At 38.9% G+C, this 72,089-nt stretch overlaps 3 protein-coding genes across 3 annotated transcripts; 1 reads left to right on the top strand and 2 right to left on the bottom strand.

The window, feature by feature from the left end:
• Positions 1-5,641: 5,641 nt before the first annotated feature.
• LOC137298294 (uncharacterized) lies at positions 5,642-11,086 on the top strand. Its single transcript, XM_067830487.1, has 4 exons — positions 5,642-5,948; positions 6,435-6,638; positions 10,116-10,304; positions 10,829-11,086. The coding sequence occupies exons 1-4, from the start codon at positions 5,696-5,698 to the stop codon at positions 11,029-11,031; spliced, it is 849 nt and encodes a 282-aa protein (XP_067686588.1). The 5' UTR covers positions 5,642-5,695; the 3' UTR covers positions 11,032-11,086.
• Positions 11,087-23,719: 12,633 nt separating this feature from the next.
• Positions 23,720-25,914, bottom strand: LOC137298695 (innexin unc-9-like). Its single transcript, XM_067830977.1, has 2 exons — positions 25,910-25,914; positions 23,720-24,935 (listed from the first exon to the last, which is right to left on the bottom strand). Exons 1-2 carry the CDS (start codon positions 25,912-25,914, stop codon positions 23,720-23,722), a joined length of 1,221 nt encoding a protein of 406 aa, XP_067687078.1.
• Positions 25,915-41,701: 15,787 nt separating this feature from the next.
• LOC137298694 (ADAM 17-like protease) lies at positions 41,702-69,632 on the bottom strand. Its single transcript, XM_067830975.1, has 22 exons — positions 69,504-69,632; positions 68,523-68,649; positions 66,114-66,247; positions 64,611-64,696; positions 60,623-60,735; positions 59,997-60,082; positions 59,026-59,153; positions 57,945-58,037; positions 56,720-56,815; positions 56,270-56,408; positions 55,344-55,454; positions 53,905-54,023; positions 53,162-53,231; positions 51,067-51,193; positions 50,109-50,210; positions 49,659-49,721; positions 49,132-49,205; positions 47,783-47,898; positions 47,532-47,613; positions 45,854-45,942; positions 44,824-44,871; positions 41,702-42,786 (listed from the first exon to the last, which is right to left on the bottom strand). The coding sequence occupies exons 1-22, from the start codon at positions 69,553-69,555 to the stop codon at positions 42,637-42,639; spliced, it is 2,205 nt and encodes a 734-aa protein (XP_067687076.1). The 5' UTR covers positions 69,556-69,632; the 3' UTR covers positions 41,702-42,636.
• Positions 69,633-72,089: the final 2,457 nt, after the last annotated feature.

Genomic DNA, 72,089 nt, shown 5'->3' with positions numbered 1-72,089 from the left:
TTTACGAAAGCGTCATTATGGAGAAAAAGATGTAATCTGTGAAGAAATTGAATCTATTTCTGTTTAAATTAAGAAGAGAAATAAACCAATGCTCAATGGGCACTATTTAGTGTCACGGTACCCTGAATTTGGAATATTTGCACAATTGTACTCTTGAGATCTTTCAAATATTATGGTAACGTAACCGTACACTATTTTCGTGATCTTTAAACACGCCACGAGATTGAAACAATAATGAATGCAACAAACATTGTTTTCAGTACTTGCTAATGACATTTATATTGTGGAACTGCACTAACACCCAAAAGGGCATCAACAACTGATGCTAATGTATAACACATGGAGCTAAGAGGTGTTTCCCTTACCTCAGTTATTGTGACAGGTTGGTGTGTAAGAAGTTTTAATATTGTGGGGCAGTGGGATAGCCTAGTGGTCATGAGGCGTTTGTTGGTCGTGCCAAACATTTATTCAATAATTGCTAATGACATTCATAGTGTCAAACTGTACTAACAAAAAAAAGAGTATTACCAACTCATGCTAATGCATAATACATGGTGCTCGGGGCTATTTCACCTCCTTCAGTTACTGCGACGGGTTGGTGTGTTAGAAAAGTCTAAATAAATTTAGATAAAGTCTGTATATACTGTGGGGTGGTGGGATAGCATTCGTTCGCCATGCTCACCTTGGTTCGATTCCCCACATGTGGACAATGTTTAAAGCCCATATCCGGTGTCTCCAGTCGTGGTGTTGCTGGAATATTGCCAAAAGCGGCGTAAAACTACATTCACCCAATTCTTAAGATTGTGGAAAGGGTTTGCTGCTTTTACTTTCGATAGTTAATGTGTCTTTTTAAAAGGAGGTGGTTTCCACACAACCTTCATGAAACATTCATTTATTTAATTTTTACTGTCCACCCTGGACCACCTACATTCAGAAAGCCAGCTTTTGCTATTATCTTTTGTTTGTTTGACTCTTTCTTTCTTTGTTGTCTAAAGCCTCACTCATCAATATTTCAGCTATATGGCGGCTGTCTGTGAATAATCCAGTCTGGACCAGAAAATCTAGTGATCAACATCATTGACATCGATGTTGGCAATTGGGACACGATGACATGTGTCCGGGGCCTGACTACCCGATCCCATTAGTCTAACAGCAAGCATGGTTTACCGAAGACTTGATCTTCGCACGTCTATATTATCTTTGATAATGTCTTACTTACTGTTTTGGAGTGTTGAGTTGAGTGCCAAAAGCTGACGTTCCAGTGCCTCGAGTCGGGCGTCAAGCCTGCTGACATGATCTGATTTGTCTAAATCGGACCCTGCAGCAAAAGCTGAGATGACCAGAGCTGCAACGACATGCACGTGGACGTACCCCATGATGACAGCATGTAGACGCCCCACAGCTGACATTTATAGCGATCTGGCGGAACATGTGAAGAGGCAGAGTAAACAAGCCCACCTGTAATTCTCACATCAGTTACGACATCTGTTCATCTGATATGTCATGACCAAGGTGACTCATCGGTGCACTCATGGCTTCATGACATGTGTATTAATTTGGCTTAGGTATAAACAACTTCAACTGTGTGTCAGTAATGTTAACGCAATCCAAATCTGGATTCATGATTGAACGTGCGTTTTCTAACAAATTAAAAGTAACTGTTTAAACCGACAAAATCCATCAACACCCTTCTACCTGAGCAGATTGTTTAAGCCATTTTAGGGCCATGCACTTGGATTAATTGGGACTGATGAGTACATGATAAATAAGTAAGTTAGGGAATTTGTATTATCAATGCTTTTCCACATGAGACTTGCTGGTGAAATTACTATTTATTGTAACATATGTACTTTTAAGGTGATAAAATATACCATTTGGTTTGTTTGGTCGTTTGTTTTTCTTAGCAATATTCAATATCCAAGCAATATCATGGTGTCTGTAAATAATCGAGTTTGGATATAAATACGGATCACAACACGTGGGACCCGAAAACGATCCGTGTTAAGAATCGGTGTTCAGCAACTCATGCTTGTTATGAGAACTGGACCGAGTGGAGAGGTTCGCTCACATGGTTGACGTATGTCATCATGACCCAGCTGTGTAGATCGTTGGTCATGATGTTGATCACTGGTTTGACTGGTCCATATTCCATTACTTACAGACCGCCGCCATATAGTAAGTGTTCAGCTGAAAGGAACACGGTTACAGTACGGCCGAAGTTATTAAGCACATTGATAATACATCCTTCACATGTCGATCATTAGACCTTTTGCATCTATTGAAGGTTTTATCAAGGATTTGAATATAGGGCAAGATTAACTTTTGAACTAAAGTATATCATCCATACACCATGGCCGAGTTTCATCGAGCTAACCACAGCACTACGACTGTCAAAAGTCCATGTTCAAGTATACGCTTAAAAAAGTAGGGGAAGTTGAAATTTCAATTTGGACAGGAAGTGTAAACGTTAACAAATGTTTCAAGGACAGACATTTAATGAACGCATCACCATTTCCCTCCATCACAACCTCTAAACACAACGCAAGATATGCATGTGCACAACGCAGTAGTCCCATACACGTGTATGGGGTCCCAGTCTTGATTTTGACGTTTTTTCAAGAAGGTCGAGAAATCACTTAGAACATTAATTTTGACACTCATCTTGTTAGTGTTTGTTTCTAGTCGTTTATCATACCAACATTCATTGACTCTGATAAATCTCCTAAATATTTTTAATCGTAAATAGAAAAAAAATCCCCTACTTTTCTAAGAGTATACAAGAGATACCTTAGCTCCAGTGCTACGGTATCTTTGTGAAACGGGGACAGGGCGCCGTTCCTCAAAACGATCATCTTAGCGCTACGATCGTTTTGAGGAACGGGTCGCACGTCTTGGTCAAGTCACGTGTTTGCCAGTCGGAGCAGAATGACGATTCACATACATGAACTAACAAACCAGTAAAAGGCATAATTGATGTCATGAAGGATGCCCTGCCTTAATGTTGTGTCCCTCACGAGAGGTCATCGTATTTACATTTCTGAAAACTGGAAAACTGACCACTATCCGTCACAAGTCAAGCATGCGTAGATACTGGTTTTATTTTTTATGCTTTCATTTTGTTTTGATATTACTTAACATGACTCAAAAAACTGGCAACACATGGTTTAGGTTCCCGGATGCTTGGAGTGATTTGAATTGAACAAAAAGAAAACCCAATCCAAACAGACAGCAAGAGGATAGTTCCCCCCATCCCCAAGTAAGTAAGTAAGTAAGTAAGTAAGTAAGTAAGTAAGTAAGTAAGTAAGTAAGTAAGTAAGTAAGTAAGTAAGTAAGTAAGTAAAATAAAATAAAAAGAAAACCCAATCAAAACAGAACAAAACGACAGTTTTGAAGAGTGATTTGATTTGACATTCCAAGTTGAGACGATGCCAAAGTCCAACGTTTGTTGTCCAGCGAAGACGATTCAGTTGATGTTGACGGGCCAATCGTCCAGAACGCCCTTGCTGATGCTGATGGCGTTACTGTAAACATCGGGTCACCCCCAAGATGTGGATATTGGCATAACAGCTGTCAAACTGAGGTAGCAAAACAAGATTTCACTTTCATGTGGATCTTACATTGTTTGAGATCACTGATATTATTCGCAAGGAAAGTCACTTTCGTATGTATCTTCCATTATTTTATGTCATTGATTCTATTTCGAAGGCGAGTCACTTTCGTGAGTATCTTACATAGTTTTATATTGTTGATGTCAATCGGAAGGAGGGTCATTTTCGTATGTATATTACACTTGCATCACATCATAAACTGTATATGTATGGAGGGCCACATAATAATCGAAACATTTAGAATCGTCTCCTATCGCTTGTAATATTGAGGAAAACGCTTAATCTAAGTTTGATAACCATTTTCATGATAAAAAATATATTCAAAGGCAAAAGAAATACCGGAAATGGCATTTCAGTATCAATGGAATATATGAACCTGTTTTAATACATATATAGATCGGAAATCAGTTTTGACAGACTGGTATAGTCTGTTTTGCCCAACAAAGTATTGTTTGAGATTAAGATTGGAAAGGGAAGAACAACAACGAAATCGAGATGCATGTGAATCGTGGATGATTTCAGGCATAAATTGCCGGCTTGAATTGTTCACTTCTGAACACAGCAGCTGTGGAATCTTCCATTACCACAAAAACAAAATAATCTAACCTCAACCTCAATACTTGGGCTACACAGGCTATTCGACAATTCAAACTTGACTTCCGGTGTATTTTAAAGCAAATTAGTTCACATACTCCATTGCCATTTCTAATATTACGAAGTTTCTTTTCCCTTTCAGTATATAATATGCACAAAAGTTAGCATTGATATGTACACGCTGTGGATTGATGGTTGTTCACACGAGCACGACCATAATGGCGACACAAGTCAAAAGCTCCAGCAGCTGGTAATTACACATCTACTGCGATTGGAACTTCAGTAGCACCCGGTACACCCCGTGTCATCAACATACAACCTACCTTACATGACACACCTCCCGTCACACACATTACATGTCTGTAATTCTTCAAATCACTTTTCTATTACATTGGAACGAAGGTCCCTCCGAGCAGCGTAGTGCGCATGGCGGAAGTGCAAGCGGCGTGAACAGGGACAGATACGCCTGTATAATCAATTCTTATCTCATGCACACGAGGTACATGGATATCTAAAAGTCATTGAGTCTAAAAGAAAGAGGGCCGACGAACAGGTTCAATCGAAACATTCGTTCGTCACGCCGAAGACCAGTGATCAATTCCTCGCATGGGTACAATGTATGAAGCTCATTTCTGCTTTTCATGATTTTGCTGGAATATTCTAGAAGCGACGTAAAACTAAAATTACTCACTCTTTCAAATATATTTACGTATTTTTTTCATAATGACGGGAAAGGTATAGGTAGGTATATCACACAGAAGGTCATCAAAGAAGTTTCCTATCAAGCCCACAATTATTGCTACTTCTCTGCTGTATGTTCTCATCCTGGTTCTGAAGGCAACTTCAAACTACGATAAGCATGGGTTGCTGGAAACCAGTTCTAAACAAGATCTTCACTTTACTGAAAGACAGCTACAACTAATGGTCAACTTTGTCTTAAGAAGCATATAAATAACGTATGTAGAACATATTAACTACCCAAGAATGATTGATTTCTGCCAAAGTTTACTTGATAACACCACTAAGAGCAAACCGTGTCCACCAGTGTGGTCAAGACACCCCAGGTTCTTTCAGAGCATATCATGGCATCTTCCTTCACATAATGATGTGAGCGAGTTTGGTTTTACGCCGCTTTTACCATTATTCCAGAAATATCGCACTGGCGGACACCAAAAATAGGTCTCATACATTGTAACCATGTAGTGGAATCGAACCCTGATCTTCGAACGCTTTAACCCCTGGGCTACCCCACCGTCCCCATAATCATGTGTGGATTGCATCAGTGACCCTCATCATAAGCCGGGTCTCACCCCCACTTATCTGCTCTTATCTTACCAGTGTAATGTTGTTGATGTTACCGAAGACGACAGTCATTACATTTTAGCCTCATGAATCCGGGTCAGATACGGCCATTTTCATCAACCTATATAAGCGACTCTGTTTCAGACCTGGGAAACACACGTTGTTGGACAGAAACACTTCTGGTTGTCACCATGGGTTATCAAATGAGTGGTCCTCTTTTGTGTCTTGCTGTGATAGCACTCTTACTGTCCGGTGGCCTTGCACGCCGACAAGTTTCTCAGTTGCTTCTTCTTGAGAAAATGGTGACAAATAATGCCAGGAGGATAGGCGAAATTCAAGGGAAAAACACACAGGAAATTGAGAAACTGAAACGTGGACTTAACAATCGTATTGAGGAACGCGTCAAGTATCTTCTCCGGAAGTGGGCAGGAATGCCTGAAATACGTAGGTACAACAAAATGCTTCAAATGTGTCTAGCAAGATATATAGATTAGACTAGGGATTTAAAAATTCTTAATGATTATTACTGATAAGAGCTTACCAGGTCTTCGTTTGAGTATTATAATCTAAGATTTTGACCGTCGAGATTCGGATTAGACTCGATCTGCAGCAGCACGTGGTTATATTAAGGGACGACTGATGTTATCGGGTGGTCAGTCTCGGTGGTTCACACATGTCATCATATCCCAAAGCTTAAATGGATGCTCAAGATGTTGATCAGGGAATTGTCCTGTTCAGACTATAATATTTACATACTTCTGCTATATAGCTGAAATATTGTTTAATGTATAGTGCTAAACAAGCGAAAATTAATTCATTAATTCAAACAATTTTCATTTACGTGATACGGGTATTATTCTATAATGTCATGTCAATTCTTTCATGTCATGGAGGGTACTTTTATATCATATTGATTTTCGTCTTTTACAGCAATCTACTGCCCATACCCCGTTTTGTCTGATAAATTATTGGAGGTGGCTTGTGAAGGGCCGTTCACGGAGGGTCAGACCTGTATGCTCAAGTGCCCCAAGTCAATTCCACTGAAAGGCTCCACTAATATCACATGCACTCGTTCTGCAAATGACTATACAGGCTACTGGACAGCAGTCGAGGGTGAAGAGCCAAAATGTGATGGTAAGTACCACCAAGACAGACTGATAGCCTAGTGGTTAAGGCGTTTGCTCGTCACACCGAACACCCGGCTTCGATTCCCCACATAGGTACATTTCTGGTGTTCCCAGAATATTCGATATATTACTGGGATATAACCAAAAGCAGTGAAGCAGTAAAGCGGATCTTTCTCCAACACTGAAGGTCAGAACACAGTGGAAGTCTGTCGGTGTGTTTGTTCTAGGAAAAGCTAGCCAGTATCATATTGCTGAGCCATATTGTTAACGGGTTAACATGGCGGCTCCGCTGAGACAGTGCACACTCACCGAGCCAATCAGCCTTTATCTCCTTGACCCCGAGCGTCAAGGCAGGAAAACAACAAGTAACCGCGACGGGTATGATTCAACCGGGGCTAGAATCACTGACCTGATCTCTTGGCTGACGCTCTATCCACCTGGCCAAGGATAACGAATTTTTTCATTAAAGTTCACATGCAACGCAAAACACAACTTTGCAGATTCTGGCACCTATCAGCATGGGCTAACAGAAAGCAGTTATCCAAAATGCAAATTCAACTTACAAATTTGAAAAAAAACACAATAAAAAAAGCCTAAGTTGGGTGAAAAAGTGGTTTCACAGCTGTGCTGCGCTGCGCTGCGACCATAGCGTATGTGCAGGGATTAGGTTCGCACGCGAAGGCGACTCGTACAAACACGGCAAGTGATGCGTGCACGGATTATCGCTGCGGTAGAAGTTGGAGAAAAGAGATGTTTCTTGTGATTACTATCATCTTGGTCCTGCAGTAATACATAAACACTGGCTCCATACTTGGAGATTTACAAACCAATTCTGTAAGAAAGTGTTGCATTAGAACACAGGCAAACTGTGGCGCAAATGGGATTGTGCAACATAGAGAATATGACAAGTCTTCTTATATGCGAGCGAAGCGAGCAAAGGTTGGCAACGTTCTTCCCTCGCTTCGGATTGAAAAATGTTTTCATGTCAAAATAAAACATAGCCACCATCAAAGGTAGGCTCCCATTTCCTCACTTGGTTGTGCTCTCAGATATCCTTCCCCATGTTGAATAATTACTCACGTGAAATATGTTTTAGTCAACATTTTAAACGTCACTCGTGGTATTCTTATCGTACTTCGCCTCCATTATCCCTTGCCAGCTTCCGGTTGAACGGAGTGAAGGAACAAGAATATGCAGAATTCTATTTTTTTTTAAAAAAATACCATATTACCGAATTTGATCATGAACATGTTGGAGCTTATTTGTCTTATCTGTTGTTGCCAATGTTAGATTTTTCGTAACATTTATTCTACATAAAACACTTTTGGTGTAATGGGCGAATGAAGCAGGGGTGGTAACTGTAATTCTACCATGACTCCAGTAAATACTGGATTGTGATTGGTTAATCAAAGTCTGATCTCCTAAGTATTCCTTATGGAATAATACCCTCGTGTTCCTTCACTCCGTTGAACCGGAAGCTGGAAGGGGGAATGGAGGCAAAGAACGGCCTGATGTTCTACGGGTTGCGCTTAAAATGTTGAATAAAAAATATTTCACGTGAGTAATTGTTTAACATGGCGCTTGAAATGTGAGAGCACAACCAATTGAACAAATGGGTGTATACCTTTGATTACGGCAATATTTTATTTTAGCATGAAAAATATTTTTCGAATCGAAGCGAGGAAAGTACGCTGTCAACCTTTGCTCGCTTCACTCGCATGTAAGAAGACTGGTCACTTTTCTTTATGCTGAGCAACACATTTGCGCTACAGTTTGCTTGTAATTAGAACTACTAATTTCATTGCTAAGAATTGCTCAGCTTGAAAACTGAAATGTTTTAGTATGTGTCTGTGGAAACATGGCAACACAGAACTCAATATCTGTTTCACTGATACCTATGTGTCTGCCTGCCTGTATGCCAATGACTACATACAGTACACAACTTCAATCTCTGACCACATGCAGTTTGAACTTAACACCCATCAGACTATACACCATAAACAGAATACAATGACTTATGGTTTGTGCACCTTGGTTCTGTCTCTGTCACATTATATAATTAACACACACAGGCAGGTGTGATACTTGTACATATGACATGTAATAATATTTGTGGGTTGCAAACAAATTGTATCTATTTTTCCCGGGTGGCAGGATCGGACGGAAACGGTGCAAACACAGACTGCCAGTTTCAAGTTCTGCTTTGTACTTTCAGCCATGCAGTAGTTCACCATCTCAGTATTTGTTGCTTGGAGCTCGAAGCGAAATGCAGACAGCGTGTATTTACAAATCTCAATCTCTCTATAGTCATGATTAAAACTTCTACCGTATATGATGCGACGTTTCGGTATGGATTCTTATGCTGTTATCACTCTTGCTTGACAACGGTATATGAATTATTATCGAAACGCCACATCATATACAATGAAAGTTGTTATCCATAAAAATCTTACTTATAACTCACCATTTCCAGTGAAGAAACCCCAAGAACATACAGCACTTGTATGTATTTACCTCTGAATACATGATTAAAACAGCTTCTCCTACTGTATATGATGCGACGTTTCGGTATGGATTCTTATACTGTTATCACTCTTGCTTGACAACCGTATATGAATTAATACCGGAACATCGCATCATACACAATGAAAGAATTTGTTATCCATAAAAATCTTACTTTCTTATAACTCACCATTTCGAGTGAAGATAACCCAAGTACAAAATATTGCACTTGTGATTCGCGGTTGTACGCTTATAATATATCATGAATAAGTGATAAGTGTGCTTTAATTATGTTTGATTATTTGGTTGCATGTGACCTTTAAAGATACCATTAACTGTAGACATGAGACTTCATGCATCTTGAACACCAGTTACAACTGGTCTTTACCAAGACATGCTTGTCGTAAGAGGTGACGAACGGAATTGTGTGGTCAGGCTCGCAGACTATCTATTTAATCGTATCCCCATTAAATAGGATTGTCTGGTCTCTGGTGTAAGTCCATGTCAACCATTATAGATAAAATGGATAGAATTATCATTAAAGCGACCGCACATTATCAGAAATGAGCGGTCCACTGTAAGTTGATAACCCTCGCAATATACTTGACGACGGGCCATTATCAAGCCCGTTGTTACGTGACGTCATAAGTAGCTCTGCTGTTGAAGTTCAATCACCTACGGCTCGATTGAACTTGGGTTCATTATTGACGATATATCTGGCTCACATTCGTCACATGTGCCTGTGCCATTATGCACTTTCCTGTCTGTGCCAGCCGTAACAATTGTACCATAAATTACAACATACAGCAATGAAAATATCGACTTGAAGTCTAACATTGTTGATCACTGAAAACAATGGCGACTGGTAGTATGGGCAAAGGTCAAGGTCTCCTTCGTCGGGAAGTTAATGAAAGACCTCGGGCCTCTGCAAATGATAATGCCCTGGAAAATAGCGTTACCCTTATATTGTTTTCTGTTGCAGTGCCAACATGTCCACCATTGCCGGCACCTCGAAATGGTGCTCTGGTGTGTGAGGAATGGTCCGGCGGTTCCCTTTGCCAGATACAGTGCCAAGAAGAATATGATATTCCAATCAATGGCGCCAAGCAGACGATTTTCCATTGCTCCCGTAATGGTGTTTGGAATCTACAGAATGTACCATATTGTGCATGTAAGCATTAACATCTTGCATCAATTACGATAACGATAGACCTAAATGAGGTGTGGTGTCATATGTTTTTGGGATCGTGACACAGGAACAGACTTTCCTGTACCAGGCGTTACAGATATATGATATGACCTGGTAAATGATGTGAAAACACCCATAACGCTTAGCTATAAATACGTGCCCTTATTTCTGACAGGACCAAAATGTTATATCCCATCTGAAATACATCGGGGCATACAACCTTTTACTCGTACAGCTTGAAATGCAGGCTAAGATTCCAGGCGGTTTAAATTTAATAGGAACCCCAAACCAATTTACAATCAGTATTTCAGCTATATTATGCCCCAAGCTTGATGATGAAGGTAAGACTTCTTAGAGGTCGTTTACCACTTGAACTGTACCCATGAGCACAAGTACTGTTGTCGATAAACACGGACATATAAACAAGACGAGCCGTGATTCGAACCCACATTCATCCGTTTCTGACACAAACCCACCATACCACAACATATTATTTTAATTTTCAGATCGTGAATTTGGCGATAGATTAAGGATGCAGGAGAATTTCTATTTCCGGGAACAGTGCAATCCCAGAAATTTACGTATGAAGGAGTCCTTCCTGGAGGTGGTAAGAAGGTCAGATCTTTGTCCAGATAGTAAGTACTGCACCGTGGATAATGTGGAGGTCAAGTGCGGCGATGCAGTTGAAGAGGATGATTGGGGCTTCTAATTCTGCCTTTCGAAATGTTCCTTTACAGAGACATAAAAAATTGCATATCAACTGACCGGACTTCGCTCTTGTTTATGTTCTAAAGTCACACAGTGGCCTAATGTAGGCCTTTCCGTACGCACTACATATTATTTCAAAGAATTATATAAAAATACTCCATCATTTACAAGTGCGACAGTTGGGTTCCTGGCAACGTAGATTTACGTTCGGTTCCATGACTGTACGTGAAGCTGTACAATCTGCGTAAACAGGGCTGATTGGATGAACTGAATGTGAACAGTAGGGTTTTTGCGCATACTTCAAGGCCAACAGGGAACGCAGCGTCACTGAGTAAGACTGAAATATTTTTAGGCCGGAAATGTACTTTTACTCAACATACATTCACACGGAGGCCGACATGCCACAGTTTTTGTCCTCGAAATCATCAGCATTCGGGAGATGATAACTGGAGAAGAAGATTTAAGTTCGCTCTACGACATGATGTTCAACCGCATTGCGTGCTAAGCTCCATTTAGACTGAACCCGTGAATATTTGATTACAATTGGTCTTCAACAATCCTAGACCAGTTCTAACCCAGATCTGCCCCGGTGGAACAAATTGATAAGCGTGAATCTGCGTGCATAAGTGTGCGTGCACGTGTGTGCGTGTGTGCTTGTACTTGTCTGGACTAATATTGTACCTACGTTTAGCATGGATTCGACCCGTAAGGGTTCTGGGTTAGAGCTGATCTTCAGTAACCCACACTTGTCGTATGAGGCGACTAACGGGATCGGGTGGTCACACTCGCTGTATTGGCTGACACGCCATCGTATCCCAGTTACATAGATCGATGCTTATGGTGTTGTCTAGTGTTACGGTTAAGAATTTACCGTGACAAACAATGTAAGAAATCCCCTGTGAACCAGCAAAACAGAACACAGACAATTGTAAAATATTCAGATATTATCATTATGCAACGAGGGCAAGGTATACAAAATCACAAGTCAATTTCACAATGCCGACTACAAATTCAATACAAATGAGACAAAATCTAAGGCAATGGGTCAGAAGATATAATATAGCAAACTCACCAAAGTCTCAGTACGAGAGAGAATCAAGTATGCAGAATGTAAACGCAGTGATCGGTCTCACAGCAGATAATGTAGATTCAGGTGTTGACGGATTTTGATGATCAAACGTTGGCAGTGATGTATATCCTCCAGTCATGTGAATGTGTGTCGCCCTCAACAAGGCAACCAGCCTTTTTATATACACTCGTAACACTAGTCCATTATTTACGGACCTCCGCCATATAGAGGGAATATTGTTGAGTGCGGCTAAAACAAAACTCACCCATTAAGTTAACATGGATGCTCCACTTGAACCAAGTCAGAGAGGGATGTCGGTCATATGTCCTGTTTAACTTTTAGTTAGGATCCACCTGACGAAGAGGCAAGGAATAGCCCAGAAACGTCGTGAAAACAATAAAGAAGTTGACATCCATAACATTTTGTCGTATATTAGTGAACACTATGTACCATAGCTAGATGTTGATCACTGGATAGCCTGGTCCAAACTCGATTATTTACGAACCGCCTCCATACAATAAGTGTTTACCTGCAAAGAACATGGATACACATGGCACAAGTCAAAGCACGGGATAAATTATAAATCACGTTGAAACTTGGGAAGAGATCCTTCACATGCCGATCAAAAACCTTTTCCACTTTTTGAACGTTTTACTACTGAATTTACAATTTGAGTGTAGAGCAAGATTAGCTTTTGAGCAAGAGTATATCATCCATGCACACAAAGATTATCCTAGCACGACGACTGTCAAAAGACCATGTTCAAGTATAAGAGATACCATAGTCGAAGCGCTACGATAGCCTGGTGAAACGGTGACAGGGCCCCGGCCCTCAAAACGACCGAAGAGCTACGACTGTCGTACATCTGTTAAAGTATGAGAGTTGTGATCATCTTAGCGCTACGATCGTTTTGAGGAACGTTTCTTGGCCAAATCAAGAGTTTGACAATCAGAATAGAATGATGATTTATATACATAAAGTAACAAACCAGTAAAAGGCATAACTGATGTCATGAGTTATGTCTTGCCTTAATGTTGTGTCCCTCACTAGAGGTCATCGTATTTACTTTTGTGAAGACCGGAAACGCTTGACGGACAGTTAACTAAAACTGACCCTTATCCATCGCTTATACAAGTCAAGCATCCGCAGATACTGTTTTTTCCGATCTGATGCTTCCATTTTGTTTACATACTACTTAATATGATTGATAACACCTAACTCCCCTGTTTATCCGATTACATACAGGTGAGGAACACATGGTTTCAGTTCCCGGATGTTTGGAGAGGCTTGAAATGATCACCTGATTTTTCGGGGTGTCTGTGTAATGTTAGCTTTGGAGGCAGTTGTGTTAAGATACTAAATCGTTCAAAAGTGAATGCAGTTTTACGCCGTTTTTTACCATTATTCCAGCAATATCATATCGGGGGACACCAGAAATGGGCTTCACAACTTGCAGTCTTCTATGGGAATTGAACCCGAATCTTCGGTGTAAGGAGCGAACGCTTTAACCACTAGACTACCCCAGCGCCCCCATAATTGTGTGTGCTTTGGATTGCATCAGTGACTTTCATCATAAGCCGGGTCTCAACCCCACTTATCTGCTCTTATCTTACCAGTGTAATGTTGTTGGTGTCACCGAAGACGACAGTCATTTTGGACCTATGAACCTCCGGGTCAGATATGGTCTTTTTCATCAACCTATATAAGCGACTCTGTTTCAGACCTCGGAAACACATTATTGGACAGAAACACTTCTGGCTGTCACCATGGGGCTTCAGATCAGTGTACTCATGGTGTTGATCAGTGGATTTACAGACTTCTGCTATATGGCTGAAATATTGTTGACTATATAGTGCTAGACAAGCGAAAATTAATTCATAAGTTTCTGAAGCAATTTTCATTTACGTGATTCAAGTATTATTCTATAATATCTTGTCAATTCTTTAATGTCATGAAGGACACTTTTATATCATATTGATTTGCGTCTGTTACAGCAATCTACTGCCCATGCCCCGTTTTGTCTGATAAAGTCTTGGAGGTGGCTTGTGAAGGTCCGTTCACGGAGGGTCAGACCTGTAAGCTCAAGTGCCCCATGTCACTTCCACTGAAAGGCTCCACTAACATCACATGCACTCGGTCTACAAATGATTATACATCGCAGTTCCAACAATTCACTAATTTTCCACCAGTGTTGTGTGGAAAAGTGGTTTCCCCAGCTGTGCTGCACTGCGACCATAGCGCATGTGCTGGGATTAGGAAGAAGAGAGAAGAAAAAATAGTGTCACATGCTATAGATATCGGTACATTGTGACAATAAAAACAATTATAAATAGCATCCGGCCATTAAGCTTACAAGACACATAAAGCACTCTTGACATAAACAGATCAAATATATTTTACACACAAGTTTCTCGAAAAGCATGTACGTACGCACACACACCCACGCATACTACCCTATCACATACGTACGTACATATATACAAGCATATACTCGCACATATCACCCTAGGAGTTACACAGTCTCCACCGATACATACGATAAAGTACAGTGGTCAGAGGTTTTAACATATCCGTTTGTTGTAAAATACAAACGGCTTGCTGTGCGACGGGCAACAGAGGAAGCAGGATAAAGCTGATTCGTATTCGTATAAAGGACAGCCAAGTAAAAGATGAATCTCATCTTCCACTGCCTGGTGTTCAAGAGGTGTTTTCGGTCGAGTGAAGCTTCCACGTTCTGTCTCTAACGGGAGAGAACCACCTGAGATGGGATCTAGGGATCAAGTCCTGTAACGTAGGACTCAATCACCAAGGAACTCTTAAAAAGCCTATATGTTCTAAGTTTATTTCCATTTGACTGACCACGGTCGTGCCACAAATCTCTCAACCATTGTTGTTCATCAAGAGACTGGATCCACTCACAGGACATTTTAATATCAAGTCCAGTCCTGTTGTACAGGTCCTGAACTGGGAGCTGTAAACTCGAAAGTACCTTATTGGTAACGTTAATCCAGGATCTATTAAACTTCCGAGACCACCTGATAATCTAAAATCTGGCATATGGTTCAATTTATTCCCAAATATGAATATTTCTATCTTTTGTTTACAGATTGGGCTTGTCCATCCCATCTCTCCCCTGACTGCCAAATTTGGAGTTTTACAACCGATTCCGAGAAAAAATCTACAAGCCCGGTTTTGAACTGCATTTATACAGCTAAATTCCTTTGTACCCCAGACATCAGCGCCAAAGGACACGATAGGCTGAACGTAGTTATTGTACATGGTATTACAGACATTGTAAGCCATACCACCTAGAGTCCTGAATTTGCAGAAAATTACACCCAGAGCATGATTGGCCGATTTAACAATCTCTTTGGCTGTATACTTTAAGTCGAGTTTTTCTTGCAAACCAACTTCCACCAATGTTAAAAATGAAACTTGATCTGGAAACAGAACACGGACGGTAATGAACGACTTTAGGTTTCTGAATATTTACCGACATACGCCACTTATATTTTCAATTAGAGCACCACTCAGATACGACGTGAAGCATCCTCTGCAGCGACAAATCATCCGGTGCTATCAGGGCCATGTCATCTGCATAAAGGAGAAGATTCAACGTAACTACAACGATGCCGACACCACACCCAAGCTTATTAATTTCCGTGGCAAGGTCATTGGTGTATACCGAAAATAACGTCGGAGATAACGTGCAACCCTGGCGGACTCAAGAGTTTAAACCAAAAACTTCTGTAAGTACATCACTAACACGAACCCTTCCAGAAGTGTTTTAATACATTGAGTGAACTGCCTGGAGACACCTACCATTAATTCCCAGTTGAAGCAATTTATACCATAAGCACTCAGTCTGTCTGTTCACCTTGTCGAAAGCTTTCACTGCATCAATAAAACAAACTGTTTATTCGTATTTCCATTTTTAAGGATGGAATAATATAAACTACAGATATGCTCTTGCGCACCTTGACCCGTACGGAAATCATTTGATTCTTCGACTGAAAGGTCATTCCTTTCCAGCAAAGTCTGAAATTGAGCATATCCGAGTAGATCTTACAAGGGATCGACAACAAGGAGATACCTCGATAACCAGGTGGGTCACGTGGGTCCAAGTTCTGCTTCTTAACTGGACTAATAAAACTATCGGGTATAGTGTTGAACGTAAAACAAAAATTAAAAATTCTGTGTAGAACTGCAATACAGGATTTTTTTTTTTAAGAGCCTCAGCCGGTAAACAGTCGGGGCCAGCAGCCTTTCCACGTTTACCACATGCGACTGCACGTTCAACCTCGCTTAGAAGAATGGGCGAATCGAGGTCACTGCATGGTGTCATTGCGTGGGTGGGTCACGTAAATCACGTGGCCCTTAGTTACATCGTTGACATGCTGAAGGTGGGTGTTGTCAAAGGAAGGAGAATCGACATCTGAGGACAGCGAAGAATAGTCAGCCTGCCATTTACCGAGAACAGTTGCTCTATCCGTGGACTTCTCGCCATTAACCATTACCTCCCACGGAATACTGTTGTGTCTATCACTAGAAATACCTATTCTACCGATTGTCTTCCATAACTACGGGAATCCCGATCTGCATGTTTATCTAACAAACACTGCTGTTCATCCACTTGATACATACGTTTAGCCTTTCTCAATTGTCTATCAAACATCTTCCTTTCAGACACAAAAATATGCTCAAGACCTTTCCTCTTGATAGTTTTACAATCCAACCACGCCCTTTCTGCGATCTTGACCTTATCCCACTGACACTGAAGTTCAGGAGACCAAATGGCTTCTACCTTGATTTACATCTACCTGGATTGTTGCTCCTAGGACTAACGACAGCAACTTTATCTAATTCTGTGTACATAAAATCTACAAACTCTGATTAAACAGAATTAACATCACGTTGGACATAAACTTGTGAGTCTAATTTGGCAATAACGTCATTAATCCGATCACTAACCTCGCCACCCTGAAGATATGATACTGGAACTTTACTAGCTACATAACGTCTACATGCAACACCAGCACAATCACTCTCTCTATCAACACCCTCCATATAATCTGTATTCACAGGCTTATACACAGGTACACGCATCTCCCAACTCAAGATAGAATGGTCAGGTACACATTTGGGCATATTCATACCATCAACAATTGAGGGCATTGTAATAATATTAAAATTTCTGAAATAAATTAGGTTCATATGGCTTGATCCAGGAAGGCGAGTCGTATAAACACGGCAAGCGATGCTTGCGCGGATTACCGCTACGGTTAAAGTTGGAGAACAGCGATGTTTCTTGTTCTGATTACAATCATCATGGGTCTGCAGTAATACATAAACACTGGTTCCATACTGTTACGAGTAGAGAGATCACACTACATACTCATAACAATACATGCAGATTTATGAATCAAGTTTTCAAGAAAGTGTAGCATTAGAACCACTAATTTCATTGCTAAAATTGCTCAGCTTGTTTTAGAGTATATCTTAGGAAGCATAGAAACACAGAACTCAGTGTCTGTTTCATTGACACCTATCTGTCTGCTTGCCTGTATGCCAATGACAACATACAGTACACAACTTCTATCATTGACCACATGCAGTTTGTACTTAACACCTATCAGGCTATACACCATAAACAGAATACATTGACTTACGGTTTGTGCACCTTGGTTCTGTCTATGTCACATTATCTAATTAACACACACACGGGCAGGTGTGATACTTGTACATATGACAAGTAATTATATTTGTGGGTTGCAACCAAACTGCATCTACTTTTCCGGGATGACTGGATCGGACGGTGAACACTAAGACTGCCAGTTTCAAGTTCTGCTTTGTACTTTCAGCCACTCAGTAGTTCACCATCTCAGTATTTGTTGTGTGGATCGAAGCGAAATGCAGACAGCATGTATTTACCTCTGTATACATGATTAAAACAGCTTCTCCTACTGTATATGATGCGACGTTTCGGTATGGATTCTTATGCTGTTATCACTCTTGCTTGACAACCGTATATGAATTAATTCCGGAACATCGCATCATACACAATGAAAGAATTTGTTATCCATAAAAATCTTACTTTCTTATAACTCACCATTTCGAGTGAAGATAACCCAAGTACAAAATATTGCACTTGTGATTCGCGGTTGTACGCTTATAATATATCATGAATAAGTGATAAGTGTGCTTTAATTATGTTTGATTCTTTGGTTGCATGTGACCTTTAAAGATACCATTAACTGTAGACATGATACTTCATGCATCTTGAACACCAGTTACAACTGGTCTTTACCAAGACATGCTTGTCGTAAGAGGTGACGAACGGAATTGTGTGGTCAGGCTCGCAGACTGTCTATTTAATCGTATCCCCCATTAAATAGGATTGTCTGGTCTCTGGTGTAAGTCCATATCAACCATGGTTTTCTGTTGCAGTGCCAACATGTCCACCACTTCCGGCACCTCGAAATGGTGCTCTGGTGTGTGAGGAATGGTCCGGCGGTTCCCTTTGCCAGATACAGTGCCAAGAAGAATATGATATTCCAATCAGTTATGACGCCAAGCAGACGATTTTCCATTGCTCCCGTGATGGTGTTTGGAATCAACAGAATGTACCATATTGTGAATGTAAGCATTAACATCTTGCATCAATTACGATAACGATAGACCTAAATGAGGTGTGGTGTCATATGTTTTTGGGGTCGTGACACAGGGACAGACTTTCCTGTACCAGGCGTTACAGATATATGGTATGACCTGGTAAATGATGTAAAAACACCCATAACGCTTAGCTATAAATACGTGCCCTTATTTCTGACAGGACCAAAATGTTATATCCCATCTGAAATACATCGGGGCATACAACCTTTTACTCGTACAGCTTGAAATGCAGGCTAAGATTCCAGGCTGTTAAAATTTAATAGAAATCCCAAACCAATCTACAATCAGTATTTCAGCTATATTGCGCCCCAAGCTTGATGATGAAGGTAAGACTTCTTAGAGGTCGTTTACCACTTGAACTGTACCCATGAGCACAAGTACTGTTGTCGATAAACACGGACATATAAACAAGACGAGCCGTGATTCGAACCCACAATCATCCGTTTTTGACACAGACCCACCATACCACAACATATGGTGAATAGAGGAATCTTAAAGTAATATCATGAATGAAACATTTTAATTTTCAGATCGTGAATTTGGCGAGAGTTTCAGGATGCAGGAGAATTACTATTTCCGGGAACAGTGCAATCCCAGAAATTTACGTATGAAGGAGTCCTTCCTGGAGGTGGTAAGAAGGTCAGATCTTTGTCCAGATAGTAAGTACTGCACTGTGGACAATGTGGAGGTCAAGTGCGGCGATGCAGTTGAAGAGGATGATTGGGACTTCTAATTCTGCCTTTCGAAATATTCCTTCACAGACACAGCAAAAATAGCATCAAATGACTTCGCTCTTGTTTATGTTCTAAATTCAAGACCCGCTGGCCTAATGTAGGCCTTTCCGTACGCACTACATATTATTTCAAAGAATTATATAAAAATACTCCATCATTTACAAGTGCGACAGTTGGGTGCATGCTTTCTGTGCACATACCGGGGCCCTGGGCCCTTTACGAAATACGTGCCATTCCAAATGAGTGAGGGAATTGTTACACCCGGCATTCAGCAATATGTCAGCTATTTGGCGGTTGTATGTAAATAAAAGTCTAGACCAGACAATCCAGTGATCAGCAGCATGAGCATCGATCTGCGCCACTGATCTGGAACCGATGACATGCGTCAACAAAGTCAGAGAGGCTGACCATCTGATCCCGTTATTCGCCTCTTGCGACAAGCACGGGTTACTGAAGATACATTTGAACCCGGACCTTCACGGGTATGCCATTAAAAAATCGAATGAAGAAGACTAAAAAGATCAACTTTATTTCGTAATAAAAAACCCCATAACAATCAATTTAAATCTTAACATGATCAGAACTATCAAAAGGTTTGCTGAAAGCATACATACAATGAAGCCCGATATTGAGGGAGGCGTTGTCCCTCGTTAAACCGAACTTATCCGTCCGTATTTCTGTGCTTCCGATCTCCCGCCGCCCTTAATTTTCGTTTCGACGTGGAATCAAACATTTCCTTTTCTCATTTTTTCCCGAATTTGTGGAAATGTACGTCTTACTGTCATAAAACAAACATAGGCACCAGTGCCCTTGCGTGAAAAACAGGGAGCTATCGTTTCTCATCATTCTACTTTTACTGAAAACTTGTTTCCGACTCAACAACAAAAGCCAATGTAAAAACAGTATTACCTTATGATCATACAATTGGTGAAAAGATTTTTCCTGGATATATTTACTCTTGTCAGATCCTTGCTGGTTCAGGCTGGAGATCAGAAACACATACAGAAACAAGGATGGCCTAATTAATGTACACTGTATCACAAAACACTTCATTGAAATTCATGACTGTTCGAGGACAAAATCCTTCTCAAAGGGCTCTTTGGAATATGAATGAATTTCGTTAAAAGTATCGTGATTGTACAGTGCATGTCTCAATCATATAATTAGTAGGCTGTCTGAAACTTCATTTTAAGACTTAACAGAGAACGGCAACAAGAAAACTGTTTTTATAAACTGAACCACTTTCAGTATGCTATTTTATCCTAGTCTGCGATCGTGTTTAACTTCGCCTAAAATCTGACAAATCATAACTTTAAAGAAGCAGTACACAGACTGTAACATATAAGATATGAGGAAGCCGCTCCCATCAATATTTGAACAGAGGAGATTGTTTCACGGATTCGCATTAACGGGTTTATCTTCTCTAAAAGACATCGTGTTGTTGGTAATACAGTTCACTGGTGATACCTCCTTTCATCCAGATCTCTAGGCTACCCCTACCCTTTGTTCAGAAGGCTAAAATTTAATATTTTCACCAAGATGAAACATCGGCGAATATATATTATTCTCATTCTTTTTTTCAAAGCGTAATGGACATCCTCCTGCCGATCCACCGCCTTAAAACAGTATCCATTATCTTTTGAACCACATTAAACCACGTAGCATTCTCAAGACACCAATTAACTAGTATTACTGCAACATGACAATATTACAGCAACAATACATATTTGACATCAACATTGAAATTGAGCCACATTCGGATATAACACCTCAAATGCTTGTTCCTTACCGTAGTGGGATAATCTATCCATCAAATGGGACATGAATTTATAACTTTAGACCATATCAGTTTGTTCCTGAACGTTATTTCTAGAACTGGCTGATTGTCCCTACTCTGTGAAACATTCAGTATGTGTCGTATATTCCTCTACACATAGCGACGAAACACTCCGCAGCAAAAATCCAGCAAGCAAAATTTCATAAGCAGTAGCTACTTTAATACATTCAGCTGATGGAGCTTTTTTCATGAATATTTTGCACAAATATTAACGTTAATAGATGTCCCAAACGCCCCTTTTAAGCAACGATTTCGTTTACCATTCTCTGGAAAACGCCAGGAGCCTGAAATATGTTCGAGTGATAAGAACAAATACAAAATGGGTTACATATCTTCTCATAAGAATTTCTGGTACACTTGGTACGTGGAAACGATTACGGTGAAGTCACTGTATCGCATCGTCACGTACTAAAGTCACACACTGGTACGTTTTCAGACCCATCACAAATATTGATAATAACAATAATAGCACTCTTATAAAGCAAATACCCATGTACAAGCATGCTCAAAGCGCACAATCAATCTGATTATTACCCCGGATAGCTTTGTGTTGCCGTGAAGCGCTAGGTTACTAGCCGTATGACTTATCCCACCAGGTACCCATTTATTACTGGTTGAACCGACACTGATCAAGTCAAAGCATTAATTACTGAACAGTGTCGTTTCCTGTTTACTGGGTTCCGTGGTATTGCACAACTTCCTGCGATAACCAGTCCAGAATTTTTAGAGTAATTCATTTAACAGATTACAAGAAATGTTAATAAGTATGATTTGATACGTCTAAGCACGTGTAAATTGAACACCACGCTCCTTCTAATCCTTGCAAATACGTCGTACAGCGAGCTCTGACAAACGGAAACCATTGTGCGTTACAGAACTACACCGAATAGCGCATGAAACCAGAGATGTGTCTAGTGTCTACTTTTCCTTTGACACGAGAAAAGTCGGATCGGCTGAAAAGTAGGTAATTGTCTGAATAGGTTAATGAGATTCATGTTTCGGCATGCAAAGCTCGGAATAAATTACATTAATCACTCTGTCATGATGTATATGAATTGTAACTCCAGGAAAACGTTAAAATAATCGGCTTCCTAAACTATATGCATTCAAATGTACGAAATTCTATACTGATCTATGAGGTGTCTGTGTTCGTTTTTCGTTTGAATCATCGAAAAAAAAAGAACTGTTGCAGCTTTGGTTGCCATTGCTCAGTTCACGAAGCATACACATGGTTGAAACATATAAGGTAAGACCCGATTTGCCCTCTATTGGTTAAAGCAATGCTCGGTAAAAGATCTGGTAGCCACAAAAGTGGGTAATATGGAGCAGAGCATAGATACGGTTACAACAGCGGACGTTTCTTTCATCGTATGACGTGTTCACTTATCTGTGATATATTCCAACAACAACGTCACAATGGACATGGAGTTGGGTTTTGCAAATACGAAAATGTTCAATCTCTTCTCGTTATATTTTTCTCTCTTGAATATGTAATATTGCGTTATTATGAACAAGTTTTGAAGATGAAGATGACTTTGCAACTATTCCTATTAAAGAGAAGCTACCTTATTTAATATTTAATATCATGGAAGATTAACTGTCGACGTTTGCGATTCACAGGTACAAGTGCAGAATGAAAATTTCGAATTGATTTTGGAACAATCCATCAATTACAGATAAAAAAGGAACACGGAAATAAAGCTGTTGTTTGATAAATCAACTAAAGAGAACAACATTCGACAGTGTAACCATTCGCCAGCTGCTTTTTATTAGTTAAACTATTTGTCCGTTCCGGTAATGGCACCATCCAGCTAAATGATATATGATACATTCATGTGTGCATAACTTGCACCATATTATTACAAACTATGAAGTTTCAGAAACTATCACCAACCCACTGGTCATGGCTGGTAACTGTCATATCGAAATACAGGAACTCTGGACGCTGTTGGATACTAAATGCAAAAGAATATTTCTGGGCCCTTTATTTACAGCGAGATCGTAGCGTACGACTTCCCTAATTCGATACACCAAAGACTTATAGAAGCCACATTCCTCGAGTAACTGGACTAAGACATTGTTGGATCAGTCTGACTGTATGTCATACTCTGTATGTAATGATTAGGTGTCACAAGAACAGAAAGTAATTTAGCATCTTTACACATATACAAAATGTTCCTTAAGTTTTTCCTTAAGTGGATAAACCATATTTGTATTCTGGAGAATCACATGACCATCCAAATATTGATGTTTGAGCTCTAGATTTAATAAGAAACTTTATCTATTTGTTTAGGTTTAACCAAAACAAATCGATAAATGATAAGAAATCATTTAGCCTTCTTATTAACCTGCACTTGACATTTCAAGGATTTGAAAATCAGGCCGCCATATAGTCTCCTCTCTCCGCCCGACGAGCTGGCTTTTCCATCATGGGGTTGTTCTTGTACAGTCGCCATAGATTCTGTATGATGTCACCGAGGACTATCTCATTGGTGTTCTTGCCCACCACTCGCAGGACGAAGATGCCGTCACTCCGGAGATACTGCTCTGCAAACTTCCGTGCCAATTTCCGGTCTTCGTCTCCATGGAGCTCGTCCATGACCTTGAGATATTTCTTGACGTAACCAAATTGCTTCATGCGCACATTGTTCCTGACAATCCAGAAAAGGAAGTTTGCAATGGTGATGGTTGCCACGCACACGTACCAGAACCACAGGAAGGCAAAGATTCGTTCGTTTAGGATGTTGTAGGGCAGGGTGCAGTGGATTGTGTAGGGCTGGACGTTTGTGAACTGGCGGACCTTGATGTCGCACAATGTTTCGAACGGGAAACGGGGAGAATTCAGCATAAGATCGCTGTTCTCCGCCATGAGCGAACTGATGACTTCGAAACCATACAAGCTGTACCATTCTCCAAGGAATGCATTCAAGAGGTAGAGCTGACTGAGAACCACCACAATGTAGAGAAGCTTAATGAAGACATACAGTCGCGTCAGATACACCCCATCCCGCTTGCCGCACATGCAGCAACAGAGTCTGGACATCCTGTGACGTATGCGTACGCATATGTTCCAGTGATAATCTCTGTGAGCCTGAAGCCATCGGTTGATATATTGTGCAATATGCCTAATCGTTTCTTCCGACTTCTCGGCTGGACACAGTTGGGTGTCAACAGCCATAGTAACCAGCTTATCAAGGCTCAACCCAGTTGTGCCATTGAACAAGCGCCAGAATACAGACGGAAGCTTGAAAAGGAATGCCATGAAGAGGAGGATTATCGGAACCCATTGATAGTATGGAATTTCGGTCGACTTCCGCTGTTCCTCTTGTGAAGGGATCACGTCGTCCACATGAATATAGTAGGTGTTTTTAACCCAGCAGAGTGACTTGACATAGGCAACCCTCGCTGCAGAAAAATCTGGTGGACAGAAGCATTCAATAGGGTTGCCAAGGAACTGACCGTAGCCAACGAACACAGCAAATACGGTCAGGATGATGACAGTGTACAGGTGATTTAGTCGGTCTACCCAATCGTCGTCACTGCTGGACCGGAGCTTTGAAAACGTGGCAAAACCACCCAAAATGTAGTTGATGCTGAAAATATAAATGACATGATGAGGGATTTTCGGGTCTTACTGGTAAACATGTGTTTTTCATAAATCGCATATTCATTTGCATCAGTGATTCCTGGTCGGATAGTGAAGTATCAGTGTGTAATGATGCCTTTTGCCTTTAAGTAACCTTACCATGGCTACTATTTCATCTCATTTTGTGTGTTAGTAACTCTTATTGGGCCCACATGTAAGAGAAAAATTCAACATCAAGTCGCAGTTATTTTAGCCCCATAGCGACAGTCATATTTAGGTGTTTCTGTGCATACACATTTCAACAATACATTATCGTTTTACAATTTAAAAAATCATTGGTAGTAAATTTAAAAACAACGTATTTGTCAGGACATACAAACTTACAAATGATGATACTAACCAAAGCCAGAAATTAGTAATGAGATGCGACTTCACATGTTAGGACACACATGAATGATCCCATCTCTGGCATGGCAGTTGGACATTCCTACACGACTGCAATCGTAATGACTTTCAAAAGATTTCAAAATACGATTCCTCCAGTCAATTCTTTACATGTGTGCCTTTCATAACCCCGGTTGACATAAAGATCATAAACAGATAAAACTGATCTAGGGCAGATAAGCCTTTCTACCTGTGAAAAAACATAAGATTCTTATACAATCGTAATTATCATGTTGATTATATATGAAACGTTCGTCTTCTTATGTTTTTCTTTCGTGCATTTGGACTTATTGGGCGCCTTATGATCACTGGAAAAGTTGGGTTTTTTATTTAAATAAAAAAATATATTATATATTAATTTTAATGACTACAGATTTGGTACTGTATATGGTGCTTTCTGCTTTCTACGTCTGCCCCAGTGGCAGCTGATACCTTACTCAACTACCTGAGACAGTAATATAAGTCTTTTTCTCAGAAATAGTATGTAGTAAGTATGTTCAGCCATCATTATCAGTGATGAGCACTTCAAATACTTACGACATGGCCTTTCTTTTCCCACATACACCCACTAGTAGTGTGTGAATATAATCCCCTCAGACAGGACAACTGAAAAATATAAATTATAGTCACTTACCGAATAAATAACACTGCTGGTTACAACATGAACCGCATACACGTGCCATACAGGAAGAGGCTCTATTTACACCAGGCCCATTCTACTGTATATATTTCTTAATATGGAATCACTGGTCAGATATTGCATAAGATTGCCAGGTAATGCCCTTACTAATTGTGCTTCGACTTTGTAGACTGAGTAATGTGCAGATGATTGTAAACATATACACAAGATTCCCGACTCCACAAGACAATAGAAACATTGATTCATATTCCCATTTCTCATTTATTGATAATCAGGAGTGTTATCAGCTACAGACCCGCGTAAAATGTATTCGGACACTCGCCTAATTTCTATAGATTTACATGATATTTCACTGTAGCATAAATAATTTCATGCAGTGAGTTTATGATGGCTTTGTAAAATTTGCGCACATAATTTCATTCTTATTTTGCGACCAATATTGACCTAATGACATCACATTTTTCAACTTACTTATAATCCCATAGGCCGCCACGTTAAAGGGGTTCAAAGCACATGTTCACATGTTGATTAAAGTGTTGCCATTCGAAAATAAGCAACGAAAAATTAAACAGAAAGTATGTGGCTTGGATCTTACGAAAATTAAATTCATGAAAATAATTTATGCTGTACTAAATAATCAATGTTGTTAGTGGAAATTACGTCAAGTGTCCGAATATTGTTTGCACGACTCTATACTTCGAAGCTACTCCTTGACTTCAAGAGTAGTCTCCCACAGATCTACCTTTTCCAAACGAGAAACGTGATCACCTGGTGTTTGTAAAACCCAATAAAATAAAACCACGTCATCATGTGCTCTTGGTGAATTATCTCTTCAGTGTATGTGAAATTTGTAAACATTAATATATTGTCAACTGACAATATTAAATTCAAATCTAGCAAGCGTAGAAAACTCGCTCAGTATGTGGAAGTAGGGAAGACTATAAGTTAGCTGTACAACTGAACCTATTCGCTTTGGTCATGTGCGAAACAGAAATACATCATGACATTAAGAAAGGATTATATTCATCCATAAAGATAAGGGTATTTTCAAATCTTTCGACGTGCGCACCCTAACTTTGCTGCCTAACTTGTTGGTTGGTTTCTGACTGTTCCTTTCCCTGAAAGGATAATATGGTTTTACAGTTGGCAATCATTGTGAGTGTTTAAGTGTCGCTCACAAGGCCTCTATCAGACTGTACTAACGCTAAAGGCAAAGCTGGATTTAGAATTCGGTTTTGTTGAACGTAGTAAGTTCGAATATTTATGGAACCATAGTCAAAATTTAAAGAAACACATGCTTGATTGATATCGTAGTATTAGTTGGAACGATTCTCTTTCAAATTTTACGTACCTAAATATTTTCTCTCTCACAGTACGCCAGGAAAATGGTCTTGACTGCAAATTTCTGAATGTGTTACCGCCATTCACAACTTTCACAACCAACAGCCTTGACCTTTCATACCTCTGACGTCACGTCCGGTCACAGGCTGCCTGTCGAAGGGGATGTGATGACAAACTGAAAGCGTTACATGAAGGCGAACAGCATCAGTGACTGATGAGGCCATTGGAGCAACGAACACGAAATGCTATCAAGTACACATAACATGCTGTCAGTTCTCATTCCGCCATAAAACACTAGAATAGTAAAGGTCCGCTGCTGAAATACAGAAAAACTATATCGTGTCGTATCGATATCACTAATTTGTTTAAAAAGGCTTTGAAAATATTACAGCAAATATATATCCTTCCAAAAATTGACTTTGTATGCTAAAGTCGGATCATATGCTTTTGGAGAAACGAAATAGGCCGTCTGGTTCGCTGACTTAGTTGACACATGTGATCGTATCCTAGTAGATCGATGCTCATGATGTTGATCACTGGAGTGTTTGGTCCAGATGTGATTATTTGCAGACCACCGCCATCTGGAATATTTTTGGAGTACGGCGTTGAACAGGAACTATGAAAACATACGTTTTTGGACGACAGTGTTCACGTACTCTCACTATAACGAGGCAGGTTGCGTCACAGAGACAATGCAAATACTCGCATGACTGTATTAAATATAAAGTTGCCTTGAATAAGGCAATGACATGTTTTACAATTGAGATAATCGATAAAATAGCAAACTATGTTTTTAATTATAAGCCGTCTGAGAACCCATAACATGAGGATACATATAATGGTATAGCGTTTTAAAAACCTACTCATACATAGTGAATATAAAAAGACACGTCCTTTACAGGGGCAGAGCGACCTTTATAGAGAAAAACCCGGGCTTGCACCTATTTGTTACTAAAAGGTTGATCAAGCCCTCAATCTTATCTAAGTATAAACCTTTGTAATCTCTCAGCTATAAACGAAATAACTGGTTAGCTATGCGCCTCCTTTTTAACATTACCCATCAGAATATACTAGCTATGACATTGTGAATATATGCTGCAAATTAACCAACGTGATTTAACTAGTGTTGATAATCACAGGAGAATTTAAGCAATTTAAATTTGTATTTCTCTTGTCGTTTGACTCAAAGGATCCCAAAGGCCATTATGCTATACACGCTATATACAATGCACTGAATGCAACAACAGAATCAATCACTTACGGTGATGAAATCGATCTGTTCTGTAGTATCCGCCGTCTTCTGTGGATTCAGGAGGATAAGGCCTGAAAGAAACGAGACACATACAGATAAAATAATATGCACAGCTGGTACAGTTGACTATTTCTGGCTGATGTATTTTCATGTTTTGAAATCTCATCATCCCACAAAGTAATCACAAAATTAATCATGAACATGTCGGCTCGGTGAACACGTTTGTCTGTTTTCACAAAAATTCTCGTTTGGAGCATAAGCACTCGTGAAAAGTAGCCAACTAGCACAACATCTTGTAGTTGGTCTGATTTATGGAATGTAGTTTTGCTCATGATTATTTAAATCAAATGCAATTTAATTGACCATTCATATATATGATATATACATACAGAAGTTTGGAGATATGTAATTGATTTTTGAAAGAATTACTTATGAAGCGTTTCATGAATTGAAACTCTATACCGTGCGATTTAACATTGGTGAGTTTTTGTCAACGCATAAACAACACCAGATATAATTTAAAATGTTTTGTCAAACAGATAAATGGTAGTTCTGACATTTCTAATTGCTCCGTGAAGATCCCAGCTAGCACTGGTCTTCGGCAGCCCCTGATTGTAGACTCGGGATTGGGTGGTCATATTCGCTGACTTGACTGACATATATCATCGCATCCCAAAAGCATTGATCAGTTTTCATATCACTAGACTGTCTAGTCAAGACTCAAGTATTTACAGACCATCGCCAAATTGCTGGAATATTAGTGACTGCCGCGTAAAACTAAACTCACTCACTAATAACTTTTAGGGGGAATTATGTTGTTTGTTTGTTGTATAATGTTCCAGCTTTATGAGCGTTTATGACTGTAAATCAAATCTCGAACAAAATAAGCCCCCTGCTTGTAGTACGCGACGAACGGGATCGGGTAATCAGCTTTGCTGTTTCTTGTATATCTTTGTGTCCGATTTGTGTTGATCTGGATATTTTTGGATTCTGTTATTTACAGACCACTGTCAAATGTTAGAAAACGTGTGCAATGTCAAATAGCAGACAACAAACAAGATGAAATGTTGTATGTAACAATGAAAGAATAACGGTCATTTGGAACATGGCGTCATTGGGTGCCAGCGTCTTGCAGGAATAAAGTCCTAATTCCACAGGTCGTGGAGCACATACGAGTAAGCGCATGTCGCCGACAATAGACAGATGTGGTGGCATCTGCGTAATGAGCAATCTATAAGGGAATTTTGGTTCGGCTAAGGGAGGTAATATGTCAATAGATGTCCGTAATTGGAACCTTGGCACCGGTGTCCCTTCCCTGGAAGAGAACTGTTGTCGAAGAGTGAGTGAGTGAGTGAGTGAGTGAGTTTAGCTTTACGCCGCTCTCAGCAATATTCCAGCTATATGGCGGCGGTCTGTAAATAATCGAGCCTGGACCAGACAATCCAGTAATCAACAACATGAGCATCGATCTGCGCAACTGGGAACCGATGACATGTGTCAACCAAGTCAGCGAGCCTGACCACCCGATCCCGTTAGTCGCCTCTTACGACAAGCACAGTCGCCTTTTATGGCATCGAAGAGCAAGTACCCAAGGTTGTAAAACAAAAGAAATAAATACCCACGTCAGAGTGTAATTGAGTGAGTGAGTGGGTTTGGTTTTGAGCCGCTTTTAGCAATATTTCAGTTATATCACGGCGTGGGACACCAGAAATGAGCTTCTCACTTTGAACCCATATAAGGAATGGGACCCCGGTATTCGGAGTGGCGAGCGAACGCCTTTACCCCACCGCCGCTATTATATTTTGGGAAAATTGGGTCATCGTGAAAATGTAGTCTGCCATTTCAGTGACGACATGATATGTTATTGTCTCTTGGGTGCCTGAAATCAGCTTAACTTTTTTCATTTGACTGATGTGTCACCACACATTTCTTGTACTCTCATGTACATACTGATGTTTTTTAATACAGGACCATGTAAATACCACTGTATACCAACAAACTCGCAAGTGATGCATCGTCTACAGGTTTGTTGGTGTTGCAGTTACATTGTCCTTTGACTGCAGCCGCACTGGCGAGATGGGGTTACCAGTCCTTGACAAATGAGGATGGATAGATCCCAAACAATAGCTGTCCTGATCTCAGTGCTGCACCTTCTGACGAGGTGTTGAGTGATCTCTGCGGACGTAGATATAGCCTCGACCAGTGTACATGTGTCACTCGGTTTGGGTCTATCACGTGTTGTTTATCTTTTGTTGTGTGAGTGAGTGAGTGAGTGAGTGAGTGAGTGAGTGAGTGAGTGAGTGAGTGAGAATGGTAATCCAGAAATGGGCTTTATACACTGTAGCCATGTGGGGTATCGAACCCGTGTCAGAGTGACTTAGCGGATGCATTAACCATTAGGCTATCCTGTCGACACTTTTAGAAGTAACTCAGGATGCGCAGATGTTTTTGTGTGTTTTGAAGGGGGTTTGGTGATCACGCCGTAAATGAAGGTTCTATTTTTCAATTATTGAAGCCCAGTTCTGTTACCCCAAGTAGTGGTGTTAGACCGATACCAAGCCATGTAAATCTCACCCACTTCATCGCTGTAATCAGATCGTGATGTGAGCAATCTCTAGACATATTTTTTTGTAAACACGATTGTTGATGTCTCGTTTCAAAGCTTTCTTGTTGACATGATGTCTGGCGTGCTCTCACCTGGGACGCCCACGGAATTACAGGGCTACACATGATAAGGGGGGATAACTCTATTTAGATTACGATTCTGGTCTAAGTCGCCCTAAAACTATGTCACACCACCAGTGACAGTCTGTATGTCTGCCATATGCTGAGCAAGAGCGACCCTTACTTCTGATATTATACATCGTTTGAGAATTCACTTCTTAAAACGATTAGGAAGCTATCTTGTTGACAGTTGATAGAAACATCATATGTATGGGCGCACTTTAATTTGGATAGTGAAAATAAAATACAACAAATGCCGTTTGTGCTGTGGGTATATCACTGCGTTATGCTGGAAGTGCAACAGGTACGATTTAAAAGCATTTGTCACGTAAACAGAATTTGAATGTTTAATTTTAGACGTCAATGACTATAACGACAACCTTCACAGGGATGCCAGAGCTGAGTGTTATGAATATCTGTGTTCCTTTGCTGTCTAAAATACTATCTAAAATCGCTAACTGGTGGTGGGGAAAAGGCCGGGTTGCATAGTGGTTAGTGATCGTCACGCCGAAGACCCGGGTTCGATTCCCCACATTGGTAGATTTTAGTATGTGAAGCCCATGTTAGGTGTCCCCGATAAGGTATTGCTCTGTGGACGGTTGGGTAACCTAATGGTTGAAGCATCCGCCCTGGTTCGAATCCCACCGCGGTATCCCTTTCGTGATATTGCGGGAATATTGCTAAAAGCGGCTTAAACGTAACACTCACTCACTCACTACTCAAACGAAACTCCTCTTCATTCTGTAATTAAAATGTATGTGTGTGCAGACATGGTCTCGTCGTTACATGGTAAAAATAATGTCGATGCGTCGTAAACTTTCAACACAACTCACATCTCAAAACAGCTCAAGAAACATCCAATTTTAAATGTCATCTTATGATCACATTGTAACAGGGACTCAAGAACATCTGTGTATACTTAAACTTAACACTCACTAACTACTCAAACGAAACTCCTCTTCATCCTGTAATTAAAATGTATGTGTGTGTAGACTTGGTCTCGTCGTTACATGGTAAAAATAATGTCGATGCGTCGTAAATTTTCAACACAACTCACATCTCAAAACAGCTCAAGAAACATCCAATTTTAAATGCCATCTTATGATCACATTGCAACAGGGACTCAAGAACATCTGTGTATACCATTCGAGAGAGCTTTCTCTTCCGCCGGTCTTAAAATTTTCCATCAAAATCAATGAAAATTTTCCTTTTCACCTTCCTATATTCAACGAATTGCGCTGATTGTAAGCGTTCATTTCATTGGTTCTCCATACTTCACTGACAACCAGTAGCTGATTATGTCTGCGTCACGTGATACTCTCAGCCACACAAATCCTTCTTTATATGTGTATGGATATCAGTGTACCATTGTTGGACCCAGGAAGTATTACTTTCGGCAACACAAGCCCCTTTGCTCGCAGCAACCTGCACCCCAGGTTCAAAGTCGCCATGCCTGACACTACTAACACTCCTAATAGCCCTGTCGTGCTAGTAAGAAAATTAGCAACAATATTAAAACGTGTTTCTTTATTTTGTTACTTATTTTTCTAAGCAAAAGCGGTCAGGTTTCTTCTTTTTCCTATTACTTTTTTCCGATCACCGCATACTCGACTCCAAGAAAAGACTCGTTGATGCCCTAGAGGAGCTTCAACACCATTACTAGTATTTACAGACAGTGGAGATGTATAGTAGCAGAAATATTGCTGAGTTTGGTGTAAACAAATAAATCAAGAACTGCGCCAAACTGTAACAACTGTTTTCATTTAATTAAAAATCAAATTAGCATGTGATTATTAGGAGATTAATTGAAGCCAATAATATTCATGTTGCTTTAAGCCGCATTGTTTTGGACAATTACACTGGGGAACATATTTTATTGTGAAAACTATTGTTTATGCCTCCCATCGAGTTTTCTGGTTGACGTATTGTAGGAAGTAGTCTCGCCTAGGTCCCAGGTAGAATAGGCCTTCAGCAACCCATACTTGCCATAGGTGACTTTGCTTGTAGCAAAAGGCCACTAACGGGATCGGGTGGTCCGGCTTGCTGACTTGGTTGACACGTCATCGGTTCCCATTTGTGTAGATTGATGCTCATGCTGTTGATCACTTGATTGTCTGGACCAGACTCGATTATTTACAGACCGCCGCCATATAGGAATATTGCTGAGAGCGGCGTAAAACTAAACTCACTCACTGAAATGCCCACTAAATCATTGGTCTACAAGTACAGTAAAATACGGACAATGTCGCACAGAACCAAATGGCCACCGAGTTGGGTAACAAGACTTGAAGATGGCCATCCAGACTGGGATCGTAACACGTTTTTTATGCCTCGATCAAAGGGATTTAAGTGTGAGATTGACATAAATAATCAACTGCCATGAGAGCCCTAGGCTTGTTCTTACCAGAACAGAAAGGTTGGGACAATGTCCACTGGTAATCACACTTCAAATTTTGCTAGTGCAACCTATCCATACAGGAATGGCTTTTATAAATAGTTTCTTCATTGATTGTGGGGTTTTTTTAAATGTGGGATTGCGTATCTCTGCAGTAATATTCAACCTATTTGGCAGCAGTCTGTAAAATGACATTTTCTGGACCAGACAACCTCTTCATCCATTCCCTTGTTTCATGCGATGGCCTATTACTTGCCCCTGATTTTCATTATAATTTTACCAACCAGTCAAATATATGAGGGGAAAACAGGAGATAGCTTGTTTTACTTGTAGAATAGACCCATGAAAATCTGGTTATACATTCATCTTCAGCAACTTGTCATCACACAGATTGATGCTTATGATCCTATTCACTGGATTGTCTGGTTCAGACTCAATTATTTAATGACCACTGTCATATAGCTGGAACACAGAACCAATGTGCTGCAAGAACAAGCAAAAAATAAGAACAAAGTGCATTCTACAAAAATAACCATTTATTAACATTACATTGAAAAATGAACCCTTCATAAACTGTTGAATCTGCATAGGAAAAGTCTCACATCTACTTTGAACTAATAGTATACAATAGTATGTCAGTACTCTGAAGGCATGGGTTTTCACATATGCAGCATCCATCATTCTCATCTGATATACAGTGACTGGTATACAGTGATATAAGTTACTGATATACAGTGATTGGAAGTCATGATACACAGGTAATACACACATTTATGTACATGAGATCATAGCAGTTGATAGTCATGCTCCAACACCAACTGAATGTTGTTTGAACACGAATTGTGCAGTGTCTACCATAAAGGCATGCAATCTCTGGTATAGCATGCAAGTTTGATAATGAAAAACAGGAAAATGGTAAAGGATTCTGTTTCAGTGGTGCTTTGTCACAATTGTAAAACTAAGTCATGACTTTCTTGTATCTTTGTAATACAGACATAAAATGTTGTCATTTTACCACTGATTTGTGATACAACTGTAACCCTTTATCCTAACAGAGGATAACATTTTGGGGGGCTGAATTAAGGGGACCTTGCCAAAACTTTAGATCTGCCTCTTACCATTGTTTCCCAATATATGAGTGAGTGAGTTGGTTTGGTTTACAATACTTTTAGCAATAATCAAGCAATATCTTGGATGGGGACACCACAAATGGTCTTCACACATTGTGCCCATGTGGGGGATCAAACCTGGGTCTTCAGCATGATGAGTGAACACTTTAACCACAATGCTACCCCACCTCCCCCAAAAATATGAAGGAGAAAGGAGTTTTTAGTTATTAACACAGACAGAAAGATACAGTGTTTCATCGCTTTTGAGTCACACAGAAATGACCTAAAAATTAATGAACCATTATGCAGCTTCATACAAACTGAGGAAAACCCATACATATTTATTATTCATTTTTTAGAATCTTGAAAAAAGAAGCTACAGAAATTGATTTTTTTTCAAAGATGACTTGTCAAGTAATGACAGTTTCACTACAGTAATACTGCACATGTTATCATATGGCATCATAATTTTAATGTTCAGTCCTTTTGATTAAGATTCAACCACATGTTACATAAATGTAATAAAAATATTATATTAAATAACTGTTCCAACTTGCAACAGAAAACATTATAAATCAGCAACAGCAGATGGCACCGCGGATTCAATGTTTCGCACTTCATTATTTGTCAAGCCTGGAAATCATGCATTCCTCAAAACAATAACACTCAACAGAAGTTAACACGTTGCTGCCTCTCATGAGTATACTCATAGTATCAATTCTGGTCAAATTTTGAGTTACTTTGATGCCACAAGTTTCACATAAAGGACAAATAGCCACAAGAAACCAACATCTCCTGGCACTCTTTGAGTGATTGAGTAAGTAACCTGGGTTAAACAGTGCTGTAAACACCATTTCAGTTACAAACTACAAAATCGCGGAGGATGCACTGTCTGAGAGGTCTGCTTCTGCAACAACTGAATTCAGGAACCCTGTACCTTAGGCAAGAGTCAATAAAGTTTTAAAAAATCAATTTTTTTGTTTGGAATACTGTTTAAGTTACAGTATGTCAGTCTGAGGAAGTAGGACAGACAGAGTGATGCAAGTCTTAGACCGTGGCCAGTTTGATGAAACCCTTGAGCACAGTTACATTGCTGAAAGCCAAAAGCCGTAATCAGGGTGAACTAGGCCCCGTTCCAGAAACCATTCGGCCAGAAAACTTTACAACCTGTTTTAACTTCATAGCTAACATAGGCTTCTGAATGTTGCAGCGCAACAAACCCTTTGGGGATTGGGACCTTGCGGCTGTAACTCATGATTATAGATTTACTGCATGTCTCTGGGGTGTAACTCTGTAACTCTGTAACTACAAGTAATTTGTCAGTTCAGATGACTGGGCCTCTTTAAATATAAAATAATTTTTTTACACCTTTTGTTCACATCTCATCAAGCTAAAATTCCACACATCAAAGAACTCCCACTGAAAAATTCCTTGCACTTATCCCTTTTCATGACCAAGGTTTGCCGCAGCACTACTGCCTGTTCTGTTCTGGAGAAAGTAAACCAATGGTAAATTGTATAATCATACATCCACAAAAAGGAGACACTCAATATGTTTCATTCATTTGGTACACAGAATGTGGCAGTGGAGATTGGCAGCAGAGTATCATACAGTCGCTTCCTTGTAGACTGATGTTCATGATGTTGATGACTGGACTGTCTAGTCCAGACCTGATTATTTACAGATTGCCGTCATATAGCGGAAATATTGCTGAGTAGCATAAACAAACATACAAACAATAAACAAAGCATCTTAATATAAGTTTCATTGCAACTGGGGAAACTGGTGGTTGAGAAAAATGTCAGCAAATGTCTATTGTGTTAGTGAAAGTGAAAAAAGACAACATGGTTGGTAGAATTTTGCAAGGTCATTCAGTGAATCTGAACCACAAGGTTTCTATATAAGACCAAAAAGTGATGACATTTTCTCATGGTGGAACATAATCTCCACATCCTTATAAACGAAGGCAGCTACAGTAAAAATATTTTACCTGCTTTGCTGTTACCTGTTTAGATTGTTCCTTGCATGAATCCAGTGGCAAGACTTATACATGCATGTTTGATAAACTGAACAGGAGGACACACTCTTGCACGTTTACTCCTAACATGACATTCATGAGAGAAATACTGGAATTGTTCTTATATGGAAATTCCTCACCATTCATACCTCAGAAACAAGGCACCACGTAAAGAAATCACAATGGAATATATAAGAAAAGATCAAACTTAAAACATATCACAAACTTTCCTTAGCACTAGTACTCTTTGGGGCTAAGCTTTGATCTTAAAAGGGACCCATAAAATGTCAATCCGCGAACAATCACAGTAAACACAGTTTGATCACAAATCATTGAAATATCTATCTATAGAGATTACTCTATTACAACCATCTGTTAATCTGGAACTTCATTTTTCTTGATGAAAGTACAGGCAGAGACCATATATATAGTCTGGTTCATAATTATTGAGAATTTTTCTTCTTACTTTGAGCTATCCTAACACCTCAACTGATTCACTGATACTTAAAACTAAGTAATGGTATAAGGGAGGTAACTCATCTTGGCCTACTGAGTATAGTACAATTAGAGTTACCTCCCCTGAATTTGTAGCAGACGTCATTTTCCTCAGCACTGTCAACAATGTCTGTTGAAGATAAAAGAAGGTTGATTTTTGAGTTGTGTAATCAAGGAATTGATGATGTAAATACATTGGCAGAGAGAACAGGAACTCCTCTTTCTACTGTGTATAGGATTAGGAAGAATTTTAAAGAGGGAAAGGATTTTGGGCACCAGAAAGGAGCAGGGAGACACAGAAAATTGGACTTCTCAGATCGCGTCCGGCTGGGAATTTTAGCGTCTAAAAAGCAAAGGGCAAGCATCTCCAACATCAGGTATGAAATGATAGAAAGGGGATCAACAGTTGTATCAAAATCTACCGTTAGAAGAAATTTGATTGATCTTGGATGGGAGAAAAAGACTGGAATTCCTTCTCCTCTCATGAAACAAGAACATAAAGACAGGCGTGTTGAGTGGTGTTTGGCACATGAAAACTTTGACTGGGAAAATGTGATTTGTACTGATGAAAGCTCAATATGGGTATATCCCAATAATGTGAAAATATGGACAAAGTCTGCGTCAGCACCGTTGTATCGACGACCTAAATACAGCCCAAAGTTTCATGTATGGGGAGGGATATCCTTATTAGGAACGACCCCGCTGTGTGTGTTTGAGGGAAATCTGACAAGTCAACGCTACACTAACATATTAGATAATTTTCTCCTTCCAAGTGCACATGTGTTTTATGGAAATGGCTAGATTTTGCAGCAAGATAATGTTCCTAAACACACCGCAAAACATGCCAAGCAGTGGTTTCAGGAGAAAAATGTGACTGCATTACCATTTCCTGCATATAGTCCTGACTTAAATCCCATTGAGAACATTTGGGGGATGATGAAGGAATGTGTGAATCAAAAGGGGTTGACAAAAATTGAAGACATGAAGAGAGAAGTGGTCCGATACTGGGACAGCATAACTCACGAAACACTAACCTCTCTGATAGGAAGTATGCCTACCCGTCTTAGACTGTGCCGTGAAGCTCAAGGAGACTTGATAAAATATTAAATTGTTACCTACACAACATGAAAAGGTCAGTTCACTTTCACAATACATTAAATTTTATCTGATTTGTTCTCGTTTAATAATATGAAATGCTTTAGCTATTCTCAATAATTTTGAACCATACTGTATATATGTGTTCTCTGATACAGGGCACAGTCATATCCTGAGATCAGAGAAGATTAACAAGGTTCCATTAAGTGAGTTGCTACACATCACCAAAAATGTTTTTCAAAAAGACATAAACACCTGTTTTTTACATGACTATAGTTAAGTTGTCAACCAGTATTACATTGTGTCTGTTTAGGTGGAAGGAACACAAAAGCTAGGTCTTTGAATATATATTGTTTTGATTGCAACAAATAAACCAGTTTATATGGAAAACGAGTGCTTGTGAGATGAGAGATTAACTAGTAAATCTAGACTTGATTCATTTAGGGCTTTAGCATTGCAATGACGGCTAGGCAATAGGAAAATAATATGGTTCAGGGATTGCAAGACAGACTTGCAAAATTGACAGAGGTCTAAGAAAACTGTAAATTAAATGAACATAGTTAGAATGCAAAGTGATGATGAATTTCAGGGTGCTATTTTCTAAATTACCCATTGTCATTTCAAAGAAGAAAATTTAGAAAACTTAAGAAGATATCAGTGATACAAAAATGTTATTGTTAGGCTGCAAAAAAAAATGTAATGTTTCATGGGCACATTTTTTCAAATGTGATGAGGGCGGTAGGACTTTTTTCTTTCTCTCTGAAATACAGCTTGGTAAGTTTAGCATGTGTTGGGGAGTTGTAGATTCAGTGACACTCATTCCAACAGATAAATGGTTGATCAGAATGCAGCCAAGTCAAAATTATCTAATTTGAATGGCAATAAAAAATTGTTATGTGCACAAATTAAAGTGATGTGCCAATGCCCAAGAGACATTTCACATTTTTTTACTTAGCTCTATATGACCAAAGCAGCACATGACGTAAGAAACCTTGCTGATAGTTATATATCACACATACACATGTTATCTGACATGAATCAACAGAGATAATCTATCTGGTTTATCACTTAGTTGGTGTAGCGGATCAGGGGGTGACCAGAGGTCACATAGTCTGTGGTTTAATTCCAAGTGTCAAACCAAACAATGTCAATCAAATAATGCCCTATCTTAACTGACGCATGGTATTATAGTGGGTAAACAACAAACTACCAGCTCTAGTAAAAACACACACACATACTGGCACTTTCGAAGTACCATCACAAAAATCTGCCTCACATAATAAAAACATTTTTCCCCCAACAAGCATATGACCAAAAATAGGACAAACACGCCACGACAGACAAGCCCGTTGCCTCTTGTATAAACAACTCCCTATTGGTTGCATAAAACACAAATGACCCTGAATAAAGCAGCACAGATTTAGACTTATGGGAGATAAGCATAAGTTTCAAAACATTCATCCAGATTTTGTGATGGTAAATACAGTTATGTCAAATGTACCTAATTGCTGGTCCTGACCACTTCCCTTTATGAATACATACAAATATGCCAGCTTGTTGCTAATCTGAGATTTTTAAAAATAATTTTGTACCTATAACTTCGAAATGGGCATATCCCACGTGGTTAGTGTGATGTACTGATGTACAAAGGGGTATTAGGGTCTCAGTTAGAGAGATGCTTCAATCTGGATGTTGGTAAATTCATCAGTGCTGTTTTGTCCTAAATTAAATCAAGGTGCTCAATTGAACATGGTCCAGTACAGTTTTAAAACATGAAATCTGGTGTTCATTAAAATGTTTCGGTATTCTTCATTCAGCACTAAGTAGGCCACAGACATAGAGTATGATAACAAGCCATGTGTGGTAGAGGGTGTTCTCCAACTTTCACCTGTTGTATGTATTGACTTCATTGCTGGACATATAAACTGGTTTTCATATTTATATTTTCGTCGTAATTCTACAATTACAAATTTAATGTATTGAAACTAGAAACTTGTACTGCAGTACATACTGGTGGCCTCATTATAGTGCTCCTAGTACACATTATTACCCTGTTATACTGCTGAACCCATAATGCATCAGTATTGGCATATTCCTGAACCATGCTTAAATATAATATTTTGTACAGCCTATATACATATATGAAATATATATACAAGACTTACATGCTGTATTATAGCTATGGTGTTAACATAAATTCTTTTCTACAATTGGATCCCTGCAGTATGTTAAATAGATTTATTCTGTGTTGATAACGGATGTATTCCATGTCCTGTATCTACGCTGTATTATACATTGCATCTTGACAGAACATCGCAATGATGGTCCATTATATATATGCTATAAGAATACTGCATCAATACTGTATCTCGATCAAACACTACATGAATGCATTACTATTTTTATGCAATTCAATGCTAGATCTTTGCTGTCTAAAAAATACTCCACTTATGCTATAAAATATACTATGTTATTGGATACTGCATCTATGTTACATCAGATACTGCACCTATGTTATTGGATACTGCATCTATGTTATATCAGATACTGCATCTATGTTATTGGATACTGCATCTATGTTACATCAGATACTGCATCTATGTTATTGGATACTGCATCTATGTTATATCAGATACTGCATCTATGCTATTGGATACTGCATCTATGTTACATCAGATACTGCATCTATGTTATTGGATACTGCATCTATGTTATATCAGATGCTACACCTATTTTATATCAGATACTGCATCTATGTCATATCAGATACTACATCTATGTTATATCGACACTACATCTGTTATATCAGATACTGCATCCTTACAAGATAGAAAATACATCATTTTATTTTTTTCAAATCCAGCATTTAACAACAAACACTGTATTTACATCACTACTTTTTAACTCTGCACCTAAGCCATACCTCTGCATCTATGCTATGTCAGTACTACAGTTATGCTCAGTCTATGCTGTATCTATATTATGGCCTCTTAACAATTCACTTAGATCATATTGCATCTATCCATGGCTACATAATAACTCCAGGCTTACACATTTTTCTGACACAAATTCACCATAAAGTTAAGAATAAATAATCAATATATTCATTTTTTACTCTCCTGCTTGACTTTGAATATCCAATTTAACACATGCATAGAATGAAAAAACACTCTCTTAGGCAATTGTAGGGTGGGGTGGGATTTCCTGTCCCAAATACACTAATAGTTATGCTAATATATTAACAACAACAATACATCATGATTTCAATTCTCAAAATTTAATAAATAAGATGTTTTATTATTTAAATACAAATAAGTAACTAAAAACAGTCATGAAGATCGTTTTTTACACGTTTTGACTGAAGCAGTTAACAAGTCAGTACTGATAGCAGCAGATATTTATATTTGTGAACATAGTATCTATTTCTAGTTTGTAAATGAAAAGCCCACTGTTTTCCGTTTCATGTTTTTTTGGTCACATTTCTATATTTCAATCTTTGCACCAATTTAGGAGATGATCTGTGATAGTTCTTTTTTCATCATCAGCATCAATAATGCTAACTGAGAATGAATATTACACTTATCACAAAGAAATCACTTGTGATGATGATGTGATTATTTCAGAGACATCGCTGTATGTCAGGATTCTGGTACAAAGTGATAGAGTTCACTGATGTCTACAGCTATGTTGAAAGCAACTAACCTGGCTAGCTATTCTCGAAGCGTTCATAGCGCTACAGACTTCTTAAGCCCATTCTTAACACATTGGCTACAATGAAAGTTAAGAATTCTTAGGGCTACGAACGCTTCGAGAATAAGGGCCCTGGTACACTGCTGATAATGAAGGATGATGAAGATGAATATGGGATTTTATCCCCTGATCAGCAGGTTCTGGCAAGCTAAAGGGACACCACTCCGTCCAACATGTGAGACCAATTGGCCATGCTTGCCAAGCTTTGTGATGAATCCCCAGGAATGTTGACATTTAGACACACATAGACTCACAGTTCAGGTGTCACAGATCTACAAAGATCTGTGCAGTTTGAATGTAGCAAGTGTTTGTCAAACATGAAGATATCAGCACATTATCTGTGAATGTTTCCCATTTGCAGAGCCAACCATTTCACAAACAACATGTTAAAGACAAATACGCACTATTTTGTCATTCATTAATGTAAGCTATGCTGCAATCGGTGATCAAACTGTGGACTCCTTCTCAATGGACTGGACTGATCCTGTAGATTGTGACAAGGCCCTCCTTGGTGGCATCGGTCGGCCTAGGCGCCGGATTGTTGATACATGTATGTTTCTCTCCAAGACTTCATCATGGGATATAAGGTAGCGACTCTGCAGAGAAAAACATTATTACAAGCCCTTATCTTCACCTGATGTACACAAGATGATGAGTCAGCACTCACCACAGTCTGCTTGTAACTCTACTGATATTCATGACAAGCATTGGCACTAGGGTGACATAATCCCTTGCTGCAAATTATCAAATCGAACTTAAAAAGTAATGAAACTTTTAAGATGAAATGACATGTTAACAAAAATGTGACCAGTCAATTTCTTTTGATATCTTGCTCTTCAGTTGTTCAAACACACATATATTTTCATACTGACTTTGACCTTGACATGAATTTCATAGTGTATGAAATATGCAACAAATAGTACTAAAGAAAAACATTCAACAGAAGTCTTGAAAGTCTATGGAGAAAATCCAGAAAACCGTTATTGAGATATCTTGCTGACAATTCAGGTTAACATGCTGAAATCATCAACGCGTTGTAGTGACCTTCAAAATTATGTGAAGGTCACCTTTATTGAATGGGCCCGGTGTCTTCCCTAGATATAGCTTGGTGTAAAATATGAAGAAAATCCACTGAATGGTTGATGTGATATCTTGCTGAATATCTTAACATGCAATTTAACATACTCAAATCTTCAAAGTGTTGCTGTGACCTTGAAAATTAAGTGAAGGTCAACAAAATACACTGGGCCCTGCACCTTCTCTAGATAAGCTTGGGGTTAAATATGAAGAAAATCCAGTTCTTGAGATATCTTGCTCAAAAGGGAAAAACATTAAAGACCTCTTGTGACCTTGAAATGAAGGTCAAGGTCAAGAAACCTGATTGGGACCTTTCTTACCAAATATGACAAGAATCTAGTCAATAGTTCTTAAGATATTCAAAAATATTCACATACGTACAGTTGGATGGACAGAGCCCAATGCTATTTCCCCTCCTTCACCCTAAACACAAGGCGGGGGACAAATATCTCTACATCAGACACATGATATTTCTCAATCTCTACATGGTATTCATGATATATCTATATGTCGTGTTTGTGACATATATCTACATGGTACTGAAGACATATCCCTACTTGTTTTGAAATACTGTAAATCACAAAATTTTTGCGTCGTGATATTTTTGCCAGTGGCGACCAACAGACGTTTTTACGTGACAATATTTTTGGGACTTGCCTAATTCTCAAAACATAGTGTAGTTTGACAGTTTCAAAGCTTACTTGCACCTGAAAGTTTTATCTGAAGTAAATCCAATCACAAATTAAAGTTTGCCACTAATCTTGAACACCATTCAGTGGAGTATTTCAGCATGTATGCAATCAGTGTTTTCCTAAAAACAACACTTGCCTAATAGGCCAGATAAGCTTAAAACAGTTCAAAGGGATTAAATTAAATGGAATGACTCTAATAAATTGGCACTGATGAAGGACTAATTTAGTCAGTGTCTGCGAAGCTGATGATCTCCAGATAAGTGTCATGAAACCTATCCATGCCTGCTGGATGGTCTCGGCCTTCGAACAGTCTCTGAGAAATGTGTGTTGTGTGGTCTGGACTATCGGACGTACTGATAGAGTGACTTTTGTTCAGGTATCCATTGTTTGACATGTGACACGTGAGTATGAGTAATGCTAGTAATTAGTCATTCTTCGCGTTGTTGTCATTGCTTAATATATGTATTGTCTAGATCTATTGTTAATTATATGAACTGATGAATAATAAAGCGAAGATAGGACAGGTTGTTTGCTGATTATTCATTGCATTCTACCAGCAAGTTGTGTCATGATATTTTTGCGAGCTCAAGTCATTTCCAATTTTCACAAAAATATCATGCTCACAAATTTTTATGATTTACAGTATTTCTGTGGTATTCATGACATGTCTCTACAAGTATTCATGACATATCTCTAATGGTGTTCTGTCATTTTTCCATGTGGTATAAATGACATATCTCGATATGACATTCAGGCCATATCTATATCTAAGTCACCTCACGGTTAACAATGGGGTCCTATAGACTACTCTAGCCCCAGTCCCGTGACTGTACATCAGTTTATCAGGTAGCTGCATCCACTTACCACCTTCCAGTCACGCAAATCTTTATCCTCTCTTTCATGTCTCTTGTCCTGAAATCAAAACTGGAATTTGTATCATCTTGAGGAGTGAGTGATTGATTGAGTGACTGAGTGAGTGAGTTTAGTTTTATGCCACACTCAGCAAAATTCCAGCTATATGGCTGTGGTTTGTAAATAATTGAGTCTGGACCAAACAATCCAGTGATCAACAGCATGAGCATCAATCTGCACAGTTGGGAACCAATGACATGTCAACCAAGTCAGCAAGCCTGACCACCTGATCCTGTTAGTTGCCTATGACAAGCATGGTCACCTTTTGTGGCAAGCATGGGTTGCTGAAGAACTATTCTACCCCGAACCATCACAGGTCATCATCATGAGGACTACTGAATTAATCAACGGGGCCTCCTTTCAAGACATGCTAGTCACATTACAACTATTGGAACATTTTTAGAAAAGTTTCAAGCCTTTCAAAAAATAAAACAACAGCCAAACTGCAATACTTCTGCAACTTTGGTATCTACAGAAATAATTTTTACATGCATATTTACTCTGGAATGTTCCACTGATTTTGAGCTGGCAAGATCTTGCTTCATCTCTATAATACTGATTGACTGAGTTTTACATACATTCTAGCAATATCATGGCAGGATGCACCAGAAATGGGCCTCACACATTGTACCCATGTTGGGGTTTCTGGCAAAGCATTAACCACTAGGCTCCCTCATCATCCGCCGCTAAGACTGAAGTTGGCATCATTGAGAAATAAGTAAAGAGATGAAACAATGGTGATTTGGGTTTGAAAGAATGAGTGTGTGAATGAGTTTAGTTTTATCCCACTTTTAGCAATAATCCAGCAATATCACTGCGGGGAACACTAGAAATGGGCTTAAGACATTGTACCCATGTGGGGAATCAACCCCAGGACTTCGGCTTGACATACAAACACTTTATCCATTTGGCTACCCTACATAAAGCTAACATGCAGGGTGACATCCTTGTGAGCAGAGCATCTTATTGATTGTGAACTTACAATGCAACTGAACACCCAGCTGGCTGGCACCCAGATGATCAAGGACAGCACGATGACCGTCCCCACTATGTTGCTTCTCATGATTTCCACTGGAACACACAAAATACAGTTTCATATTTTTCACGACTAAGAATGATGCAAATTATACATTCTGTAAGTCACTGAAACACAATATATGTTAAACTGAATCGATTTTAATATTCTGATCACTTGTGATCCATTCTCTTCCCACAGGGGTTACTCCAAGTCATATATTCCCATGTATCCTCTGCCATAATACGGCCATATTCAGGAGATAAACATCATGTGTTGGCCAGTTTCTGGGTGTTATTGAGTATTTGAAGCCCGGGAATACATTTGGAACCGACAGCGTCAGCTGGAGTTTTCAAATGAAATATTCCCAGGCTTCAAATACTCAATAACACCTGGAAACTGGCCAACACATGATGTTTATCGACATTGTAAACCAAAAAGTAAACCAAAGGGTTTTACTGTCAGCACTCCATTACATTGAGTACAGGTACAGCAGTGAAATGTCATCTGCAGGCCGTTTCTGATGGTTCCCATGGTAGCCTCTGGAGCTGAATTTTTGTGACGTCATTCTGACTTTACGTCACAATATGATTTGAATGACGTCACCACTGTGGATGACGCAACAAAACAATTGTTTGCGATGTTTCTACATGTCAATATGCCGCGAATAGTCTTGCAGTTACCGGGAATCAAATTTGATGATGTTTTTCAACCAGTCAGATTACAGAACACAGTGACTTTCGGTTTACAATTCCCATTTCTCGTAAAATCCCCTGGTGCCTAAAATTGCAACACAAATTATCTCCCTTCTTTTTATCCAATGAGAACTTGTGTTACGACTCAGATCCAACATAGAAGCTGACATGGGGCTAACTGGTCACTTTTTTTCGCGAAGGCTATATTTAGTATGTCATGTGTAAATGAAAATCAGAAACTAGCAATAGAAAGTGGGGCCACAAATATCCCTCCTCCACCGATGACTTCTGTTGATGGGATACACAAGACATTTAATATGGTTAGCTTGTTTGTTGTCAACAGGCGTGATGGAGACGCCATTGATCTATTATTACATGACTGAGTTCTGTCTAGAAGAAACATTTACACATCATGCAGGGGGATAGATTTTAGGTTTCACAAAGCATATGGAAAGTACTGAGGCTTTGTGAATGATCACTTTTTGAAACAATGTCACTGATTGCACAACTAAATCTGATTACAACCGATCATGAATCCTGGACACTCACACCACGGAAGGGCCGTATGTGTGAACAGTGGTTTAATGTGGGAAGAGAATGCTTGTGATCAAGTTTTGTTTGAAACAGGGAAATTACTAGACATGATTAATATGTGGCTTCAGAATTTGCATTATATTATGGAGCACCAAAGTTTTGATGGCAAGTGTGAGCCGAGCCGAGCCGAGCCGAGCCGAGCCGAGCCGAGCCGAGCCGAGCCGAGCCGAGCCGAGCCGAGCCGAGCCGGGCCGGGCCGGGCCGGGCCGGGCCGGGCCGGGCCGGGGCAGGAATTCTATCTGGGTTTTGAATCCACAGAGTGAAGTTGGAAGTACCCCAAAAGTACTAAAATCTGTACTTTACTGAACTTTAAGTGCAATCTCAAATAAAATACACATTCCAGATATTCAACTTACCAAATTTACTGGGAGTGAGTTTCTCTATGAAGTCAAAGAACCTGTAGATAAGCTCAGTTGTGGTCTTAATGCATGCTCCTTTCTGAAAACAGATGGCACCCAGTTCTCATATCATTGCTGTAACAAGTAATCATGTCAACAACTATAACCAGATACAATCCTAAGGGACACAATCCTTTATTCCCACACTATCAACAATCCCATGCAATCCTCCATCCCCTACAGATGACCATCTCAAGGAGCTGACCTACCTTTGAGCAGTAACCCTGGTAACAAGGCCTCCCTTCTTCCAGGTATCCACCCTTGGGTTTACACTCAGTTGGGTCGCTGCCTCTTTGTTTACAACATCTGGCACATGCATTGCTTTCTGTAGAGAGAAATCAAAATTCTCATCTTAGGGATGTCACGATACATAAGTTTCATGAATTGATACATAACATGATACCCATGTAGATGCGTCCAGGGTATGATGGAGATTTATCGGAACACATACCCTTGAGATATCGAAGATGCAACTCAGTGAGCATGATCTGTATATCAAATCTGGATCAGGCAATCCAGTGATTGACTTCATGAGCATCAATCTATTGGTATACAATATGTATGAACCAGTTTCATGGAGGCTAACTACCAAATTCCATTTCTGCCTACTCTGAAATCTCTGGGCAAATGACTCTAAGGGGGAGGTAATTCATTTTACATGAGTTGGTATTAAGCTGTGTAAAGTCAAGTATAAACAGCACGAACATGACCAGAAAATCTTGACACTGTTTGAACATAATAATCAATATGTTGTGATTTGATTTTTTCATAAAATTGCCACAGAAAATATGAAAGCACATTTAATGTCAGTAACTAAAAGCAAAGAGTTAATGTTCCTCACATATCATTATTTAGTGTCAAGCCTTGAAATCATGCCTTATAGTTACAATACATCTAAAAATAGGTACAGGAACATAAGATTCTTATTCATTAATGTTTTCTTTGCTGACATAACAATGTTCCACAGATGTATGTTTTATGTGTAATGCAACACATAGCAATATTCTATCTAAACAGTAGTCTGTAAATAACTGTGCCCGGAGCAGACAATCCAGTGACTAACATAATGAACATTGATCTCGGCAGTCAGTACAATAACATGAGTCAGTGAGTCTGAGCACCTGATACTGTTAGTCATCTCCTCTGACAAACATATGTTGCTCAAGATCGGGTCTCACAGAATTTTCAACAATTCTTTGAGGTATGATGACAGACAATTCACCAAATCACAGAGACAGGCCGTGATATTCTTACATCCAGGATAGGATTTCTGAACATCTGACTTATGCATATAAGTAGTGAGTAAATAAATATTTATTTTTAAATATTTAGCAATATTCTGGCAATATCATGGTGGGGGACACCAGAATGTCGTTTCTCACATTGTATCCATGTGGGGAATCTAACCTGGACCTCTGGCGTGATGAGCGAATGTCTTAACCAGTAGGCTACCCTACCTCCCCATATGTATGTAAGTAATATGGGAGTGACGGTTATGTATGTAAGTAATTTTGGACAAAGGGTTATGTATATAAGTAGCTAGATGAATATCTCTTACTGTCCAAACAGATACACGGCTCCATATCCATGACTTCACAGAAGGACTTGCAGGCTCCACCATAGCATTTCCCACTGTAAAAAGTGTATTGACCACATGTGTGAGAACATGCAATCCTGAACAAACCAGTCATAAACAACAGATCATATCATCTGGCTAACTGTTCTTGCCAGATACAACTGGATCCTGTAAATCAGAAATATTAATATGTAACTAAGTAAGTTATTCACCATTTCTGTTTGTTACTGTTCTCCCTTCCATACAATTTGTATAATTATCAGTCAATAAACTAAATTCCTTCAGATCCAGTTTCTTTTGTTGGTAGTGAGTGAGTGAGTTTAGTTTTATGCCGCTTTTAGCAATATTCCAACAATATCATCACTAATGACACCACATTGCAACCATGTGGGGAATCGAACCCTGGTCTTTAACCACACTTTAACCACAAGGCTTTGTTTTATTAGTACTGTGAAACACTGGTTATGTTTGGGGATTAATCCCCAAATATAACTGTAAGCTGTACCTACCCATCTATACAATCTGTTCCATTCACTTTTGGCTCTGCCATTGGACAGTCAAAACTAGAACCACTGGTACAGTATTAAGAAAAACTTTAAAACAAAATGTTCTTCTGATTACAAGGCATTTTAACAATTGGTAAACATTTCACAACATTCTGGGGGTCACTTCCTTTGAACATAAGTTACATAAATGTCACTGTAACAACCCTCCAGCCATAAATTATGAACACCCCAACAACCCTCTACAATAAGTATGTTAAAAAAATGATAGATTTACAACCTTTATTTTGCAAAAAATATCAAAGTATAATAAATGTGAATTTTCAACAAAACCCCCTCTTTTGCTGTTTGCTAACATGTAAATAACATGCTGTGATACACAGGACACTTGTGACAGAATTTTGGAAGACTAAGCATAGAATCATCAGTTTCTGGGGTGACGGTTGCCAAGGATACTTGCACTTGGTGGTCTGTAGACAACTGTTTGGGGATGAGCTTCGACACTGGTAGTCCACACTGGCCATCTGGCAATTCTCACAGCACTCATAGTTCATTGGGCTGAAACAGAGACCAGTGTTTGGCCATACCTTTCTGACTGGACACAATCACATACCAGGGCCTTGTTTACAAAAACCTCTCGTAACTTTCCTCATAGCATTCTTCCTTCCTATACTCAATCTTTGACTTATGACAGTCGTAGTGCTATGAGATCTTTGTATAATGGGACCCTGGATTTGTTCAAAATTGACTGTAATCGGCGACTAATGGAATCAGGTGGTCAGACTTGGTTGACACGTAATCGTATCCCCGAAGCATAGATCAGTGCTGATGTTGTTGATCACTGGATTGTCGATTCCAGATGTGATTATGTACAAACAACTGTCATATAGGTACAGAATTGCTGAGCATGGCATTAATGATTAAACAACAAAACAACCAAACATGAAAACTCACTTACTGGACTGAACTATATATCAGATCAGATGCCCAATCCACAAAACGTTTATTGCATGATGCCATGCTTAAGACTTTGATAAAATATAGATTATTGACAGGTCATAATGTTACAAACATTTTGTGTATTGGGACCATGGTTAATAACTCTACTTCCTTCCTCACTATGTTCACATGTCAATGCTGTGGGTATCCATCTGTACGAGTGAGTGAGTGAGTGAGTGAGTGAGTGAGTGAGTGAGTGAGTGAGTGAGTGAGTGAGTGAGTGAGTGAGTGAGTGAGTTAATGAGAGTGAACCTTTAGCAATATTCCAGCACCATCACAGCAGGGGACATCAGAAACGGGCTTCATACATTGTGGCCATGTGGAGAATTGAACCAGTGTCTTTAGCTTGACGAGGGAATGCTTTAACCACTAGGCTATCTCTCAGCCCCTCTACCTGCACACAAAGTTTATCTACCTGCAAATGGCTCCTGACTTGAACCGACAATTGCGGGTGCAGCAGTCGTCGCCACCAGGACCAGCATCACAGTTCTCCAGATTGTCTACAATGCTGTTTCCACAGTACGGCACATTGTCCTTCCTCTCTGTCAACACAAGAAATCAGGGGATGACATCAAGTGGCATTCAGATGTAACAGACTAGGATGATACCGATATTGGAAGAATTTCACTGATTCTTTCATTTGCACAAACTGTCTGTAGCACAATTTTTATCTACATAAGATCAAAGATGTGCAGAGATATGAATGTTCCTGCATTTAGGACCATATTCATATATAAGTCTGGGAAGGAATAATTCCTTTGTGAAAAGTGTAACACATGTCATAGTGGGACTGCCCTTTCTCAGTAAAGTACAGATTCTAGTGCTTCTGATTGGTTGAGTCTAGTGGTGACTATTGATGGAGCAATAACTACTGTTTAGGAGGTTATAGGATAATTGGGATATTTATATAGTGCACATATCCATACAGTTAGTGCTTGCGCAAGGTGCTGGTATTTGTTTTCCTCAGTCACTGGATGTGTCTCAACGTAACAGGAGCAGTTAACTCTAAATTGAAGTGAACGAATCTGGTACTTCCTATATTTTGCGCTGCACATTTATCAACAGAAGTCAATTACTAAACTATTAATAGTCACATATACTACTCATGGATCAATAGTTTTCTATTTCTAACATTGATTATTTTCTATCAGAGACTCAACAATTGCAATCCATTGATGCATCTTTACAGCCCAAGTTAAGCCCCATCCAGGATTTGAACCCACATCCTCAGAATCAAACACCTAAACACCAGGGCCTAGATTTTTTAAGCTGTCTTAGTGCTAAGATAGTCGTAAGTTAATGTTAACGTATGGCACTTACGACTATCTTAGCGCTATAAGGGCTTCGAAAATCTGGGCCCAGCAAGCAAAGTCAGCCACCTTGCCCACTCAGCACCCACAGCTTCCACAGTTTTTAATATGTTTGGATACAATATGTGAGGTTTGAGTTGCGCATCGAACACATAACTACACCAGCTAAACCCTGGTGTCCATGACGTCCAGGCAGACTTCACAGTTTCAGTAACTTTCACAAACATTTCAGAGAGAGTAGGGTTTTACACCACTACATAGCAATTTTACTTGTACATCCAAGAGTGAGTGAGTTTGAGTTTAGTTTTCCATTGCTTTTATCAATATTCAAGCAATATCATGGCGGGGAAACAGGCTTCACACAGTGTACCCATGTGAGGAATCAAAACTGGGTTCTCAGCATGACAAGCGAAAGCTTTACCCACTTCTATTGAGTTTAACCTTTCGTACGCATGTTCACTATTGTGAACAGGGGGATAGTGCGATGGTGTTCTTTATGACAAAATGTGTGATAACACTGCTGTCAAACATGTGACTCCATTAGAAGTATCCCCCATGTTCATCATATAAACTTCCTAATGCCACAAAATGAAGAAACACTGTTGCATTTTTCACTCATCTTGCAGGTTAGAGAATCCTCAGACCAATGGAACATCAGACACGTCTTTCAAGATGAAAGACACCATGAAAATTGAGGTATGAGGTAGACAGCAAGAGTCAACGGCTCTTGGCTGTATTGGGCCCCTTTGGGCCCTATAGGAGTGGTCTCACAAGACAAAAACAAGATTTTTTGTTTTGTAAATAAATTTTGTTAAAATATTGTTACAACTGTTATTGGGTTTCAAAATTGACATTTTAATGCTGATATGTACCCCAAGGAGGACTTATCTTGAAAAAGAATTCTACAAGTCATTCAAAGAAGAAGCAATGTTGTTACATTTGAGGGGAGTGATGTAAATACTTTGGGCTCTCTGAGGCTTGATGCAAGAGCAAAATGATAACTATATCTGAGATATGCATCGACAAAGCTTCTACTTTGAGACAACCATAAATTTGACATATAAAAGTTCAATACAATGATTTGGCAGCAGAGAATTGAATGTTCTGTGACTTGCCAATTCTGCACCACTGAATTGCTTCTCCTACATATAAGTGCAAATGTCACAGAGTGAGATGGCAAGGACAGATCAATGAACTTACCTACAAAGCACTTGTATGCTTTAGATCTCAGCACATCAGACACATAACGCATGCTGCAAGGGGAGAATACCTGGACAGAACACATGTCATCAATCAGTCAAGATAGGACTAATACCCCTTTCATATCCGTTATCTGTAACTAATAACAACAAGGGCCTTGTGTCTAATAGTTGAATTGGTTTATGTCTGGAATGCAGAGGATCTAAGTGCTCAACCATATCTAAAGCATGGCTGGTTGGTTTGTTGTTTAACATCGCACTCAGTTACATTCCAGCAGTCTGTAAATAGTTATGGCTGGACCACATAATCCAGTGATCAACATCATGAGGATTGATCAATGAATTTGGGATGTGATGACGTGTCAACCAAACCAGTCAGCCTCACCACCCAGTGAAATTAGTTGCCTCTTATGACAAGCATGGGTTGCTGAAGACCGTTTCTAGCCCCTATCTCCATGGGTCTCTCAAGCATTTAAACATTAAAATCTTTAACATGTCATAAATATCCATACTGCAAGATATTCAAGAACTCTATATTTCTTGAAAACACTGTGTGAGCTGGCCTTTCATTTAGGATGTGAAAAGAGTTACCTTTCGGTGTTTGAATAGCACCTCAGGTTGTATATTCCCCTGAAAGCTGAGAATACGCTTCAGAACACTGACAATGATGCAGATATCTAGTGTTTATTGCATGGAATCAGCTCAAGATGATGAATATGTCAAGACAAAGATGGTACTTCTTACATAGTTGTTCTCCTCCCATCCGCTGACGGCGTAGGGATACATGATGTAGCGCCCTTTGTTGAAAGAGTCAGGGGCACACTCATCTGTATCTGTATCATGCTCACTGCCCCAGTTATGACCTGAAACAAAATGAAGCTACTTAAAACAATCGTTCCAATATACTTACCATATACCTGTATAAAAATCCTTACCAAATTTTCTCACATATACATCAAAGTGAGTGAGTTTTAGTTTTATGCCGCTTTCTTGCAATATTCCAGCAATATCACAGCGGGGGGACACCAGAAAATGGGCTTCACACAATGTACCCATGTGGGGAATCGAACCCGGGTCTTTGGCGTGACGAGTGAACACTTTAACCATTAGGCCACCCCACCGCTCCTATACATCATAACCATATACACTTACATAAAAATTCTTACTTCAAGTCCTATTAAAAAAAACATGCTTGCTGTACATGTATATACTTCAACACAATTCTCACCATATAATAATAATATGTGCATACGAGAGCTGTACGATTTTCACAAACTTTCTTTAAACACCCCTTGAGGAAATGGTTTGTCCCTAACGACAAAATAAGAGAATCCATCCACCTTAGAAGTCCTGCAGTATCAAGGTAGGGATACAAACACTTAGCTTCAGATAAGCGGGACTAGAACCTGTCTGTAGCATGATGCTGAACACTCCTCAAAGCCACACTCACCCACCCTTTACCAAATTAGCATGTCATCTGAATGGCTTTTTGTTCCCCTTTATTCACTAAAACAATATCTAGATAGAATACATTTTTATACTCTTTTGTTTAGACTTAGTTTATGTAAACAGAATACTCTTTTGATCTGGCTGTAAAATGAATACTTACCTAATTCTGTTGATGGTCCAGAAATAATGAAAAGGCAAAATAAAAGAGACATTTTAGCATATTTTCGTAAAATATCTAGGATGATATGACAAGTTTGTTACAGGCATTTAGAGGCTATGGTATAAACAAAGCATGAAAACCATATAGAAAGGTTGCTTGAAGAAGATTATACCAGCTCTGAAATTATCCAGTGACCATTGAGATAATTCATATTGAAGCATGTGATAAAAATATATCATATGCTCCCCAAAAAATGCCATGAGCTGTAACAGGTATCTATTGTGAGCTGTAACAGGTATCTATTGTGAGCTGTAACAGGTATCTAGTATCTATTGTGAGCTGTAACAGGTATCTATTGTGAGCTGTAACAGGTGTCTATTGTGAGCTGTAACAGGTATCTACCATGAGCTGTAACAGGTATCTATTGTGAGCTGTAACAGGTATCTATTGTGAGCTGTAACTGGTGTCTACCATGAGCTGCAGACAGGAACCTACCATGAAAACATGAGCTGTACATAAGGATCAACCATGAGCTGTATACAGGTATGTGCCATGTGCTTTAACTGGTACCTACCATGAGCTGTAACCAGCATGGACTCCTGGGTGAGCTGCCTGATCCCAGCTGTATTCAGTGAGCTGCTCCATCCTGTGTTGAGATAGCGCTTCTTGCCCCGCCTTGTATAAGCTGTATTTAACATCAGTTATATATCAGTGGTGTAATGCTACAGAGACATAGGAGTGTACAGAGATAGAATGACATGACAAAATATATTGATGTACAACAATTGTATTACATTACATGTATTGGTATATATACGATATTGCCAAATATTGAGATTCAGGTACCTGGACTGCGATAAATTGGGAGCTAAAGTACTTGACAGTGACACTGACTGTAAACAGATCCATTTTTCTTCATACTAAGGCCCTAAAATATTGGCTATGTTTCAGATAACGAGTAATCTCAAAATTGGTTTGGTTTGTTTGGGAGTCAATTTTCAGTTTTATTCAAATCATAACATTGTAAAACTTCATGCATTTTTTGTACCAAGTTTTCAGGAAAGGTATTGCAATACCTATTGTTTCCAAATCATATTGCAATATACTGGTAATGTCATTTAGCCCCATTACAAGTTACATTGATATGAAAACACATGGAACATTAAACATACTGAACAAGGGCCATTTACAGTGATTCTCTAGAACTTTTAAGTTGGCACAATCTTCATGGTGCCCATCTCACCCCGAAGCTTATAGTGGGTGAGTATGGTTACATACTACTTTCAGCAAATATCCCAAAAATGGGCTGGACACATTGTACCCATGTGGGAAACCCTAAAATGGTTCTTGGAGAGACAAGCATATGCTTTAACCACAAGGCTACCCCACCACCCCAGGTGGGCCACAAAACACATCATTCACCTTAAGACGTTTTTATAGCAATAATTTTGCTGAAATGATGCAAAGTGTTGGAGACACAAGAAAAGAGACATCACTTACGTTGGGAACATATCCCTCCTACAGTGCCAAGTCGTGGTGACGCTATGTATGCCAGGCCGAGGACACCACCACTGAAAGTCTGGTACGTGAACAGATGAGCCAGACAGAATCGGCCAAAGTAGACATGGCTGCTGAACTCCTGTATGATAATGGAACAATAATTGCATGATGACATTTAACCTCATCACTCTGACACTTGTCATGAAAATACTCTTCGGTCTTCATGGCCGTTTTTCAAAAGAGGCAGGAGCAACGTTTTTTTAGTGTTTTTCACAGTCTTGGGCTATATTACTTTTGTGAAAAGATAAAATAAAATTACAAAAATATAAAATTCTAATACAGACAATACAGTAATTTTTTAGAAACCCAGATGAAAACTGCTAAGAATTTTCATTGTCAATTTTAGATCCTGATTCAAAATTGCCTGTGTTTCAAAGATGGCAGCCTTACATTCAGCAGCTGGCGGGTGTCCCATGGTTTGGTGTTCTTCATGTTGTAGTGCAGCTCACCCTTAGCAACAGATGTAGGTCTATTGTGGATCCGCATCTACGAACAACATACAACGATCCACTTTAAATACAAACTGAAAGTCTCATTATGCGATTGGAAGCATTACTATCTTAAACCTAGAATGTCATACAGACCCTAAAGCAAATACACCCAATGTGGCCCACTCAAGTCTAAAATATGTGTAACTTTCAAAATTTCTGAAAATAAGGAAACTCTCAGTGTTCCATTTTATTATACTTTATGTACATAATATTTTGTGTGCAAAATATGGGTTTTTTTTCAGAGAATAGATACTTGAACAGAAACAACCCAGAGATAACATGTACTGCTGTGATACAGCATAAACACACATCAGAAAATAATGTATGGAACAGTCAATATGCCACACATACACACATGTTTTCATGGATGTATCTATGTTTGCCGTAAGGGCTAATGCTTGGCACAAAGTCTGCAGCAAATGACGAAAAAAGGTTAGCTTAAAATAAATACTTCTTATTCACAATTAATGATTTTGAACAATATCCAAATTTTTTCAAATAAGTCAGCCAAAGAGATACTTATTAACTGCCACAGTCAGTTTGAGTAACACCAGAATGCATCTTTGGAAACAGAAGTAAGTGTGTTCATTAGAAAATATTTCTTTTCAAAAGCATATATTATACTGAAATGTAATTAATGGTGCTTAATTACATTCAGAAGTATGTAGACTCATCAATCATAAAGACGATATCCTGACCGTGACCAAGCCATTTCAATAGCTTGTTGTAAGGAAAATAGGATATAGTTCTTACAAGTTGCTCCCAAAATATAATTTTAATGTTTTTAGTTCTGTAAATGCTGATGGCTTGGGTCATAAACAATACAAATTGAGATTCCTACATTCATTTCATGCTGGTTTGTGACAAAACAAGGCCCTCAGAGAAATTCAAGGCAAAGCATGGGTTCTTCAGCTAACCAAAGCCAATATTATACATTTTCTCATAATTAGTCAGCCATCCGTCATGTTTCATCAGAATGTGTAACAGCTCTCTTTTACAGTCAAATCATAATATGGACACACACATGTACAGACTGACTGACATATACACATCAAGCCTATGCCACAGTGATTAAACAGTGAACTGGATAAAATGCTGTGACTCAAGGTCAAACAAAATCTTACCTCCTTGATCTGAAATCCAAATCCTGTCTGTTGCCTTTTTTCACTCCACAGCGTTTCACGGTAAATGTTGTCTATCCTCTGAATAAGCCCAATCTGAAAACACAAACCTGCCCTGAGTAACAGTGACACAGACCATGACCTTGGCCCATATCTGAAGCTAGAGTCTTGAAGGATATAAGACTACTAAGAGAGAGAGTACTGAATGTTACAGTGGATAAGTTTTAAAATGTATCTTTTATTCTGTTAAGATTAGCTTATAGTTGTCCACATTTCTTCTGGTCTGGTAAGATCAGCTTATAGTGGTCCATATTTCTTCTGGTCTAGTAAGATCAAGTTATAGGTATAAAATTCATAATGTGGTATTAACTATTGCACATGTGATAGATCGATACATTAGTGCAATGAGTCCCTTTTACAATATACTGGCGTCGGTGAGATTTCCCTGCAGGAATGATATTGAATACATTTCTACTTCAGTTTCTTCCCTAATGTGTCACTGAGTAGCCAAGAGAATAACTTTGCAGCCTGGAGCAAATGATTGTATTAAGAAAGGCTCAGAATCATTACCAATCTCTCACTCAGGGAAGAAAATGACTAATGTTTCAAAGCTCTTTGATATTTCTCTAAATGGTACATGCCATTTTGCAAATGGCAACCGGACAGGATTATAACTTCTATTCTATAGATTTATTGTGTGTAAATAGGTAGGTACAAAACTTAAAAATGACTAAAAGCAAAATATTTTGAATTAATGAAAACTGTATACTATGATATGTATTTCATTGATCATTACGACAAAGTCGTTGTAAACCTCCAGGCAGAAGTACTGTTAACCTGTAAGATTGTCGTGACAACCTGAAAAATACTTCCGTGAAATAGTATCTCATATAAGCCAACTCCCTACTACAGACAGCTTTTTTGTCCTCAAAATTCGTCTCATCTAAGATATGGTATAGTAACTGAGTAAAAGGCAACATCAAATATTGTTGTAGTTTCTGAGGCTGGTTCTATTGTTTAGTCCATCTTCAATGAAACCCTGAGAAAAGTATGATACCATTTGATACCTCCTCTCCTTTCTTACCAGATAGTTTACAGTTCGATGTTTGAAACCTCCACCAACACCTTCATAAAACAAGTAGTCTGCAACCACCATTAAGTTGCATGTGTTTTTATTCAGCAGCCATGCCTGCCTCTTCTGACGTCCATGGTCTGGAAGACAAACAGAAAGATAGCTCATGACAACACACAGAACCCTTTGTTAATGAATGATTATTTTGAAAAATACACAGTTCTGATTGGTTAATCACAAGTTTCAAATAATATGAACAACCTCTTAGCAATTGTTTGAATTTCAGTGTAATGTTTCAGTGTTACCATAGTTACTGGCAGATGTACATCGGAAGCTTGTAACAGGCCCCTCTAAGTAATGGAAAGAATTACGGCAAATTTGAAGGAATTATAACACAAATGTAAACAAACGCAGCCCACTCGTGAAACAATTGCAGTGATATCGGTAGTTTAGTGGTAATATCAGAAACACAACATCCCTATCGGAAACAATGTCGGTAATACTTGAAACAAGATATCGGCCATCTTCAGAGATTTCTCGGTTCAGTTCCGTGATTTGTCGGTCGCATTCTGAAACTCACACATCAAAACATGGCGTCACTGGAAGGAGCACCCGTCTCGGTGAGTTTTGTTTTTAGTTTCTACTGTTTTCATTTTCATAATTATCCATCATTGACCACCCGTGTTGAATGCGTTTAGGTATGAGGTGTTGTCGCAGCTATAAATTATTTTTTTAGGAAAAGATTGTCATTGCAAAAGAGCGTCATGTCATGCCCCTGGATGCTTCCAATGTTCAGACGTAAACAACCTCAGGTCTCATGATGCTGCGTTTGTTTACATTTGAGATGCAATTCCTTCAAATTTGCCGTAATTCCTTCAGTTACTTAGGGGGGCCTGTGTAAGGTAAGGGACAAAATTTCACTGTATCAGGTTTATGGACATTCAAATTTCAATATTTTATTGTATTACTACTTTAACACAAACCTGCTGTATCTGTCTGGTTCTGATCACCTTCTTCATCAATTTCTCCATCTCCAATATCAGGATGAATGCTCTCACACATACTTTGTCTGGAAATACAAATATGTTGCCACGGCTACAGAGTTCGCCTTGCTATATCATCTAGGATAAACCTACTGTACTATCAGTTCAGGGTTTGAATCTCATATTCACATGATAGACATGTATACCATTTGTCAACATGTAATTCTCAACCCATGTTAAGACATTCAGTTTTGAGTGAGAGAGTGAGTTTAGTTTTATGCTCCACTCGCCAACATTCCAGCTATATTGAGGCAGCCAGTAAATAATTGAGTCAGAGCCAGACAATCCAGTGACCAACAGCACGAGCATAGATCTGTGCAATGGGGAACCGATGACGTGAGTCAACCAAGTCAGTGAGTCTGACCACCCAATCTTCTTGCGACAAACAGAGTAGATTTTGGAAGGCCTATTCTACCCTGGACCTTCACGGGTCTGTTCAGTTTTGAATGAAGTATCAAGCTTACACTCATAATAGAAAAAACACAACTACTATTTCCTCATTCAATCAGACAAAAATGATAAAATTCCTGGTGGTCTAAATCCACCCTACAACATCCTACATCTACCTCTTGCTGCTGTGGTTGGCTAGATGAGGGTAGGTGTGATCCCACTTGATGTCGGAATGGCGGTATGCAATAAGGGTGTGGTTGTTGGAGGGAGGCAGGTGTCTCCATGATGGCTGAAACATCATCAATTCATTTGGGAAAAATATTCTGTTTTATTTAATAATAAATCTAAAAGTGATTTTAATGATGCCTTTCAATGATATCATGCCAGCTTATTATTACCATGGTCAGTCGGTCAGTATGCTCTCCATTTTCATTCTCAGCACCATGGGAAGTATACAGCCAGATATTGTAAGGTGAACAGTCATATGCAGGGGTTCAAAAATATTTTGAAAAGTCACTTGGCACAGGACATGTGACTTCAAGAAAGGAACTTGTCCTGACTAATTTTCCACTTCCCCTGATTTTGTGACATTATGTGGTACCTTAATGTTTACTGGACTATTTATCAAAGAGTGATAATTTCACTCTTGACTAGCTCAACTTTACTGTTATTGAGAACTTTAATAGCTTCATTATGAGCAGATATGAAATGAAATCCAAGATTATTTGTAGTTTGAAACCATAAGTGGAAATTATCTAGTAGTCAATGGACAACTAAGATATCATTATTTGATTACCTGCAATGAAAGGTAACTTGTCCCAGGTTTTGGGCAATGGGATTTTTGAACCCCTGCTTATGACTATCTACCTGCAACCAACAAACGTCTTTTGCCTGACATGACATGCAACATGTGCTTCAGTGTGAGATAGGACTTCAGAAAGAAAGCAACAAAACATGGGCCCCCATCCAACTGCCACTGCCTAATGTTACTATCAACCCCTAATTTGTGACCCATTTACTTCTAAATATATGTGAAGTCCTCATATAATCTGTACAAATTCAAGGAATGCACTTCACAAAATATATAACCTTTGACTTTGGATGTTTAACAGGTTCAAGCAAAATATAAGCATCAAGGTATATTAACAGCCACAGAAACTGATTGTTGGCCAGGATCAGCTGAACTCATATGGAACTAACACCTTGAACCCACTAGGGTTCAAGGGATTAGCTTCATTCTTGCAGTTTACCCATGCATAAACAACAACACTGTGTAGATTACCCAAATTGTGATGAGTGACTGTTTATACATGGGTTAACCTGCTGTTTACTCTATTATGTTTGTACTGTATCCACATGTGACTGTAGACTTCCTGTTAAGAACAGCAAGGTTGAAATTCATCCATTGTGGAGCGAATGTGAGAAGAGTAGATCTCATGTTTACCAAAACACATGGTGCATTAAAAACTGAAATTTGATTTCTTGGATTTTCAAAATGGATTAGCAGTCTTTTGCAGGGCTACCGCAGTGTATGAAATAAGCCCAAACCTTAGCCAGGCATAAGGGGTGGTATTCATAAAGTTTCTAAGAATTTTCTTAGTTTTTCACTTCAGTTTCCTTATGAATTCTTAAGTTTAGGAAAAACATCTTAGTTTCTCTCTTAACCCAATGCAAGAAAAATCTTAGCTATAAATCTTCTTACAACCTAGAATTTTCTAAGAAGAAATCATAAAGCATGATGGGATTGTATGTACCGTACTAGTGGTGCATGAATGACATTTCAAAAAACCCCAAGTCTAATTTTAGCAGCGGAGGCAAAGTCTTCAGTGGAAAGGATAGGAAAATCTTTTAAAGCAGACGACAAAATGGAACCTCAAACAAAAGCAAGTTAACCTAACTGGACAGAGGAACATAATTTGCTTCTAACCCTCCTTGTGGAGCGAAACAAGGGACTCTTACTCGCCAAATTTGGTGCGGGGGTAACTGCCCTAAAGAAAAAGGAAAAATCATCAGTTGACTAATATGCGAGCACGACAAAATGCAATGATATGCATATATTCATGTTTCAATTTTTTGGACAAGGATACATATACCATATGTTTTTTAATAGAAGTTATAATATAAACTGGAGTCACTTTCCCTATGGTCTCCAGCATATAATGTCTAGTTAGACCTATTTGCATCCTTGTCCAAAATTCTAATTTATGCAAAATTTTGAAAAATGAATAAATGCATGTCACTGTAGTTTATCACACTGAGGTATTAGTTATGGGATAACAAAATTCACATGAGTAGATGATCCTAAATAGTTGGTAAAGGTGTCTGATAAATTTTGACAATATAGAGTTAAAGATACAGTCAAAAAAAAGTGAAAAACATCCATCCTCCAATCATACCAGAATTCTATTGGTGTGACATGTCTTATAAAGCACTGACAAAAATACTGCCTCAGTAGTACATGAATTATTCTCAAATTAGACATTGAATTGTATTCATTTTATTTTAACAAGTTCACATTTCATTTCGAGATCATAAGTTTGCAATAACCCATTTCAATTTTTGACGTTCCTATATTAAGGGAAGTATGTGTTATTTACCGGTTATACGCAAGTTGGTGAGTGTTGTTTGGCAGGAGGTATGGTGTCAGAAGCCACATTTTTGAGAAATACCCACTGTCTCCTAATAAATGAAAGTTGCTAGGTGCCCGTCTTGTTACAAAAAGAGAACTTGGAGGCCACTTTCTTGAGGGATTTGTGTATCATGTGTCGATCCTGGCCACTTGGCGACAACGTCGGTAATCAGGTAATGTGCATCAAAAAACCAGTTAAGTGTTCAGTGAGTATTAATGTTTATGGTTCACAAACGCAGGTTCATTCACACGTGGTGCACCTATTTGGACATGAGTCCCATCAATGAAACCAACCAGATTTGGGAAGTTTGCAACGCGGGCAAACTCATTTACATTATCAGTTAATTGTCTTTGGCATTATGGAAACGAGATGAATTGCTTCACAGTATGCCGTACTTTTAGAGCAGCAAACGTGGGTGCTACAGCCCGACTTACTGTTGGTTGTGAAATATGCATTTATCGGCATTGCAAACTGCATTCTGCCTGTAGCCAAAAACCTCAATGCCAAAAGCACTTTGTATAGGGCTTATAATGATCGGTTTCTAAAGGTAAATGCATCGATTTCACCCAAGATCAAGCCTGTCACAAACTCCCACCCCTATCAAGACCATAATGTCGCAATAACTCTCTATCAGTGTACAGATTACAAACATTCTTCCTAGTGTGAAAGTTTGTGTTTACATGAACCGCCATATTGGATAACTTAAGATTTGTCGTAATTAGTTAGATGTAATCATGAGGTTTCTTAAAGTTACGAAGTAAACTAAGAACAAAATGACTTGTCTAAGTGTCTTCTTACAAGTTAGGAACATTGTTAAGGAAATTAAGAATTCTTAGTGCATTTAAGAATTTTTATCTCTTAGGAAAATTCTAAAAAGCTTTGTGAATACCGCCCCAGGGCTGGTAACATTTTGAAGTTACCATCCAAAATGGATTTAGCCAGACCAGACACCAAGATAGGATGAATTGACATAAATGTATGGAATTTGCACAAGACCGTTGGACTGGCTAGCTGTAAATTTAGACAATCTATCAGAAATCTAGCCTATCTTGGGTGGTTGGATAGCCTTGTTTCACACATTGGCTACAGAAAAAATCCCTCTAGTACCGTGGGCCAATGTTTCTATTGCCATGTTACCTTGGAGACCAGTAAGCTAGTAGCAAATGGCAACACTGGTGTGTTAAATACAAATTACTGGTCTCTGTCATGTTACTGGGCCTAGATTTTCGAAGGTCTCTCGGCACTAAGACAGTCATAAGTGCCATACAATGGCACTAGCTGGTGACTCTCTCGGCGCTAAGAAAGCTTAAGAAATCCAGATCCTTGTCAATAAACTGTTTACACCAGGGATCAGAAATAGTGATGGTGTTATATCAATGCAAATGAACCAAGGCAAACCAGTGATTGATGACATGAGCATGTTTATATATCCTAAATGTAAATGCAAAATGTCCTCGTTCTGTGCACTCTCTGACAATGACCAAGGAACTGGTTTCTGCTTGTGAGGAACATACAACTTCAGGGAATTCATTACCTCAACAGAATAAATGTCATCTTTCATTGCAACTTGAATATTCCATTCTGAATCTTCCAAATGTGCATCAACATGGCCATCTTCATCTGAAAGTGATGAAGAAAATTAAAGATTAAAATATAACTTATTTTACATTTCCAAAGGAAATAATATTATAGATGACACTTATTGGTAATATCGGAGATGACATCATGCAGAGATAAACATAAGCGATGACATATTAAGTGCTGTCAGGTATTATCATCCTCGATATCTCCAGGGTATATGTTCCAATAAATCTCCACTATACAATGGAGATACTATATTACCTCCCTTGGTTGGCTTCTTTTCCAATCGTCTACGCCGGGAAGGCGAGCGAACCAATTACAACTCACTTTCGCTTTTTAAATTATTTAACCGACTAGCCTTGGCCACACAAACCATGCAGAGGTTCTCTGAAAGACGTAGAAGGAGTTCTTGCATACATTTTGTTTAAAGTTTCGGACCAATTTGTCTGTATGATTTCCGGAAAATCTGTGACCGCTGTCTTTGTTGGCACTGGCAAACTCGGTTGTAATGGCGGCGTAGCTGACTGGCTACTGTCAGAATGTGGAACCACAGCAAAGGGAGGTAATAAAGTTATCAGGCTGACTCGTAGATGCATCCAGGGTACAGTGGAGACTTAACAGAACGTATAGCCTTGAGATATCGAGGATGAGGTATTACATGCATGAGTGAATATAATTTTATGTAGCTTTTCCAGCAATAACATGGTATTGGAAATGGGCTTAACACATTGCAACCATGTGGGGAATCAAACCCAGATCTTTGATGTTGATAAGCAAACACTTTACCCACCAGGCTACCCAACTGTGGATGAAAGGTTATATTATGGCATGTTTCTAAAGAATACTAAAAAGTGATGCACCTGAAAGATGGTGATCATTGTTATGTACACTATGAGCATATGAATAATATTCACAAAGTGATGACTCTGTGTAACTATTCATATCTGAAAATGAACCAGCATACATCTAAGGGAGATAACCCTGCTTTAATGTGTAAGGGAAGCTGGAAGCCAAAAATAATGCTAAATTCACTGTGCCTATGGTGATACATGTTACCAGCATCCCAACATGGCGGCAGTTAGATCACTTGGCGATAAATATCCTCGAATTAGCAGTCTTCCACGTGTATACAGTCAAAATTATTGAGCATACTGATAAACTATGATGGTGCAAAAACACTGAATGCACTTAATTTGCATAGAGCAATAAGCATTTTTAAAATTGTGCGAGGATGTTGGTAATGCTAAGTCTGAATGTTGGCTGAGTCAGCTGTGAGTTACCTCGCATGACTTTAAAAATACATATTCTTTGTTTACATGTGAAAGACTGTTAATTTGAGGGAAATCATCACAAAGCGATCTACCTTGGGATGTTGGGATGCTGGTAACGTGCACCAACTTAGGTACAGTGAACACTAAACTGAAACACTAAATTAAAAACTTTTAACCAAACCAACCTGTTAAATGTCCAGTATAGAATTGATTCCTGTTGACATGAAATGGCTCTGTCTGCCCATCTTCATTAACGATATAAGACTGGAAAGAGTTGGACAACACGCTGACATCAGGTTTTATCACCATATTGAAATTTCTGAAACAGAGGAGGCAATGAAACTATTTAACAATGAATACATGCTATGTATTTTTAAAACTGCCCGATTCATTTAGCCAATGAACAAAATGCCCAAATATTTCATTTACAAAGTTCAAGAGGGTTTAGAAACACCACAGTGATTTTGAAGGCCACATACAACCAACAAATCAAACATAACTAGTGAGTGAGTGAGTTTAGTTTTACGCCGCACTCAGCAATATTCCAGCTATATGGTGGTGGTCTGTCAATAATCGAGTCTGGACCAGACAATCCAGTGGCCAACAACATGAGCATCGATTTGCATAACTGGGAATCGATGACATGTGTCAACTGAGTCAGCGAGCCTGACCACCTGATCCTGTTAGCCACCTCTTATGACAAGCATAGTCGCCTTTTATGGCAAGCATGGGTTGCTGAAGGCCTATTCTACACCGGGACCTTCACGGGCGCAAACATAATTACATATCAAACATATCACTTATTCATGATATATATAATGCATTGCTGATTAAGAAAAACACAAATCAGTATAATTATAAGCTTACAATCGCAAATCATAAGTGCAATATTTTGTACTTGCGTTTACCTTCGACACAACAAAGCACCGAACCTAGTCAGAGCTGGTGGGTGTGCGCTCAAGTGTAATGAAGCTTTTTCATCGGTCACTGGTTCATTTGCCTATATGCTTAGCTGGCTGTTTGTTTATGGCTTATAAGCAGAATTTAATTTCGAATCGCATGTGGTCAGTGATTGAGGTTGTGCATTGCACATTGTCATTAGCAGACAGGCAGGCAGACACATAGGTGTTAATAAACCAGACATTGAGTTTTCTCTGTGAAAGAATCTGCATATCACAATCAACAATGTTTTTTCAAGCAGTAAGTAGATCATTTACTTGTTTGTGTACACAACCAAGATTAAACTACTGCTCTCGACCTCACACTCCGGGCAGGCATACTGTTTCAAGCTTCGCGAACCTATTCACTGCACATGTTTTATAAGCACAGTGTAGGTCATTCACATTGTAAATGCAACTCCATAAAAATCATCATCACCCCCACCAATCATAAATTTTGAATGATCCCTAAGTGCAATCATCTTGAGTGCAACATGATAACCTATTTCTCCTCACTTCTCCAATAAGTAACTTAGTACAGAATTCATCTTGTAATGCTGTAGTTTGATATCGGTAATTTCCAGACACAACCTTATTATAATACTGAAACCACTTGACTAGAAATTCTTGTACACAACAACCAAATAAAAGGAACAAATGGGAAAATACACAGACATGTATTTGGTGGTTTTCATTAGCTCAAAATGCTCGTGGTGTTTGTCATAAAAATAATGAACATATTCTCTCTAAATTTTACCAATCAGTACTTTCTTGTCTAAACAAATACACTATGCATGATGCATGAATTCTCAGCGAATGATAACAAACATTCCTCTATCTGTTCCTTTACTACTTTACTAATATAGTAATACATATCAATGTCACATGGACATCAAATGGTCAGATTGAAATTAGAAACCAGCTAAGCATAAGCAAGACTTTTAGTAAGAATTAAATGTTAAAATCATTTACTGACTGAAGTTGAAGAATTCAAAAAGATGAGACCCACTGGTGTAAACATAATGAGGCATACCAAACAGCATTCTCTTCCCACAGAGGTTACTCCTGTCATATCTTCCTACGCAACCTCTGTTCTAATATGGCCCTTCATGATGCGAGTGTTCAAGACTCGTGATTGGAGGTGTTCAGATTTAGTTGTGCAATCAGAGATGTTGTTTCAAGAGTGATTATTCGCAAGATCTCAGTAATTTCCGAATGCATCTGGAAAACTTGCCACTACCAGTTTTGGTTTCTACAAACACATCATGGCGATTGATCCCTACATCCTCTATTGCCAGTTTCTGATTTTCAGTTAAACATGAAATACCGAATCTTTCCTTCGCACATTGATGAACCAACGCCATGGGGGCCACCATATTGGAGCTAAGTCTATTTAACGCATGTTCTGATTGGATAGTAACAAGGGAGATAAATCATGTTGTGATTTTTTGCCGCAAGGCGATTTCTCCACGACCGGGAAATATGGTCGTTTTAGAACAGAGGTTACGTAGGAAGATATGACATGAGTAACCTCTGTGGGAAGAGAATGACCAAACAGCATCAAATACCTGACTTACATCATAATCTGAACGTAGATACTCAAAGGCTTTAAAAATAGGAACCTGCTGACAAAATAAAGAATTATAAAAGTCATACCTTCCTAAGGCACTGAACCAGACCTCCTTATAAGCTGTACTATGTCCATCAGCGCTTCTCTTAACACGACTCCGCACCTCCACTGATTTCAAGGTTTCAAAATAATGTAATTTACTGTTGATATTACCTGTAAACAACAAAAATACTCTATGTATAACAACGGCTTACATTCTGGGACACACAACAGGACAAAACTCATGCATATTCATCTAGCAAACCACCCTTTGAAGAATATCAGAGTATAAATATGAATGAAATTTGCTGAATGGACCTACTGCTACACGCTCATCACAATGTAATAACAAAATCAATTAATCAATATCTGTAAATTCTTTTCAGAAAATAAATCTGACATTGTGCAAATGATGCACAGATTGCATTGACAGTGAATAACACATCTTAAAATGATTTGTAATGTCAATACAGCAATGTTACTATGTTACTGTCAATATCCAGAGTCAAAGGATGTGCTGTTATTGATCATACTATACTTAGCATATAGTTAGACGTGATGTAAACAAGGGTGCCCCAGTGCACAATTCCCACATAGCTGTCATGCCCGACATTTCTAACCTGATCTCACACGATTAAACATATGTTGGTGTGAGACAGAGAGGTAATAATGTCTTTCTAAACGCTGTCATAACAAAGTCATGAGATTTTATAAGGCCGCAGATCCCCGTGTCAATGGTAAAGAATAACATGTACGACCCGTAATATATTTTGCATTTTTAGCAGCCATTGTGTCGTCTTGTACGGCTGGGCGGACGGAGATTGCATTACTGTGTAATTGCGTTTTAAATTAATTTCATTGCTTTGATGTTTGGTAAGAAAATCAACTTCGTTACACTTTTGTGATTGTCATGGTTATTTTTAGACATCTACTGAATGACATCTAAGAATATCTGGGAATCTTAAATTAAACAGAATATCTTGTGTTCACACGAAATATTACATGCAACGGGGCTTTTCTTAACTTACCTTGCACTAATTTCATACACACACACACCAAGACCACGGGTATACACTTCATAATGGTGGAATGAATGATTATCACTGACAACGTTCTTGAAACTGGAAATCACATTTCGTGGAGGCTGAGTTACTAAATGCGGAAGTGATTGCCTTATATCACAGAGCTCGTTACCACCGCGTGCTACCATATTCTGTATTACATGTATGGAGTTGACGGAGGGAGTAGTCGCTGTGAAGAGTTTGGTTTGGAAATCACCTCTTAGCACAGTGTCCTCTAGCGGAGAAATCACAGAATTCCAATGTATACCAGCTAGATCATACGTATATAGACTAACGGATTTTGCGAACACTTTGATTCTTGTCAATTTTTAAAGTTGCTAATGCATCGAAAGTGTATTGTTTTACTCTTAATTAATTACATTCTATCAAAAATTATATTTTAATGATCTCTTGAAGTGGTCACATATTTAGATGATCTCATCAGCAAAAAAGATCTATTCCCATAGTGTAAATTTTGTTGTTTACATTTCCTTGGAAATTGTTTTACGAAATTGACCAAAACAACTTAGAATCTCCTTCACGAGGTTTCTGTGCTACTTTCACTGGTACTGGAATATACATCGTTGTTCCTACAAAAAATGCACACAAGGTCGTGGTGTACAGACGAGGCATTAATTACAGTTTTTGACATTTCCCCTACTTTCACTCCGACGGAAGTACTGCATTTCTGGGTCCCGTTCCTCGAATGACATTACCACTACGACGACCATAAACCGTATAACTCGTCTTTCGACTCGCAGAATTTTCACGAAAACAAAACAAAACAAAACAAAACAAAAACAAAACAAAACAAAACAAAACAAAACAAAACAAAACAAAACAAAACAAAAACAAAAAACAAACAAATAAACAGACCCAAACCCACAGATCTCTGAAGGACGTGGAAGAAGGAAATGACAACGTGGAAGATAACATATATAACCCCTCGTACCTCGTGGGTTATTCTATACATTTTTCTACATTCTAAGTTGATTTATGAACTATGAATTTGATATCGCAACCACAGAAATATCATGTTTTATATGAATATTGAAATACAAAGAAATACATTAACATACTTGGGTCTTGAGTTATTGACCCAATAATCATAAAAATTAAAAGATGACATATAAATAAAATTTAATTATGATATAACACCTAAATGTACCATGATTTGTCGATGGCTGTCAGTGAAACATAGTTTGGCATCTGGTCGATGAGTAAAATCACAAATATATCCCATAAGCATTATTACAGGTTTGTAAAGATATGAAAGGGTGACATGACTGTGAGAGTGATGTGGAAAATACATGACATGGACATATGAAAACGATATTATTCCGTGTGTGTTGTTAAATACTTATCCACTGTATGTTAATTACTTTACTCGTTTGTTGATAATTTTTTTTCTTTTTGTTAAGAAAACTTTTAACGCAAATTTCGCATACCTCAGCAGGTGTGTTTTTCCAGTTTGAAGAACACTTGTATTATATTTAAAATCTCTCGTCAGATTTAGTTTCAGATTTTAGAATTAGAAAAAACCCATAATTTTTTATGTTATCCAACTGTAGATTATTTTTATGATAAACTAAGACAAAATCATTGGCCGAAAAGAAATATATGTGGAGATCTGCGATATCACAACATAACTTACAGCACCGGATCAAGAGTATTCGCGATTGTCCAAGATGGCGGACTACACAAACACCCGGCTCGCATTTTCAAATGAGTTATTATAATAGAAAATATTAAAATTCCTACCTCAATATTTGGCCAGTTGTCCTTTACTTCGAATGCAAGCTAGAATTCGTCTTGTTCACTACCGCCAATAACGATATTTCTGACATTAAATCGATGTTGCATTCTCTGTGTTGTTGAGGTGTCCAGGCAAATCATACAGTTTTATGCAATATAAAAGCAATGCCACGTAAAGCTAATTATTTGCATGGAACTGACACGAACGTGAACGCCATTTTGCTACTGACAACAATGATCTTAGCTCCTTACAATTGTGATTCTTCGAAGGTTGATGATCTTGGAAGAAGTTGCAAGAAGTTGCTATCCATAAAATTTGTCCCTTATCCTTACAATTGGTTCCGACCAATTGTAAGTTTTGATTGCAACTTACAATGATCCAAGCCTACAATCGCTTTGTGCAAGTGGATGGCGATTGTAGCCGAAACTTAAGATCGCGATCTTAAGGATTTACAATAACTGCAGCTCTAAGATTGTTTTGAGCAAGTGGACCCCGTGTCCCTTAAATACTGTAGCAAGGTAATTGATTTTCATCGACGTTGTTGTTGTTGATGATTATGATGATGATGATAATGATGATCATGAAGGTGTTTTACGCATCATAACCGATGAAGAGTCAAAGTGAACGTCACCGTATATTCAAGAACAAGTTTTTCTAAGGTATAATTCACTATGACTTATTCAAATATTTGTATGCATCCCATTTTATTGTTGTTTCGTCTGTTTCAGCGACGATGGTGAAAATGTTTATACTCGTAACTTTGAAACCCGATTAATCAAATGACCCGTGAAGATCCG

Source organism: Haliotis asinina, chromosome 10 (genome assembly GCF_037392515.1).
Source record: "Haliotis asinina isolate JCU_RB_2024 chromosome 10, JCU_Hal_asi_v2, whole genome shotgun sequence".
Classification (NCBI taxonomy): Eukaryota; Metazoa; Mollusca; class Gastropoda; order Lepetellida; family Haliotidae; genus Haliotis; species Haliotis asinina.
This window is presented reverse-complemented; position numbering and strand designations above follow the sequence as displayed.

Excerpts from the sequence above, each read along its gene's own strand:
- LOC137298294 (XM_067830487.1), top strand. The coding sequence starts at position 5,696 with ATGGGTTATCAAATGAGTGGTCCTCTTTTGTGTCTTGCTGTGATAGCA. Across the intron at positions 5,949-6,434 it reads GGCAGGAATGCCTGAAATAC|CAATCTACTGCCCATACCCC; the intron begins GTAGGTACAACA and ends CGTCTTTTACAG. Across the intron at positions 10,305-10,828 it reads GAATGTACCATATTGTGCAT|ATCGTGAATTTGGCGATAGA; the intron begins GTAAGCATTAAC and ends TTTAATTTTCAG.
- LOC137298694 (XM_067830975.1), bottom strand. The coding sequence starts at position 69,555 with ATGAAGTGTATACCCGTGGTCTTGGTGTGTGTGTGTATGAAATTAGTG. Across the intron at positions 60,736-64,610 it reads ATGACATTTATTCTGTTGAG|CCATCATGGAGACACCTGCC; the intron begins GTAATGAATTCC and ends ATGATGTTTCAG. Across the intron at positions 50,211-51,066 it reads AAGTCAGGAGCCATTTGCAG|CCCAATGAACTATGAGTGCT; the intron begins GTAGATAAACTT and ends TCTCTGTTTCAG.